The following is a 72,089-nucleotide window of genomic DNA, read 5'->3' as shown; positions in this document are numbered from 1 at the left end:
ATTGATTAGGGGAGAAAATTATCCTGCCTGGGCAAGATCAGTGAAGAAATCTCTAATTGCCAAAAAAAAGCTAGGATTTATTGATGGATCTTTAACCATATCTTCACCGTTGGTGAATTCTCCAAATGCTATTCAAGCATGGGTTTGTGCTGATAATATGGTAGGTACATGGATCATTAATTTTGTATCACCAAAGCTTCAAGGTAATATTATCTATAGAGATACTGCTTTAGAAATCTGGACTGATCTTCGAGACACTTTCAGTCAAGGAAATAGGACCAAGATCTTCAATATTCAGAAGCAAATTGATGAGATTCATCATGGAGAGCTGTCACTCACTGATTATTTCACTCAGCTCAAGATTTTGTGGGATCAATTGCAGAATTTGAATCCATTTCCTCAGTGTACTTGTGGTCAGTGCGTGTGTGGGATTAATAAAAAATTACAGAATCTTCAAGCCAAGGAGTCCACTATGAAATTTCTCATAGGAATGAATGATGTTTTCTCTCAAGTAAGAACTCAAATTTTATTAATGGATCCTTTGCCTTCTGTCAATAAGGTACATTCTTTGTTCATTCAAGAAGAAATGCAGAGATCTGTGCATAATGTTGTTGAGTTGAATCTACTGCTCTAGCAACCAAGAATTTGGGAACCAATTTTAAAGGCAAAGAAAGGCCTTTATGCACTCACTATGGAAAGTTAGGCCACACCATAGACAAATGCTATAAGCTGCATGGTTTTCCACTAGGTTTCAAGTTCAAGAACAATAAATATGCCACTGCTCATCAAGTTTCATCTAATATTGACCTCATTCAAAGGAATAATTATGCTGGATTTACTGGTTCTGCTTCATCAAATTCTGTTTCTCAAGCTACAGCTTTCACTCATGACCAATATCAACAACTTTTGACATTAATTGGTTCTTGTTCTACTTCACAATTGCCTAAAGATCAAGAACTCCATGTTGCTAATGTTGTGGCTTGTCCATCAATTGTTGTTGCAGGTAATTACAACCATTTTGTCTTTTCTGCTAAAGCTGTTAACAGAAAAGCATATGATCTTCATACATGGGTTATTGATACTGGTGCAAGTGATCATATAGTGTGTTCCATTCAGTTGTTAACTTCATATACTGAGGTCTCACATACTACGGTGAAAATGCCTAATGGAGAAGCAGCTATTGTTGCACACATTGGCACCATTCAACTTTCTTCCCACATAATTCTTCACAATGTTTTTTGTGTACCTTCTTTTGATTTTAATCTTTTATCAGTTAGTGCATTAACCAAATCTCAACCTATATATTTTGTTTTTCTATCACAATTATGTTTTCTACAAGACCTTACATGTTGGAACACGATTGGAATGGGCAAAATGCATGATGGTTTGTACTTATTACAAGATTCGAGCCTTTCTCAAGCCACTGCATTTTTTTTCTAAGCAGAATCTTAAGGCTTTCTCTGTTGCTTGCTCTTCTTCTCTTTCTTCGAATGTATTTTCACTTTGGCATTCAAGACTTGGACATCCTTCTAATGTAAAAATTCATTCTTTGGGCAATGTTTTACCTTTTCTTAAGAACTGCTGTAATAAAACTTGTACTGTTAGTCCTTTGGCAAAACAGAAGAGAATTCATTTTCCTTTCAATAACAATAACTGTGCTTATCCTTTTGATCTTGTTCATATGGATGTTTGGGGTCCTTTTTCTGTTTTCACCTCTAATGGTCACAGAAATTTTCTCACTATTGTTGATGATGCTTCTAGAGCAACTTGGGTTTTCTTACTCAAAAATAAATCTGAAGTCAGATCACTCATTGTATCTTTCTATAACATGATTCTCACTCAATTTGGTACCAAGATCAAATCCATCAGAACTGATAATGCCTTAGAATTTTGTTTTAATAATTTCTACAGCTCCAAAGGAATTATTCATCAATTGAGTTGTGCTTACACCCCACAAAAAAATTTAGTTGTAGAAAGAAAGCATCAACACTTACTTGCTACTACTAGAGCATTACAAATTCAGTCCAATGTTCCTCTCTCCTTTTGGGGTGATTGTGTCCTCACTGCAGTCTATTTAATAAATAGACTTCCATCCCCTTTTCTAAATCATAAAACACCTTTTGAACTTCTATTTCACAAACCTCCTTCTTATTCACATCTTAGGATTTTCGGTTGTTTGTGTTATGCTACCAATTTCAGTCCTTATAAAAATAAATTCACCCCTAGAGCCAGAAAGTGTGTTTTTCTAGGATATCCCTTCAACGTCAAGGGTTATAAACTCTTTGATCTTGATTCTCATACATTTTTTTAATCTAGGGATGTTGTGTTTCATGAGTCAAGTTTTCCTTTTTCTTCAAATAACTCTTTTAAATGTGACAATCTTATTCCTTTACCTATTTTTCCTTTCATTCCTTATTCTGAATCCCCAGCTGTCTCTTCTTCTCCTTTACCTCCTTTTAATGACACCATTGTTCACATTCATCAAGACTTTGATGACAATATTCATGATTTTCCTGATACACATGGTGTTTCTAATACATCTAATCAGCCTATTATTCTTAGAAGGTCTACTAGGCATACTAAACCACCATCTTATCTTGAGGCTTATCACTATAATCAAGTCAAATTAGCTACCATTCCAAAATCTTCCATACATGATTTGGGTACTTCTCATCCCATTCAATCTCATTGTCTTACAATAATTTGTCTCCTTCATATAAATTTTTTTGTTGTGCCATCTCTTCCATTTTTGAACCCATTTTTTGTCATCAAGCTACTGGTAATCCCAAGTGGCAGGCTGCCATGGATGCTTAGATTTCAGCTTTGGAAGCTAATAATACCTGGACTATAACTTCCTTGCCACTAGGTAAGAAGCCCATTGGTTGTAAATGGGTATATAAAGTGAAATACAATTCAGATGGTTCAGTTGAGAGGTATAAAGCCAAGCTGGTTGCCAAGGGTTTCACCCAAAAGGAGGGACTCGATTACATTGACACTTTCTCACCAGTTGCTAAGATGGTCTCTGTCAAAACTATACTTGCTATGGCTGCTGTGAAAGGCTAGTTTCTCAGCCAACTTGATGTCAATAATGCATTTCTTCATGGAGATTTGAAGGAAGAAGTTTACATGTCTTTTCCACCAGGTTTTCATAGCAAGGGTGAGCAATATCAGGTTGTTCACAGCCAAGGGGAGCAGACTCACTTGGTTTGTAAGCTCAATAAATCACTTTATGGGCTTAAACAAGCTTATAGAATGTGGTTTTCTAAGTTCTCAAATGCCTTAAATGATCTTGGTTTTGTTCAATCCAAGGTTGATTACTCTTTATTCACTAGGCAACAAGGAGATTCATTTATTGTGTTGCTGGTGTATGTTGATGATGTTCTAATAGCAAGCAATGATCGAAAGGGAGTTGAAGATTTTAAAATATTGTTAAATCAGAAGTTCAAGTTGAAAGATTTAGGGAGTTTGAGGTATTTCCTTGGTTTGGAGGTAGTAAGAACAGCTAAGGGCATTTTCTTGTGTCAAAGGAAATATGCTCTAGAAATTTTGGAAGATGTTGGCTTACTATGATGCAAACCTGCCAAAGTTCCTATGGATCCTACTTTAAAACTTAGAAAACATGAAGGTGATGTGTTAAATGATCCAAGTCAATACAGAAGATTGGTTGGCAAATTGTTATATTTAACTATTACTAGGCCTGACATTACATTTGTTGTTCACAAGCTCAGTCAGTTCATGGCACAACCTAAAAAGCCTTATTATGCAACTGCTCTTAAGGTACTTCATTACATCAAAAATGAACCAGGGAAAGGAGTATTTTTTTTCTGCAAAATCAAAACTACATGTTAAAGGATTCAGTGATGCAGATTGGGCATCATGCTCAGACACAAGACGATCTGTTACAGGATTTTGTATATTTCTTGGAGACTCATTGATCTCTTGGAAATCAAAGAAACAAGCTACTGTGTCAAGATCTTCAGCTGAGCCGAGTATAGAGCTATGGCTGTAGCAACTTGTGAAATTGTGTGGATTCTTTATTTGCTAAAGGTGTGACGACCCGCTCATTTTCCACATATATTATTATTTTATTTTTTTTATCAATGTCATCATAAAATCAATACCACACATCTCACATTCCAACTCAGCAGGTCACAATCCACCTAAACCCATGGGTACCAGGGATACATCAGAATATACAGCAGAAGCCCTATTAGCAGAAAACATACAATCTCATGCATCTCATCATTTCATATATCATAATATATCAGAGTTACTACAATCGCTGTACTTCCATATATACATCCCAAAAATGAAATTTAGGGACAATTCCCGCAAAATCATACTATCCCTACCAAAAACTTACCATTCAAAAAGGGCAGACAAACCACACTATGTCAGCGGGGCTTTTCCCACTCTCCTATCTAGGACTCTTGAAAAAATTGTAAAATTTAGGGGTGAGACACTTCTCAGTTAGGGAAATAAACTAATACCAGTGTGTGGCAACATGAGTATTCCGTGTTCTACATATATCATACATAACATATTCAATAACTGTTTATCAAATTTGGGAAAACATATGTATATCAAAACATGGCAGAACATACTACATTTCATAAGCATATCTCATCTCATATCATACTAATAACATAAAAACATCCCTAGTAGGTTAGCTGGCTGTTGTCATGTATTACCCCCACATGACTGGGTTGTGTAGCCCGAAGGCAGGACCTGACAATGGTTGGCCACCACTGTCAAGTCAATAGTCCAGTTTGTAAGTCCGATGGGTCTGCCAAACCTGGTCCGTACACCAGGGGCGATAATAGCACACTTCTTTAATAACCACATCGACCATTCAATCTCACACCACTCCGTACAGCGACGTTAATACAAATATCATGATCACAAAAACCATGGACTCATAGCAACGGTACCGTGCAAGTGCTAACCTAGACCAAGCCAATCAGGTTCTGATATCATATACATATACTAAAACGGTGATACATAGATATCTCATATCATTTATTCTCACATCAATCACATCATTTTGCATATACACGTGTATCGTAAAAATCATCGGCCCGTACGCCAGTATTACACATTTTATCATAGTCCGGCCCGTACGTCGGCAAATCACATAGCACAGCTTGTACACTGGCAAATCACATAGCTCAGCCCGTACGTCGGCAAATCACATAGCACAGCCCGTACGCTGGCAAATCACATAGCTCAACTTGTACGCCAAAAAATCACATAGCACAGCCCGTACGCTGGCAAATCTCATCCACATAGCATGGCCCGTACGCCGGCAAACCATAGCACAACCCATACGCTGGCAAATCACAGTCACATATAAAAATTTCGGCTTGTACGCCGATTTTCCATCATAAAAATCTACATCATCCACATTCCAAGAAAACAGTATTTCACCACAGTTTTATATTCATGCCGCACAAACGGATTTTCACATATTCAATCATACGATCATTTTCACAGTATTTTGCAAATATAAAACATATATAAATATATATACATTTTCCGCAAATCAGATGCTAAATATATATATACATATATTTTCTCAAAACCAAAACTAACTTAGTTTATCCCCTTACCTGATTCCTGAAAAGCTCCTAAGAAAATTTTCCCCGCATCCGTAGGGTTCCCGACTCAACACCCTAAAAATGAAAACCCTCAGTATTAAAGTTCAATATTTTCGTACGTACAACATTTCTTATAACTACCCTGAGGCCAAATTTGGCTTAAAAAGTTTTACCTCAACTCTGGGATGATTCCCAACTTCGTTTTCCCAACGATCCGCTCCGGTAAACTTGTAGAGAACTTTGCCAGAAACGTCGTGGTAGCTTCAAATCTTCGATCCGGCGAGAAACGAGCCCAAAATTGAAGAGAGAGAGAGAGAGAGAAGAGAGAGATCGAGAGAGAGAAAACCGAAGAGGAGAGAGAGAGAGAGAGAGAGAGAAAGTTAGCTTCTTAGAGAAGCTTAAATTCGGATTTCCATATTTATAGAACAAGGGATTTCATCAACGAGCCACATCGTTTGTCGACGAGTCCTTCACAATTTTTGTCGACGAGACCCTGTATTCATCGACGAAATTCAGACTGCCTCAGAACCTCTCTCGGTATTTTCTCGTCGACGAGCCCCCTGTATTCGTCAACGAATTCTCTTAAGCCTTCGTCGACGAAACCCTGTGTTCGTCGACGAATTTCTACTGATCCCCTTTTTCCGTTTTTCCTCCCAAAGTTCAATGTCGTCGACTCCTTCTATTTCCGGTCTCCATTTCCCTCTCTTTATTATTTAAATACCATTCTAAATTCGGGTCATTACAAAAGGACTTACAGATTAGGCATAATAGAGAAGCAGTATTGTTTTGTGATAGTCTATCAGCCTTACACATAGGATCCAATCTAGTTTTTCAGGAAATGACTAAACATATAGAGATTGATTGTCACATTGTAAGGGACAAGGTATTGGCTAAAGTAATTAAACTGAATCATGTAAGAACTCATTGTCAATTAGCAGATTTATTAACCAAGGCATTGGATTATAAACAATTTTCAGAATTTTTATCCAAGATGGAATTGATTAACATTTGTTCCTCATCAGTCCATCTTGAGGGGGAGTATGAAAAGTCAACCTCAATTTAACAACAGCAGCAGCAGCAGCAGTCCAACAGAAAAGTCACCAAATAGCTTCATAAGTTAAATTCATATAGCAGCAACAGAAAATCTGCTTGTATTTTTTGTTAGTTAGTTAATTAATTTTTCTTCTTTCACCTGATACATACATGAATCTGTTAAGCTCTATATATATATACATTTTGTATTGTTATTTTTTCAATTAATGAAATCAGTCCCTTTATCAAGATTGATTTCTTATACCATCCCTGTCATTGAAAAGATAGAGACCCGCAGCCTTCTTAAAATGGCATCTGAACCACTCTCTCTCTCTCGCTCTCTCTCTCATCACTTTCCTTGAAAAGCAGTTCACCTAATCTCAAAAATAATTAATTTAAAGTAGTCTTCCACGTCTTGTTTCATCTACCCATCATTACCTCTTATTATTATAAATTACATGCATAATTAAAATAAAGCTCACATGATTCACTCTCACTTGTCTTCTTCCTCTGGATTTTTATTTTATTATATTTATTTATTTTTTGTTCGGGGTGGAGTCAAAATCTAATAATGGCAATGACTGAGACCAAATCAGATCAGCAAATTAACCCTATGGATTTGAAGATGCTCTTTCTTTTTTTCCCCCAATCAAGTTGCATGCATAGCCACTGAATGTGCTATTATTGTGAGTGAGAAAAAGGAAAGCTAGGGAGTTTGAGACCACTGACAGCCCATGCTCATCTCACTCTCTCTCTCTCTCTCTCTCAAAGTTTCCATAGGAGCATTAGCTAGAAGCCTGCAGTGGTTAAGTGGTTTAGAAGTTTCATTGGCTAGCTAGAACTATGTTTTATGTCTTTATATTAGACGACTCAGTTTTCAACTTTTAAGAGAAGAGAGGAGAGCTCAGAAGTGATATGAAAAAGGAAAAGGAGCGATCTGAACATGAAAATAAAAAATGAGTTAAGACCACTTCGTTGTCCTTGAAGCAACTACTGGCTTATGATCACATGGGTCTTTTTTAGGACCACCAAATAATAATAAGTTGACTTGTGCTCATGCTGATTTATGAAAAATATATGTGCATGCTGAACGTGCATGCATGCTCCTGTAACAACTACACAGTGCTGTCATTTGATTTTAAATTGACATTAATTAGTTTATGAAATATCTGAAAGCATTAATGCCACGACATTCCAGCATCGGAATGTAAAAAAAAATTTTCTGTTTTTAATTTGTTAAGCATTAGAGTTTGTGGTTAGCGTGCATATCATCACTTATTCGCATTTTGTGAGAATAAAGTTAAAAAGGACAACTTAGCGTGCAAAGCTCCCATGTATGTGGGATTTGAAGAAGGAGTGGACCACAATGAGTCTATAATATGCAGTTTTACCTTATATTCTTATAAGAAATTGTTTTCACGCCTCAAATCCGTGACCTTACTGTCACACGGCATAGGCATTTTGTGAGAATATAATTAACATAAAATATGTTGCTAGACCACATTCTATCTTTTTGCTTTAATAATTGATGAAATTACTATAAATATCTAAAATGAGATCCCTTGGTGTATGTTGTTTGCAAATGATATCGCGTTGATTGATAAAAGTATGAGCGGAGTGAAGTCTAAACTAGAACTTTGGAGAGTCACATTAGAGCCTAAAGAGTTTAGGATAAGTAAGAATAAGACAAAATATATAAAATGTAATTTCAGTAATGTAAGAAGTAGTAAAAGAGAGAAGATTAAATTGAATAATCAAGAGGTAAATAGCACCGATAAATGTAGATGTTTTGGATCTATTATGCAAGGTGAAGGGGAAATTGATGAAAATGTAATACATAGAATTAAAACATGTGGTAAAATAGAAGAGTGCATCGGGTATATTGTGTGATTGCAAAATCCCCTTAAAATTAATATATATAAGATGACTAGAAGTTCATCTATGTTTTATGGTTCAGAATATTAGGTAACTAAGAAACAACATGTACAAAAAATAAAAGTTGTTAAGATGCATATGCTAAGGTAGATGAGTGGTTTAACATTAAAAGATAAAGTAAGAAATAAACATATACACAATAATTTAGGCATAGCACCAGCTAAAAATAAGATAAGGGAGGGGCAACTTAAATGGTTTAGGCATTTAAAACGCAAGCCTAGTAGAGCACCTGTGAGGAGGAGTGAGTTAATTATTGTAACGACTCAGAAAATATTCATATTTAAATATTAAAGAGAGAGGAAATGGAAATAGAAACAGAAAGAGGCAGTAGGTTTCGTCAACGAATACAGGGTTTCGTCGACGAGTTCATAAGGAAATTCATCGACAAATATAGGGCTTCGTCGACAAGAAAATTCCAAGAGGGGGTATGGAGCAGCCTGAATTTCGTCGACCAATACAGGGACTCATCGACGAATTTAATGAAGGACTCGTCGACGAGATGACGTGTTTGTCGACGAATCTAGTAGTATAAATGGAGGGAAACCGGGATTTTTACCCATTTTCAGCACTCCACTCTCTCTCCTCTCTACAAATCCTCTTCCTTCTCTCTTCGATTTCAGCCCCACCAGTCGCCAGATCGACGATCCGAAGCTACCACGACGCTCTTGGAGTTCTCTACAAGTTTGCCGGAGCGGATCGTCGAGAAAATAAAGTTGAATTTCATCCCAAATTCAGGGTAAGATCTTTTATCTAGATTTTGGCCTTATGACAGTTATAGGAAATGATGTAGGCGGAAAAATACTAATAGTTTATTCTGGGATATTGTGTTTTCAGGATGTTGAATTAGGAATCCTGCGGGTGTAGAGCCAGCATTATATAGGGGCTTTTCAAGGTTAAGGTAAGGGAAATATGCTATGGTAGGAGTTTAATAAAGTTAATAGCGATTTTATAGATGTATATTCATGCCAGTTTATTATATAATTTTTATCAAATATGAGTTTAAATGATTGTGTGGCCTAAGTGATTTTCATGAGATGAAGTAATTTATATAGCCTTTATAATATATATCATACTATACGGAATGCAAGGAAGTAGACAGTATGTACAGTTTATATGGTTCTTCTCAGTATATGAAATTATACAGAATATACAGGTGTAGATATAGAGATATATTCACAGAGACTATAAAAAGAGATTTACATGCATATACAGTATTCTTATGAACAATTTCATGAAATAGATAGATACATATATATATATATATATATGTATACACGCATACAGTTTTATTTAGATAAGTATTTATATTACAGCTTTATACAGAACAGTACACACAGAGTTTTAGCATATCATGTTCCTATTACCATAACATATAGAGTATACAGACAGAGTATATAGACAGAATATATAGACAGAGATACAAAGGTAGCATCAAGATGCTACGGATGCAGTATATAGTTTTACAGTATATATACATTATGGTAATTTTGGAACATAGCAAAAACAGTAAAAGAATATATATATATATATATATATATATATATATATGTATATATGTATATAGTATCAGATCCCTGTGGAAAGATTATAGACAGACACAGTATAGATACAGTTTATAGAGCACAGTACCGTTGCTATATTCAGATAGAGTGCAACCACACATCTCAGATAGTGTGTGGGTACTTTCTAACTGTGCTCGGAGAGGATGCAGCTCCCCAGTACGCTGGGTAGAGGGGGCCAGTTAGACAAGGTAGCAGCCAGTCCCGCTCCTAGGAGAGGATGCAGTTTGGCCGGACTGAGGTAGTGTAGAGTATATTGACTTATTTGGAGGGCCGACCAGATAAAGTCCCGCCTACGGGCCGCACAACCCTGTCATGAGGAGTCAAATCATGACGTACAGAGTCCCAGGGATAAAGTATATATATGTAAATGTATACAGTTTTACAGAATATGATGAGTATAGTATGATATTATTAGTATGAAAAGTAGAAAATATAGACGATACAGTATATTTTAAATTGAGAAAGAAAATATGTTTTACAGATGTTTTATTGCATTACAGTTCAGTACTAATTTTAAATATTCTTAACTTAGTTGCCACACACTAGTAATAGCATATTTCCTCTTACTAAGCGTCGACTCATCCCATTACCTTAACATTTTTCACGTGAACCAGTTAGGCAAGCAGATCAAGCTCACGGATAGAGTGTAGCTCAGATCACCCTGGTTATAGGGTGAGTTTTTGACAGAGTTGTGTATGTTTTGGGATAGATGATACTGGAGGGGCATTTTTGTATGGTTTATATATACTAGATTCTGGTATTGTATGGTAAATATGTAATTGGCTGCATGATATGTGTTTTCGCTATTTAGGTATAAATGTAAATGCACAGATATATTTATTTAGAAAAAAAAAATTGGTATGAATTTTGAGGTCGTTACAATTATGGTTTCTAGCATGAAAATGTGTAAAGGTAGGTTTGAAATAACTTTGAATGAGGTAGTGAGGAAGGATTTAATAGTTCTTAATCCAATAGATTAAAATGTTTTAAATTAACTGAATTGGCGAAAAAGGGATTCATGTAGCCGACAAAACCTAGTGGGACTTAAGGTTTGTTGTTGTTGTTGTTGAATATGTAAAATATTCGGGATAAATATATTTGATATAACCTTAAATAGATCACAATATTAAACTTGACATTAACTTATGTAAGAACAAAAGGCATTATGGGAACAATAAAAAGGAGGTAATGTTCATTAATCAAAGTAAGGGGGTTAACGCATCAATCTTTTGTTCCTACTAACATTCATAACCAAAACTTAACTCCTGCTATCCAAAGACCTATCCAATAGCAAGGAAATCGATAAGAAGATATCTCGAATGTTTATAAAAAAGGACCACCTAGGAAGGGTAAGACATCTCATCTCATCCTTACTCACTCCTTTAACGTTGCGATCATATAATCTTTCCAAATGTCTTGACTTGGGTATTGGAGTTGTTGCTGCCAAAATTTGTCCGAGAGAATTTGGATCAATCACGACTTTGATTACTCACCAAGAATAAGAGTAAAATGGCTTTGAGGACTTAGGGTATACTTTAGGGGATTCGATGTCGAAATTAGGGAATCTGGAAGGATTGTATACTTGCAATAGTAAAAGTATTGATGAAAATAAGATAAGATAAAATGTCTTACCTTCCTTAGGGGATCCTTTTTTTAGGCATTCATGATGTCTCCCTATTGATTCCTTATTAATGGATCACAGGGGTTATATTTTGGATAGATTACTAAGGAATAAAATTTGGTGCGACTAACCCTCTGCTTTAATTAAAAGATGTTACCTTCTTTCCATTAATTTCTCGATGTATTTTTTGTTGGCCTAACAAGGCTTACGAATCTTATTTTGATGTTAACAAAACAAGGGAATTTAACATGTTTTGGTTAAAGTGATGATGTTTCAGCATTAGAGTTCAAGATCAAGAGTGCATTGATAGCCTACATTCCAAACAAGTGATCAAAAGAAAGTTCAACAGATCAAAGTTTGACAAATCTTATGAAAGCTTAAAGAATATTAAAACTCAAAGTCAAGATGGACTCAAAGGAAGACATACATGAAGACTTCACACTTCGAATGTTTAAGTCTTAAGAAAGTCTTATGTAAGTACTTCAATTTAAATTCAATAAGGATGCTTTGAAACTCTTAGGAATGATTATTGACTTAGAGACCCATTTTTAAAATATTTGGAAAATATTTTTTAAGGTCAATAGTTATTTCAAAAAATGTTAAAATTATTTTTAAAATGAAAAGCACCTTATATCTGTATTGATGAGCAAATTTCTCTATAAAAAATTCCTTATCTTAAAAAGTGTCCAACATAAAAGTGGTGGGATTTTCTCTGAACTTGTTGTTGATACCAAGAACGTTCACATCGGAGTTGTATAGTGAAAGTTATACCCAAAATACTGAAAGGGGCTTGAAGCTGATTGCACATCTTTTTAAAAGGCTAGTGCCTTTCCAAATTTAAGATAAAGTAGCGTGGGAAACTTTCAAAATTGTTTGCTTGGACTCCAAACTTTGTATAAACTTGGGCAACAAAAATTACTTTTAAAACTCTATAAATACATGAAAAACCAAAGGATTTTTACACACAACTACTTACAATCTAGCAATCAAAGTCTCTAATTCTCAAACCTCTCTTGCTCACACATCCCTGTTGAAATTCTACTGAATTCCTGTTGATACAACCACTCAGTTCTTATACTCTTACTAAGTTTCATTCAATCTAAATAAGAACTCGGTGGTTAATTTCTTGAGCTTCAAATTCATTCTTTATTGATATTTAATTTGAAATATATTAGTATTCTAACTTGTACTAATTAGCTCTATTGTGAGAGTGTCTTTGTACACAAAAATTTGTCTTGTTTCTTGTTATTTTGACATATCAGGTTGTTAAATCGTTGGTTTACCAAGCGTGGAGTATCGCATGGAGAGGAGGGCTCTATCCTATTTGAAGAAGTGTATAAAAGGTTTGCTCCGCCTTGTTAAGGACATGGTATAGTGAATCCTTAGGTGGTGTACCTAAGGCGAGGACGTAGGCGAGTATAGCCGAACCTCGTAAAAATCTTGGTGTCACTCTCTTCCCTATTCTCTTTAAATTACAGCATTTATAAACTACGTGGATTCTTATTTGAATTTCTGGATATTAATTTGCTTTTGAGAATTACAGAAACCGTAAAGAAGTACATTGATTAATCAATATTATTACGAAAACCACAAGGGAGTACGTTGATTGATTAATACCAAAGTTCATTTATATATTGGTTTGTTATATACTTAAAATCAAGATACTTATTTGATATCGATATTTGAATTTTGGAAGCTTGGTTGAATTTTTTATTTTTTTGATATCAAGCTAACTTCATTGATTGGATTGAATATCAATTATACTTGTGAAGTTGTTGTTTTTGAAGAGTGTGATTGCAAATTAACTCAAATTGAAAAAGGAGTTAATTGTTAACTAAAGGAACTTGTAAAACAAATAAATTTCAAAGAAAATTTTAAAAACCCAATTCACCCCCTCTTGGGAGCACACCTAACTTTTCATTTTCAGTTTTTGGTCTTACATTAGTTAATGTCAAGGTCTCTTTTAGGTTATATCAGTTGCCCCCTAATCTCGAGTCTTAAAAGTTACCTTTTTGGCTTGAGAGTATATTGTATTTGTAGCAAGGTGCTTATTTAAATGGGTTTTTTTTAAAAAAAAAAAAACACTGTAACAATTAACATACTCTGATACCATAGCCTTAACCTAAGCAACGAGAAGCAAAATCATGTAAACATATCCATAACCATTATATACAATACAAAATCAATACTAGAGTACTACTATGTTTTCCAAAATATACATATATAACTGTTTTTCAAAAATTCCCTCAACTGTACTGGGATATACAAAAACACTCCCAAAAATGATACTCACTCTCTGACAAGGCACTATAGACGCCCCTCTATTTGCGAGCCTGATCTGCTCGTCTACCTGGATCACCTGAAAAATATTTCAACATTGGGATGAACCAACGCTCAGTAAAAAGAAATATGCTATTACTAGTGTGTGGCAAATGAGCTACTATATATCATGAAATCTGTTTCATATAAACATGAATAACTGAGTACAAAAGTACATCACAAATAATAAAGTACACCACCCATTTTCCCTATTGCTTGACATATCAGTATTATGCTTATAATTCAAAATACGTTTAGTGTATATAGTAGGATCCCTGTTTCTATAAATCAATACGTAAGTAATACTAACTGAAACTGTTTCCTGTGGCTATTTATGTCATGACATGCCCCTCATGACGAAGTTGTGCAGCCCGTAGGCTGGATTTACCCTGGCTGGCCAACCAAGAATAAATCACTGAACTCCGTAAGTTGACCTGCCCACCTCAACCCATATCTGAATGGGGAGCCTAACCTCTTCAAGGGTCTAGGTGGTCGACTTTACCACGTATATCTGAATAGGTGATTGCACTCGTAAAGTAACATAGTATCTGTAGCAACGGTACTGTGCTCTGTAGCTGCAAGTCCAATAGGGTCTGATATCATATAATATATTTCTATACATAACTAACTGATTTACCATGATTTTGAAGTACTGAAATAACCATGATACTGAATAACGTACTGAAATCTAAATAATCATAACATGCAACTGCATATTCGTAATACTGGAATTCGTATAATCATGGTACTGAGTATCATATAATCATGGTACTAAAATCCGTAAAATCATGGTACTATAGTTCACATAATCATAGTACATAAATCCGTAAAATCATGGTACTGAAATTTATAAAAAAATCATGAAACTACAATTCGTGAAACATATCCCCGTACTACATACATATTCACAAGCCACACCATAATTAATACATAGTTTTCGTAAATAAATACACTATATAATATTTAGAAATTTCCTAACATAACATATTTCTCTTACCTTTACTTTGAAAAGCCCCTAGGGAATACAAGGCTAACACCCGTAGGGCCTTCAACAAAACACCCTGAAACCAATATTTTCCAGAACTAAACATCAGTATTTTTTCCTCTATATCATTTCCTATAACTGCCAGAAAGCCAAAAACTAGCTAAAAAGCCTTACGCTGAATTTGGGATGATTTCCAACTATGTTTCCCTCGACGATCCGCTTCGGTAGATGCGTAGAGAACTCCGCCAGGAGCATCGTGGTAGCTTCGGATAGTCGATCCGGCGACTGGTGGGGCCGGAAACGAAGAGAGAAGGGAGAGAGAGTCGTAGGAGAGAGAGAGAGAGCGACGAGAGAATGACAAAAATCTCGGGTTTCCACTATTTATAGGACCGGGTTCGTCAACGAATCCTTCAGTAAATTCGTCGACAAAATTCAGAAAAACCCAAACCGTCTCTCGGTATTTTCTCATCGACGAAGCCTTGTGTTCGTCGACGAAATTCTAAATATCTTCGTCGACGAAACCCTGTATTCGTCGAAGAAATTTTGAAGATCTTTCTCGACGAAACCCTATGTTTGTCGACGAAGCTTGACAGTTTTCTGAAAATTTTGATTATTTAATATTATCTCCAAAATGTAATGTCGTCGATGAAGTCTACAGCCTCCTTCTGTTTTTGTATCTATTTTCTCTCCTTCTTAATTATTAAAATACTATTATTCTTCGGGTCACTATAGTATTTACTATAAGCCCTTTTATTATCACAAGATTCAGATTAAGTCATCAAATGGATATTTTTGGGTCTCATGAGTGATGCTCATTAGATGGACCAATACTTTACTGAGCAGTACCCATTTCTTGTTGCCTTATAAGCAATGCTTATCAGATGGGTTTGTACCTTAGTGAGTAATGTTAGTCTCTTGCTGCCTCATGAGTGGTACTTATTATATGGACATTTTTTGATCTCATGAGCAGTACCCATTAATTGTGTAACACCTCAACCCGCCATATGGGCCCAAGATGCTACTTTAGTGACGTCTGTGTACCTGATACCATCTCATAACAATAAACATGCAGCAGAAGAAATGAAACATTCTCCATATATATATATTACAAGAGTTCTAAGTTCTTTCATACATGAAGGTTTCCCAAACATCCGTATTATAATCCGACCCAAAAAGACAACTAGTTCGGTCCATATGACCATTATACAAGCTTTGAGTCTTACAACATAATTTACATACACCTGGGATCATACAAATCTTCTCAAAAAAGAACTATTCTAACTTTCACCCCCACTGACGTTGCTAAGCACAATACCTCTTATTTCCTAAAAAGATGATTTGTATATTGGGGTGAGACACTTCTCGGTAATGATAATCAAGTTAATATCAATGTGTGGGCAGCATACATTAGTGTTTACAGAAAACATTCATTCTTCATATAACTGAAAATAATCGTCTTTACATCATACATACTTATACAGTTGAAAATACTCATTTTATTTTCCTAACATAAACAATTCATTAATCATATAAAATCATTTAGAGAAATATACAGATATGCATAAAAGACACTCCATGGGACTAACGCCATGTATAAACCCCCTGTGGTCAGGGTTATGCTGCCCGAAGGTTGGACTAAGCCTGGGGTGATCAACCCAGACAAAGTCAACATTCATCCACATCATAACTCCGACTACGCAGGCATCCGCAACTTACTTGCATGACCCGATTGCCCTACCGTGTCCTGAAATTCCGGGCTTCTAGGTATGATACACCCTCTACCGAGGCCAATAGGCATAAACCACCACACCACTCTTGCAGTACAGTGTGGTGCACATGGTCACATATATAGATCCTAGCAACAATACCATGCTCCTGACATAATGGTCCATCAGAGTTCCTAAAGCATATCGTGCAATTTAAGTAATAAAACCATATTTCATATTCATTTCATATAAAACCAGATATATAAACTTTCGGCCCTCGGCCATCATATCATACTCGGCTCACAGCCGTTAAACATAAATCTGGCCCTCGTGGTCGTAAACATCATCCTATATTTCATAAGCACTTCCGGTATTTCACAAAACATTCATCATTTTGGTTATAAAAAATTATGTACATATCGTTCACCTGCCACACAGTTTCCAGTATTTCAAAACATAGCCCGTAGGCAACCATGAAAACATAGCATAAACAGTTTTAATCACAAAACTGAGCTTCCCACTGTTCGTTTGTACTGAAAATACCATAACATATATCTTAAATTTGAAAACGGATCTTTTGAACGGTAGGTTTTAGAAATTTTAACTGAAAACCTAAATATACTTGCTTCATAGACATTTCAAACGGTTCAATTTCATAAAAGACTAACTTAACTTAATCTCATTACCTATTTCCTAAAAATAAATCGAGATGCTCGAAAAATCAAATCCTGACTTTTCACTAGATCAAAAATCTGCTCCGCTAAGATTGTAGATATTTGCTCCCTGATTCTCGTAGTAAATTTGGATTGTCGAAACGGGAGACGAATAATGAAGGACCGAAGAGAGAGAGAGAGAGAGAGTATGCGCCAGTTCTAAAGAGAGAGAGATTTTGATTTCTTAATGAAGAAACAAACAAAAATCATATTTATAGCCCCCTTGACTCGGTCAAATTCGTCGACAAAGCGGCGCCTTCGTTGACGAACCATAAAAGTCCATTCATCAACGAACCCTAGCCTGATATTTTCCAACCGTTCTAGATCTTTTCATCGACTAGACTTTGAATTTTGTTGATGAACCACATAAGGGTCTTCGTTGATGAGAACCTACTGTTTATTTTTGAAAATTTTTCCCTTCTTGTTTAATTTTTCCTTATTTTCAGGATTCGGGTTTCTACAAAATGGGTAATTCTCTTGTTAAGCAATGTTCCTATCTTGTTGCCTCATGAGCAGTGCTCATCAAATAGACATTTTTTATCCTTATGGACGATGCTCATCAAATGGGTCAATTTTTGTATCGAGCAATGCCCGTCCTTTGTTGCCTCATGAGCAATGCTCATCAAATGGGTATTTTTTGGGCCTCATAAGTGGTGCTTATAATATAGGCCAATTTTTTTGTCGAGCAATGTCTATCTTTTGTTGCTTCATGAGTAGTGTTCATAAAATGAGCATTTTTTGGGCCTAATAAGTGATGCTCATGAAAAAAGGGCCAATTTTTTACTAAACAATGTCTGTCTCTTGTTTCCTTACGAGTGACGCTCCTCAGAAGAACATTTTTAGGTCTCATGAGCAGCGCCCATTAGATAGGCCAATTCTTTGTCAAGCAATACCCATTTTCTAGGTAGATTTTCCCAATATGATTCACATCTCATAGAGCCTCGCGATCTATGCCACATTTTTTCTCCTATAAATAGTCTATCTCCTCTTCTCTTATTCTTTATACTTGGAAGGGAAATCTTTACTGGAGGTATGTTTCCTTACTCCTCCCTCGACGATTTCATCATTGTCTTTAGTATATTTTCTCTTCAAATATGATCTTCTTCTTTTTTTTTTTTCATTTTTTTTTTCTTTGTGGTGACAAACTCCTCTATGTTGATATATTTCTAGGCTCACGCCATTAGCTCTCCCATATCTGCCAAGGGTATCTTCCCTATCAAATTCAGAAATTCACAAGGTTGTACTCTATGGTCAAAGTTTTTGCTCTCCATAGTTGTATTAATAAAATGGCATATGAACTTTTTCAGTGTCTCTTCCTCTCTTTGAATAAGACTCATAAGGTGGGTCGAAGTCTTCGCCATTTTTTGGCTGCTAACAAAATGTCCCACAAATTGCTACTCCATCTTAGAGAACACCCAACTAAGCTAAGTTTCAATGTCTAGTATCACTCTATCATTCCCCTTCAAGGTTGCTACAAATGCTCAGCACATAGTGGCATCGGGTGCACATTGCAATTGCATCAACATTTTGAAGGTTTCAAGGTGTTCCATAAGATCTAAAAACCCATCATATCTTCTATGTTGGACATCTTGAATTTATTGGGTAAAGGGATCTTCATTATTTCCTTGTTAAAGGGAGGATTAGAAGATTTAGTTGAGGTTTCCCCTATTAAGGAATGGTTGCGAACTTCTTCTATCAGCTTTTCTAATTAATCAATTTTCTAGAGTTTTTCTTTCAATTCTTGGGGTCGTTGTTTGTTATTGCCCAAATTATTGACCCCTTCTACTTTTTATTTCAGATATGAAATTTTCGAGAATGCTTCATGTGATACCACCACTTTACCCTTAGGTATCATTTCTATTCAATCAGCTCTTGAGCCATGTTCTAAATTTTTTTTTTTTTTTTATATATATATTGTAAGTTAATGCTAAACATGTTTTCCACCTCTTTTAGAAAGTTATGAATTGATTTAAAAATACAATTTTCGGCAAATTGTCTATTGGTGGTGAGTGAGGTGACTAGGGCAATTGATCCCAGCAACAAGTTTAGACTCAAAATTGCATGTTGCAACTATGATTGAGTTTTAAAAAGAAATCTTTCTATGTTTCTCAAAAACAACGTCCACTGTTGCTGTCAAAATTTGTCTAGGAGAATTTACATTAATTACGACTTTGATTACCTACCAAGAAAAAAAGTAAACCAATTTGAAGGACTCAGGGTGTACTCCAAGGGATCATTCCGATACCTAAGTCAGAAAACTTTTACAAAACTTTGAATTCAAAACTTTTGACAAAAGTATCTCAATAGTAATATAATAATATAAGAATATCAATATTTATGAGTATCTCTACAAGAAAGAAATGGCAGCAAATATGTTGGACCTTTTTCTTTGGTTTTCAAATGCTTATGGGGGGCTAATTTGCACCTCCTCAAACCTGTGAAAGTGAATGGATATTAGTTGTCTCCTGATTGCCTAGAAAGAAAAAAAGACGAGAAAAGAAAAACTACCGGGAATGACAAGTAACGCAGGGTCACATGTAATAGGGATATTAACGTAAATAAACAGAATAACCTGTCCTATACAGTTGATTCCCCAAACTGTTGTCCACTCCATTATTGCAGAGAGAGAGAGAGAGAGCAATGGCCATTCACTCTCTCCTATCGTTCTTTCTTTTGCTTCTATTCGTTGTGCCTGCAACATTTTCTCATTCTGACCAATCAAATACCTTCATCGTCCACGTGGCGCAATCGCACAGGCCCGCCGTCTACAACTCTCAGCGCCACTGGTACGCCTCCATCCTCCGCTCCCTGAGTCCCTCGCCGCGGCCGTCCCACCTTCTTTACTCCTACGACCGCGCTGTCCGCGGCTTCTCCGCCCGCCTCTCCGCCTCCCAGGCCGCTCAGCTCAGCCGCCTTCCCGGCGTCCTCTCCGTCGTCGAAGACCGCGTCCGTCACTTGCACACCACGCGCACGCCTCACTTTCTCGGCCTCGCCGACTCGTTCGGCCTCTGGCCCAACTCTGACTACGCCGAAGACGTGATTGTCGGTGTCCTCGATACCGGGATCTGGCCCGAACGTCCCAGCTTCGACGATGATGGACTCTCTCCGGTTCCCTCTAGTTGGAAAGGCATCTGTGAGACGTCACCCGATTTCCCTGCCTCCGCCTGTAACAGGAAGATCATCGGCGCGAGGGCGTTCTACAAAGGGTACGAGGCTGCTTCGGGCCAGCCTATCGATGAGTCCGAGGAATCGAAATCTCCAAGAGATACAGAAGGTCACGGAACACACACTGCATCGACGGCCGCCGGATCTGTGGTGAGAAACGCAAGCTTTCTCGAGTACGCGAGAGGAGAAGCCAGAGGCATGGCTACCAAGGCGAGAATAGCTGCGTACAAGATCTGTTGGAGCTCAGGGTGTTATGATTCGGACATTCTCGCGGCCATGGACCAAGCTATTGCCGACGGCGTCCATGTGATTTCTCTCTCTGTTGGAGCCACTGGATTCGCCCCGCAGTACGATCACGACTCCATCGCGATCGGAGCTTTTGGCGCGGCGGAGCACGGCGTCCTCGTGTCCTGTTCGGCAGGTAATTCTGGTCCCGATCCGTACACTGCGGTGAATATTGCGCCATGGATTTTAACAGTTGGAGCATCTACGATCGATAGAGAGTTTCCGGCGGACGTTGTCCTAGGAGACGGGAGAATCTTCGGCGGTGTTTCACTCTACTCCGGCAATTCGCTTGGTGATTCCAAGCTTCAGTTAGTATACGCTGGGGATTGCGGTAGTAAATTTTGCTACACAGGGAACCTGGATTCATCCAAGGTTGCGGGCAAAATCGTAATCTGCTATCGTGGAGGCAATGCGAGAGTAGCGAAAGGAAGCGCTGTGAAACTCGCCGGCGGCGCCGGAATGATCCTTGCAAACACGGCGGGGAGCGGCGAGGAGCTTATCGCGGATTCGCATCTCATCCCTGCCACGATGGTGGGCCAACTCGCCGGCGACAAGATCCGAGACTACGCCGCAAGGGATCCTTCGCCGACAGCTACGATCGTATTCCGCGGGACTGTGATCGGAGCATCTCCCTCGGCTCCGAGGATAGCTGCCTTCTCGAGCCGCGGCCCGAACCACCTCACAGCGGAGATACTCAAGCCGGACGTCATAGCTCCCGGAGTAAACATCTTGGCTGGTTGGACCGGGTTTACGGGTCCAACCGATTTGGATATCGACCCTAGACGGGTCGACTTCAACATCATCTCAGGCACCTCCATGTCGTGCCCGCACGTGAGTGGCTTAGCAGCTTTGCTTCGCAAGGCCTACCCGAAGTGGACACCAGCTGCCCTAAAATCTGCCCTCATGACAACTGCCTATAATCTGGACAACTCGGGGAACAATATTACGGACCTTGCCACTGGTGGGGAATCATCACCGTTCATTCACGGAGCCGGACACGTGGACCCCAACAGAGCCCTCGACCCCGGGTTGATCTACGACATCACCACCGAAGACTACGTGGCATTCCTCTGCGCCGTTGGATACGACTCAAGGAGAATAGCAGTTTTCGTGAGAGGGCCTGCTAGCGTGGATTGCGGTGCACGGAATCTGTCTACTCCCGGAGATCTGAACTATCCGTCTTTCTCCGTCGTTTTCGAGTCGAGCAATGGGGTGGTGAGATACAGGAGGACGGTGACGAACGTCGGGAGCTCCGGCTATGCGGTGTACGAGGTGAAGGTGAGGTCTCCACCGTCCGTTGGGATCACCGTGTCGCCGAGCAAGCTTGTGTTCAGCGCGGAGAAGCAAACGGCGTCGTATGAGGTGACGTTCTCCAGCAGGGGGTGGGAGGATTCGTACCAGTTCGGATCGGTGGAGTGGGGAGACGGGAAGCATCTGGTGAGGAGCCCAGTTGCGGCGAGGTGGCGTAAGGAGTGGGTTGCTTCCATGTGAGTGAAAATCCAAGGAAGTAGATAGTGGGGACCTTCAATTTCAGTGGGGGATCGAAAAGAGGGGTGGATCGGATAGTGATTGAGCTTCCTGATGAGGTTGGAAGGAAATGTGTGTAGGTGGGGTAAATGGGTATGTGTTAATTTTCGTTTCTGAATTGTCAATTTATTGTACAAAGCAGAGGAGATTGATGGGCTGCCTTTCCTTTTCATGAGAATCTTGTTTGGCACTTTGGCCTTTGGGGGAATGAGGGGAACTGGGAATGTTCAATTGCTTAATTTCAAGTTACTTGGTTGGTATTTGTAGCCATAAGAATGTAATAAAATTAATATTTTGGCCTAGTGAATGACAGAATGATGTAAAGTCACAATTGAAATTATTGATTTTGGGTAGTACATTATGACAAAGTAGATCTTTTTTGATATTTTATTTTTGACATTGACTAGATTGTTTTAATAATTTTTGAAACTATCAAAAAAAGAAAGTAGAGATGCAATAATATTTTTAATGCTCAAATAAATTTTGAAAAAGTTTATTGATACAAATTTTGGCCCTTATTATTTGGAGCTAAAATGTTCAATTAATAAATTTAATTTTTGACAACTTCATTTGTCAAAAAAAAAAGGTGTTAATAAAGTGAGTGTAAAATTTATCAATACTCTCTAAGTTTTCAAAGTATGGCATTATAATCCCTGAATTTTTAAAAATTACATAGGAAAAAAAAAACCCTAAAATTTTATTTATGCACAAAAACAACATTTTTTTGCTCATCAATTATAAAAAGATAATTAAGTACAATGTTTTAATAATCTAAGCGGTAAAAAAATTGTACACCAACCAATTTTGGAGTTGATTGAATCCAATTGATGTAACTGGTTTAACTTAACTAGTTGATATAACCATGATACATTATATTTATCTTAAAAAATTTTTAAATACATAAAAATAAATAAAGTACTAATAATTTAGAAAAATACTTAATTAATTATAGTGTTCCAAACTATTTGTTATGCACAATTTTCATGCAAATTAAATATATTGATATTATTTTTTCATCTTAATTGAATAAAGGGTAAAAAGATGTTATTTTAGCAAGAATAATATTATTTTTTTTCCCACTAACTTAACAATTGAATAATAAAATTATTTATTTTATCAACAAAATTAAAGCCCAATTTGATTATAATTTATTTAAATTTAAACCCACAACCACATACACGGCAAATGTGAATTGATATCACCAATATGGGAATATAAGCATCATTTTTAGGAGTATAAAATATTACCAAGATTTCCATTTTAATTAAATTATTTTTGGGAGTAAATTAAATATTACCAAGATTTCTATTTTAATTAAATTATTTTTGTAGGCTTTTGATGCAAGTTTAGAATTCTTTCCACGAAGATAGAATTTATTTATTTTCTAAATTGAGATATTCTGGTTATAAGAGCAAAAGGTGTCGCTTTGGCCGAGTGGTTAAGGCGTGTGCCTGCTAAGTACATGGGGTTTCCCCGCGAGAGTTCGAATCTCTCAGGCGACGCTCAATTTTCCTTTCCACTTAACATTTTTAAAAAAAAAAAAACCATGGCCGCGGCCCGCGACGCATTGATCACCATATGAGCTCCACTGTGATTCATTTTTTTCCCCTTTTGTCAAAGCATTTTGCTTACTTTTCAGAAATGGACAGCACGCTTAAGAAATTTCAACTTTTATATTTTGAGCTTATGATACTTTCGTACTAAATTATTTACAAAAGGAAGAAAAAGAACATTTATAAATTTGTTATGGTTAAAAAAATAAAGTGTAAATAAGTTGTTTAATCAAAATCAGAATATTTTAACAAGTTATATGATGAAAATCAGACTTCAAACTTAAGTTTGGATGTCACAAATGCGAAAAAGAAAAAGTAAAAAATTTATAAATAAAATTGAAGTCTATAGAGCTAAGATGACTTTTAAATAATGAAAAACGAAAAATTTATAGGACCAAATAACATACAACTTGAAGTTTAGAAATGTTCAAGAAATAAAGAAAGTATGTGGTTAACTAATTTATTCTAATACTATTATAAAAATCAAGAAAATGTCAAAGAAATTGAGGAATAACACTTCAATATCTTCATATATATATATATATATATAAAGGGATACTTAAGGTTCCAATAATTATCATGAAATTTAGATTATGAGTCATACCATGAAACTATGGAAAATGGTCAATTGAATAAAGAATAAACTATAAATGTTTTAGAGAATTAATTTTGTTTTACGCCTGAGAGATCGAAAATAAAAGTTATTTGTCGTTTAAGAAAACTAATGAAAAAGTTTAGAGAAAAGAAGATGAACTTGCATCTAATTTTTATTAACTTAGAGAAAAACCTATAATAGAATACATAAGAAAGTTTTTTTGTGGGTTTTGGAGAAAAAAAAAAAAAGTCTACAATAAATATACTGAACTTATTAAGGATATGTATGATAAAACAACGATTAACATTAGGAATATAGGAGGAAAATTTAAAAAATATTTAATCATAATAGGTATACATCAGGATTCTATATTAAATTTTTATCTTTTTACCTTAGTTATTAATGAACTCACTATAAATATCCAAAATAATACTCCTTGGAATATGTTATTTGCAAATGATACTGTCTTTATCGATGAAAGTAAGAACATTGTGGAATCAAAGTAGAACTTTGGAAAACTGTTTTAATCCTCGTTTGAAACAAAGTACTTAAATTGAGTACTTGTGTCAATAAGTAATATTTGGTTTACACTTAGATAAATACTTACGTCAAAAAGTATTTTTCAAAACTATTTTTTCAAGAAAATAAAGTATTCTTTGAAAAAGTATTTTTCTAAAAATGTATTCATTTGAGAAGTGTTTATAATAAATAATCTCAAACTATTTTTAGAAAAGTACTTTTTCAGATTAATACTTTTACAAAAAAAAAAGTACTCTTTTATAAATGGTTTTTAGAGTTTGAAAGTTTTACGATAAATAAGAACAAGATAAAATATATGAAATGTAATTTCAGTAACATAAGAAGGAGTATTGGTAACAAGTTGAAACTTATAATCAAGAAATCAATAACACTAATATATTTCAATATATTGGATCTATTATTGCAAGCAGACGCGAAAGTTGAGGAGGACAAAATATATACAATTAAAGCAAGTTAATAAAATGGAGGAGTGTGTCATATGTGTTTATGATCGTAAAATACCCTTAAATTTAAAGGTAATGTTCTATAAGACGATATGTGGTCAACTAAACAAGGGATAGAACCGGTTCAAGACAAGGCAAGGGAGGGTTGACTTAGATGGTTTGGACACTTAATATCATATCTAGTAGCGCAAATGTGAAGAGAAGTAAGTTAATTATTATTTCTGGTATTAAAAAGGACAAGGGTGGACCTAAAACAACTTGAAATTATTACTATTAAGTTACTAAGAAAAATGCTCTCAATCGGATAACAACCCGTAGATATTGTTCTTTTTTTCTATTTTTGTTTTATTTTATGCACAAGGGAGAAACATATTATAAAAATAAATTTGTTTATGTTGTCAATTTTCTATTTTTATCGTCGATTTTCAATTTGTAAAAAATCTAAAATTAGATTTTATGATGTTAGTTGTTTTGATAACCTGTTATTAGAAAATTTTAATATTCAAAAGGTAGGTTTTTTTTTTTATTAAATAAGTCATCATTTTGTACTCACTTTTTTTAATTTTAATTGAAATTATATGATCATATAAATTAAAATAAAATAAAATTTCCAAAAAAAAAATTATAAATACTATTTTTCAATTGTCATGTACAATATTATTATTGTAAAGTGAAAATTTGAAAAAATAACAATTAGATAAAACAATTATAGTAATCTTTATTCTTATTATAATATTTTTAATTTGCATATTTTACACTTAATATATATTTTTTTTAAAATTATTATTTGGTTTAAAGATGAAAATGAGCATTTCTAATAAAAAAATTATTTCATTTTTACTTTACAAATATTAATCAAACATGTTACTAAGTTTTTTTATTTTATTTTCTATTTCTAATTTTTAATTTTCACTTCTAATTTTTATTTTCATTATTTTTGACAATAATATTAAATGATCCCCACATTAGTGATAATAGATTCGCGTAACTAATGACAAAAAGCTTGTTTATATTTCAAGCTGCAGCAATTCAATCACTTTTATCCCACCACATCCTTCAGCCAAGTGGATTATGAGCTACCCTTAACTACGTTCGTGGACATGCATGTCGACCAACTAATCAAATTCCCTTCACCTCTCCCCACCGCTTTACAATGCTATATTTCCCTTTCACACCTTATCTATGTAAAATCTACTTTCACGTCACAGACCAACATTGCAGGCAATAGCATTGGCATGGTGTTGAAGTTGAACACTGCTCCTGTCCAAAAAGAACTTCGAAAAAGCTGAGGCTACAAGTTGAGCAACCAGCTCATGGTTTAAAATCCTATTCCTATGCAACCATGTAACAATATAAATAAATAATATATATTTTTATATATACCCATTGCACAAAGAAACGATCAAACCCAGCATTGGCATGGTGGTAGAATTTGAAGTAAAACATGCAGTTGAATTTTTAAGTCATAACAATTTGATTACAAAAAATAAAACAACTAAGATATCAATTTCTATTAGGTAACTAATTTCATAGAACCAAATTAAGGACACTGCACACATTGCTTGAACTTGACCTGAGATATCACTCACATTCAATATGCTGTCTAGAAACTTTGGAACATATTATGCTGAAACATAAACACCAGACTTTCACTTAAGAGTGACAGTTGCAAACAAGAGCACAGTGATACGAGGTCATTCGGCTCCCCCGCTAGTTGCCGACTAGTGCCCATACTTCTGAAACTCCCACTCACTATTATCTGCAAAGATAAGATTCAAAAGAATGCGTTCAAAAGATTTAATCCGTGAAATCTGATGGAAACTAATGCCAAACCATGAATAAATTAGATAGTAGTGCCACAATATATATACCCAGTGGACAAACTTGGCGTGTTTTGAGCCATCTGCTGATGCAGTGAAAGTGGAAAGCATGATTGCATACACCTGCAGAAACATGAACAGGATTCTTTTTAGTACACAGGAGATGGACAACTACACCATGAACTCACCATTGGGATTGCAGACAAATGAAAAATTTTTCAAAGCCCCCCTAATCCATCCATCAAATTAAAGCTCTATTCAACAAAAACTAGTTGCAATTATTTCGAAACAGTATGGCATCAAACCAACAAAAACTTCATGTTAGCTGGCTTCAAAATTGGATCAATCTTGGTATGTCACCTAAAATGGACGTCCGGTAAAGGAGAGCCTTCAAAATGTCTCTCAACTGGGCACGCCCTAGAATGGGTAATCCATCAATCCTCAAATGCATGCATGAAGTTTCCATACTAGAAATGGAAGAGATTGCCCTTGCCATCTACCACTTGCCAAGACATTCAATTAAGCAATCAATCTAATAATTTGGGCAGAACTGTTAATCTTCAATATTTAAAACTTGAGATCACCAAATGTTCCTGATGCTTACCAAAAATCCTTAATTAAGCTTACCAATAATTAGTATCAATATCAGGACTGCCCATCATTCACGTCAAAGAAAGAAATTTTGCCTTGATTAACAAATTGTGAATGTGTTACCTAGATATAAAACTAAAACTATATCTATACCAATGGCTGAAGGATTAGGTCTCTTATGGCTTTGTAATATCTTATATTTCCACCTACTCCCTTTGTACCAAAATGCTCCAAATCAATATTAGCAGTAAAGTCTAGATAATTCCGCAGTCCATAAACAGCAAAAGGGGCAGGTTCTGATGCTCAATAGAGAATCCTCACACCTGATTACTTTCATACCCAAATTATCATATCTGATGTTGTCAATAGGGGATCTGCTATACTAGAGGTGGATGGAAAGAGTTTGCTGGTTTAAAATTTAAAAAGAGACTGCCTATGGTGAGTGAGCGGGTAAATCCAGAGTATCCTTCAGGCACTGAGGGATGCACCAACCAGTTAAATGGAATTTTTTTTTGGTCAAGTTGTCAAGCCCAAAAAGAGATGAACTTAATGTAAATTGCAAACCACCAAAAATATCTAAAACCAAACACAAAGGAACCCCCAAACCTGATCAATTCAATTACGGAACACTTTTTTTCAGTAAATGTGAGAATTGTATTGTATTAAAAAGCTAAAAGAACTCCCAACCAGAGAAAAACTGCAGTGGAACCTCTCAATAAAACCAATAGAAGAGCCAAAGCTGTTACAAAAGAACAATTGTACTAAAAGTGTAGGATAAAAGGCATCATTCTACTCTCCATGGAATTTTAACCTCCTTCAAAAGCTCAGAGATTCCTCTCTCCCCAGCTAAGCCAAAACACTATAAGGAACAGTCTCTTTTTGTGCACCCCCCAGCACCCTCCCAGGCCTTTAATTCTCGTTACCTTTTTTTTTTTTCTTTCCTGCTGTCACCCACTGGCCAGCTTAAGAAGCATAAACCAGGCACCAAAACAACTTCACCCAACCCTTGATCCTAATAACATCTATTAGCTGTATATAAACCCCTTTCATCAAATTACAGTAAGATTTATTGTGCAAGCAGTTTCCAAAGAGGGAAAAAAAAAAAAAAAAGCCATCTTGGCTGGAGCTTTGGTTTTCCAAATGGCCTTGCAAAGAAACCTTTCTACCCGAACCTCCTCTGCCCCTTTTAATAACATAGAATAGTAGGATTTAACTAACAATCTCCCATTCTTTGAGGGGGCCCACACGATTTTATCTTCCTCCACCCTTTCAGCCCATTATCTTGAAGGAATTTCAAGACCTACGGATATTTCCATCTCCAATTCTCTAAAAAACCCTCTGAAGTTTAAATCTCAGCTGTTAATCAGCACATCTCTGTTTGTTGCCAGCCTACACATACATGAAAACTAATTTTTAAGGGGTGTCTTCGCATTCCACACATCACTCCAAAAGCCAAAAGTAGAATCAGTTTCCTTCACCAACATCAAATGTTAATCCGTTAAAAAATTCTTCCCAACCTCTTCTTATGTTCTTCCAAAGTCCACCCAGCAGATTACCAATTCTCATAAAATATCCAACCATTGTGACTGCCTCCTATTTTAGCCCTTACCTTAACCCTCCAGAAGTTTTTTTTTAACTGCAACAACCTCAAAGAGCCATGTCCTAAGAAGTTCCTTGTTCATGATGTGAAGGTCCAGAATACATAACTCTCCAATCCCCACCTAGTCAAAATAAAATTGGAATCTGAAGATTCCATCCTCACTGCCCCATGGGAATCCCTTTTGGTATGCAAGAAAAGAGGGGCAGCTTGGTACACAAAGCTCCTACATATGCGTGGCCTCAGGAAGAGGTAGACTACAATGGGTCTATAGTGTGGCCTTATCTTGCTTTTTGCAAGAGGCTGTTGCCGTGCCTTGAACCTGTGACCACCAAGTCACACAGTGACTACTCTAATTTTGTGCCAAGGTTCCCCTTTACAATACACAAGAACCACATAGAAAGTGCATTTGTTAACTTTTTTAGCCAATGAAATTATAAGGAAAGAAAAGCAAGAATTACATAATGATAAGCAGAAAAGAATTCCTCAATACAAAAATAAATAAACAAATAAATAACAAGCAAGAAACTATAACTAAATAAATAAGCCCTTTATCATCCTTAGTAGAGCACAGTAAGATTGGCTGGCTCAAGTTAATCTATTTCAATTTGCACTCGCCACACTTTAACTTAAGCACATGATCTAAGGGGCAGATAACATCTACCCCATCTTGTCTAAGAGCTATGACTTCTTTGTCCTCACTAACCACCTGCTTAAGAGAAACATGAGCAGGCAAGATACGATCCCCTATAAAAACAGTCATTTTCTGTTCAACCTGAATACTAACAGCTTTTCGCTTAAACCATGGGAGGCACTGCCCACAGAGTTGGAGACATCTGAATTACACCTGTATTGTTCATGAAATTCATCTAATGATATATGACCATCACAGGAAAACTCACTTTCGAAATCATTATATTCAATAATTCATCTGACATATCTTCCATTGACACATCCATTTGATTGGCCTTTACCCCTAAACAATTCCTTGAATCATTCAAGCTCTCCACAAGAGTAAAACTCCTGTCGATACTTCACTTTAAATCTTATGCAGCAGCACACATATTTGGATTAAGCTGCTGCTGCTCAAAACTTTGCATATTTTGAAGCCCAAATATCATGACCTACTATCACTATCAACTTTGCTTATTGGTCATTTTTTTTGCAAATTTCTTTTAAGGTTATTCATCCAAAAAGCACACCTATGTCTTGAGTTGTTTTATTAGGCATAGCACCGATCGAAGACAACATAAGGGAGGGGCAGTTCAGATGATTTGGGCATTTGAAATCAAGTCGAGCAAAGCACCTGTGAAGAGGAGTGAGGTAGTCATTGCTTCTGGTATTTAAGGGGGTAGGGATAAACCTAAAATAACCTGGAATGTAGTAGTGAGGAATCTCTTAAGTTAGTGGAAGAAAATGCCCTCAATCGGGTAAATTGACGGAAAATGATTCATATAGCCAATCCCACCTAGTGGGACTAAATGCTTCTTGTTAATGTTGTTGTTTATTTTTATTTTCTAAATGTTCTCTATAAATTTGGGTACAATCCAAAAGCCCCAACCCTTACTTCTCTGCTTTGTCATGTTCCACCTTTCACCTCTTCCCTCACTGCCACCGCCTGCTAAAATGCAGCAGTTCTGACTATTTTTGGGCACTGGGCTAGAGAAGAGAAAGAAGAAGAAGCAAATGTTGATAGCATTGGAGGGTGTCAACTGCAAACTTGGCTGGCAGTTTTCTAGGGAGTTTTAGCAGGTTTGAGCAGAAGAAGAAAAAGAAGATGGAAAGATGTCGATAGCCATGGAGGGTGTTAATTGTAAACTCAGAGGGCTGTTTTTTGGGGAGTTTTAACAGGTTTGTGCAGAAGAAGAGGAAGAAAATTTTCAATTATCACAGAAAAAATGCCATGGTAGTCAAATTAAGATATGAATTGTGAATCAGAATCCCAGCCCTGGGAAATTGGGAATTGAAAATCAAATCATATTGTTCAGTAAGAACTACAAAGTTTCGAAATATATTCCAAATGACATGTATACAATTAAAGCAACACAAAACACAAAACACAAAACTGAGATACTTTACGGACAGATCATGCTTTAAATCAGAATGGCTTGTGCCTTCAAGATAGATGTTTCTTCTTCATTCCAAAATTGAATTATATTTCATTAATAACTAATATTTCATAATACATAATAAAATAATATATGATTATTTTAAATATATTTTAAAATAAAAAATAATATATTTTCTAATTTAAAATTTAATTGGTAATTATGTTAATTATTTTTGATTTTTTAAAATTTGCTATTAAGTAATGTAATATAATATTATTATTTTTCAATTAACAATAATCTCATTCATGCATATTTATAACATATGATTATCACATTAACTTATGTTATAAATCATATTAATAATTAAACTAAAAATTTTAACTTATATAATGTTAATTTAAATTAATAAATGGTTCTTTATGTTCATTCTATAAATAAATCAATATGTTATGATACATAATAAAATAATACATCACTATTTTCTAATATATTTTTTAAACTAAAAACAGTAACGTTTTCTAATTAACTATTTAATTAATAATTATGTTAAACTTATTTTTAATTAACATTTAGATATTTTTATTCAGTAAAAATAAAATAATATTCAGTTACCAATAATATTTTTCTTAATATATATTTATAACATATGATTATCAAATTAATTTATTTTAAAATAATATTATTAATTAAATTCATATTTTAAATTTATTTAATATTAATTTAAATTAATATATGGTTCTTCTTCTTCATTCCAAAATTAAATTATGTTTTATCATTAATCAATATGTTAGAATACATAATAAAATAATATATGACTATGTTCTAATATAATTTCAAAAATTACAAAATTGCCACTAAAATTTATTATATTTACAAAACTAACCCGGCCTATGAACAGTGCCGCTTAAGTGGCTAAAAAAATATCTTTCATTACTTCTCAAAATTGACTTAAAAATTTCTCAAAAAAGTAGTTCTAGAAAAGCACCTTTTGCAATAAGTACTTGTTACAATACAAGTCATGAAATCAAATACCACTTTTTTTGTAAAAGTTCTTATTTTAAGTAATAAGTGCTAAAAGTACTTTTTTCCCAATGCTCCCAAACAGAGTCAAGCAAGCAAGAATGAAACAATAAACAAAAAAATATAGAGACTATAATATATACAAGAACAATACATCAATAAGATATAATATTAAAGGTTTAAAAGAACTAACACACAATAAAATAAAATAAAAGAAATCAAGAAAATTAAAAAAAAAAAATTGAACTTACAGCACTTAACAATTAAAATAATTGTATTTTATGCACATACCTCTCTGATTAGTAGAAAGTAAGAAAATGCATTATAATACAACTCTCTGAGAAGTAGAAAGTTAGAAAATACATTAGAATAGCAAAAATTGATTTTAAAATTATTTTTTTCAAAAAAAGGGTAAACATCAAAGCAGAAAGCTTCCAGAACTTCAAACCCACCTCCAGATGAGCAGAACTTACCATTGAGGAATCCCTACCAGTGACAGAACAAGAAAAGCCTAAGAGTTAGGGTGGCAAAGCACACAGAACAAGCCTTTCTCAAAACTCTTCAACTAAGGTCCAGGAGTGACGTTTGCAGATCTCTTGGAGTAATTAATTATCCAAGTGCATGTTTTAATCCAAAATATGCATCATACAAGTTGTTGTTTTCATGTCTGAAAACAAGAATCTAGATATAAGTTTTTGGACCCTTAACCAAATGGAGCCTGAGCTACTAAGGTCAGTAAGAGAAAAATGAATGTTAGCAACTTGCAAGGTCAGACAAAGTGATTTTATCAAAGTCAAGCTGCCTATTTTTGATAATAAATGCCTTTTCCACCCTGCTAGCCTCCTTTCAAAATTTTCAATCACAGGATCTCAGATAACTTTTCTCCTTGAATTTGGCTACCAAAGGCAATCCCAAGTAAAGCCAAGTCATCTGGAACAATGAACTCTTTCCATCATTCATTTTCAGACTAGAGACAGTTTAAAAAAAGTACTTCACAACTAGAATAGCTTTTGATACAAACACAACTAGAACAGCTTTCAGATTTTACACAAGAATTAAGTTTATGGCCACGACTTCCTAGATGTAGATGTAAAATTATCATGCAGAAACTAAAAATTCTACTTGGTTAGCCAAACATGACCATCTTTTGACTAACCATGTGAGATCCTCACCCCAGACACCCAGACGGGAGTAAAGAACCCACATCACTTAGGACCCGCATAAATCCATTACCATGTTAAAGCATATGATGCAGCCAAATGAGCACTCTTAACTTCTATGCATACCCTACAACACAGACCATCTCTAAAATATTTTACATGGAACTTATCTTGTTCAAGCCAGCTCTAGTCAATCCCAAACCCCTATCTTTTACCCATTCCATCCACAGTACAAGACAACGGAAAGGTCATAAACATTCCCATCTATGATAATACAAAGCAATTGGGTGAGTTGTTCACAAAGCCTTCCAACAACAACAACAACCCAAGCTTTCCTACTAAGTGGGGTCAGCTACATGAATCCCTTTCCACCAATTTATACGATCATGGACAATTTGCTTCGACAAATTCAAGGTTATTAAATCCCTAATCACTATCTCATTCCAAATTAAGGTCCACACCTTCCCCTTCTACTGCCTCTCATGGTAACTAACTCACTCTTCCTCATTGGTGCACTATTTGGCCTACATTGCAAATGCCCAAACCATCTCAGTTGTTCCTCACCTATCTTATCTTCAGCAAGAGCTACGCCTAACTTACCACAAATATGTTCTTTCCTTAGTTTATTTTGTAATACTATACCACTCATCCACCTTAACATTTTTATCTCGGCAACTTTTACTCTTTGGATATGTTGTTTCTTAGTCGCCCAACTTTTTGATCCATATAGCATAGCTGATCTCACGGCCGTCCTATATAACTTTCCTTTTAGTTGTAACGGTACTCTACGATCACATAGTGCAGTCGAAACACTTCTCCATTTTATCCAACTTGTTTTAACTCTATGCATTACATCTTCTTCAATTTCACCTTCGACTTGCTTAATAGAACCAATGTATTGAAATCTACTATTGTTATTGATTTTTTGACCATCAAGTTCAACCTTTTCTCCAATATTCCTCCTACTATGACTGAAATTACATTTCATACATTTGCCTTACTTCTACTTATTCTAAAACCTTTACATTCAAAAGCTTCTCTCTATAATTCTAACTTAGATTTTACTCTACCCCTAATTTCATCAATCAAGACAATATCATCTCCAAACAACATATAACATGGAACCTCATTTGGATACTCCTAGAAAGTTTATTCATAACTAGAGGAAAAGGATAAGAGCTCAAAGTGGATCCTTGATATACACCTATTATGATTTGAAATTCCCTAGCCTCTCCACTTGTAGTCCCAATGTTAGTCATTACTCCATTGTACATATCCTTATTGAAATTAGTATAGCTACTACATATGCCCTTTTTTTCTAAAACTCATCATAAAACTTCCCTAAGTACCCTATCATGTGCTTTCTCAAAGTCAATAAAAATCAAATCCCTTTTCTTTTCCCTAAACTTTTTCATTAATCTTCTCAGTGTTTTTTAAAAGGTGAAGGCGTAAGGCGAGGCGTTTTACCCGCCATGAGGTGAGGCGTAAGCCTTAAGGCGTTGAGGGGTAAGTATTTTGGGAATATATTTTTTTAAAATAATTAATAAATAAAATCAATTTATATATAATAAAAACATGCGAAAAATTTTAAAATACTAGAGAAAAATATAAAAATATAATTTTAAATATCATATAGGCCAATTTCAAGTTTTAACTTTTAACTAACAAACACAAACAATATATATTAAAAAAATAAGCATGAGACATAAGAAAATTTTAAATTAAAAAATGTCTCAAGATTCTAATTTCTAAAAGCCAGCTGCAATCAACACAAAGGTAGAGAGTACGAGAGGGTCGCGGAGAGAGGCGAGAGACTGCAGAGGGTCACTGCAGAGAGATGACAGCTCCGAAGAGTTCGTCGAAGGGAAAAAATACGTCAGAAGGATTCGTCAAAGGCAGATCAGAGTTTGGAAGGGAACGTTGACTCGTCGTAGAGAGACGAGAAGCTTGGAGGAATCGTTGGAAGCAGCCGTTGAGTCGTCAAAGAGAGAGGAGGTGCTGGAGGAATCGTCAGAGATAGAGTAGAGGCAATTGTTGAGGAAAAAACCCGTTGGAGACTTCGTCGAGTGAGCAGAACAAAGGAAGCTTCGTGGAAGAGAGGGAGGATAGGGCTTTCAAGGCATTCTGGGTTCTGCCTTATTTAATTTATGTTGTAAACCAAGAATTCCGAAAGGCGTACGCCTTGGCATTTGAGGTGTAAAAAGGCGAGACTTTACACCTAAGGCGTACGCCTTCTCCCCTGAGGTGTACGCCTTTTAGGAATTATGCATTCCCACTAACGCCTTAATCTTTGTTCAACTATCATTTCTTATGTTTTTCTTTTCTAGTGTACCAAAGTTTAGATCCTAATTTTTCAATTTCTCTAACTATCTCATCTACTCACTTAGTTTCTTGAAGGAAGATAAGATAAGTTTTTCTTCTAATCATTGTGTCACTATCTTCATGTTTTTATCCATAAGGGTCCCTCTATTCCAAGTTGTCAATCTAATCCTTGTCTCTCTATTCCAAGTTGCTAATCTAATCGTTGTCCCTCTATTTGGAGTTGCTAATCTAATCTTAGTCTCCTGAACTAACTTCTTTACCTGCCCACATCCATCCAAAATCAAGCAAGAACCCTCGCATATTTGACACCGTGTCTAGGCAACAACACAACATATTGCTTCAGGGCAACAACCCAGCCCACCCTTCCCATTTTTCGCTGCACCCCGGTGATATAAGTGCAACGCGTTGCTCGTAGGGGACAGCTAACAAATAATCAATAAGGATTCATATCATAGTGATCTAACAAGTTTTATGCTGGATATTAGCTACCTAATGCAACCCTCCCTCCTTTACTCGGGCTTTGGTGGTGTGTTAAAAGATTAGGACATTGATTACATCACAAAGTCTTCCATGCTCACAAAATAATCCTTCAAGATAAAGAAAATGAAACATGCCAAATACAAAATTTGCATCATTTATAGGACTTTTCCCCTGAGATGATGGTGTAAATTTTATGCAAATGCCGTGCAAAAGAAAAAATGGGGTAGTTGAAGGCGGGCTGATAAAGAAGATCGCCTAATCAAAATCAGCAGCCAGATGAACAATGGAAACTTTGCTTTGCTTTCTGCTTTGAAGCAAGGAGCCGTCCTTATTGGAAATAAAATTATAATGTTTATCTCCTCAAACAAGAAGTCAGAACAGTCCATCCTTGTTCATGACTCAATAAGGACTGTTGCAGCTATCTAATTCTAACCAGCCTCAGAGTTGGGGAATTAGACACGCAGTCAAATAAAAACACATGATTTTGTTGCCAATGATCAACTGAGTAGAAAAATCAGTCTATTATTTTTATATTACTAATTCAGTTGACTGTCTCGGGAAGTTTTATTGTCAAGTAAATTGTATTTAACACTTCACTGCCTTTGACTTCTTGAGTCTAATCCAATAAGTGGATAGTTCCATAAAGAGGCAGTGGGAGTTCAAGTTACAAAATTATCAGATATTCAGTATAGTCCCAGTACTATCCAAGTACATAAGATAGTCAAAATAGCTTGGATTCATATATATTTGTTTGATCTTAATAATACACATCCACTTCATAAATATTCAGTTCTGAGGTTTTGTGTAAGGACATCTAAAATGAGAATCACATATAAGAACAATATATTTTCTACACATATCTATGCTATAAGGCATTTTGGATTAGAAAACTACATTTATATGTGTGTGTGCACACACGCATGGCATGAGAGAGAAAGAGAGAGAGGGATTGGACCAACTTTCAAACATGCATCCTTATCATGTCAATTACTTGCAAACCTTAGTCTTGTTCCTCTCCAGAATAAAAATCTAATACATTTCGTGAGCCTGTAGTTATGATTAGAAAATAATTATATACTAAAAATAGTTTAAAAAATCAATATGCCATCTGCAACATAAGAAAACAGGGGGAAAATGCAAGACCAGAAATGATAAAAACCCATCCATCCATCTTAGACACTGAAGTATAAAACACAAATAAATTGCCACCACCACAACAGCAGTGTTTCAGGAGACAAAGCACACTAGTCAACTGAATTGAAATAAAGAAGTCTTGCCCTTGATCAATCAGCAACATAGATAAACAGAGGAAAATGTAAGAATTGACATAATAGAAATCCTTCGACCTAAGATGCCATAAAGTGTAAAACACAATTAAGTTCCACTACCACAACAGCAGTGTTTCAGAAACCACACCAGTCAACTGAATTGCAGAAAAAAAAAACAGAAGCCTTGCCCTTGTTGCTGCTAGTTTGGCTGCTTCTTCAGGACCAATTGAAATACAAACCTTGTTTTGCAGAGTGCCTTTTCAATACTTTGTGAAGTTCTACCATGCTTTCTATTGTATCTGATATTTGCATAACGTTTATATAATATCAACGTCACAATCTAAACAGTTAAACCGACTGCTTGAGGCCTTAGAGAGGGACCAGATCCTTCTATGATGAAAATATAGAATTACTTTAGGCTAAACTAGCAGAAAATTGTCTAAACTTGACTACCAGTTGGTATGATAAAACAAAACCATAAAGTAGGGAAAAAAAAAAGGGGGGGGGGGGGGTTAGTGTAAGTCAAACACAATTGTATAAGAAAACCATCATAATAAGAATTAATAATCCAGAAGCTCGAACATCGGATATAGTTTAATTTTTTTAAGAAAAAAAGCGTACCCCAAGCAACGGTGCACTCCTCGCTGGTGGCGCTAGCTTGATTTGCTTGGCACTCAATGCCTGCCAAACCAAACACGATTAAATGACCCAAGAGTTACAAGCAAAATTCAACCAATCAAATAAGAAAATAGAAAATTAATAAAAAAGAATACAAAGGAAAAAGCAATCATATACTCACAGAGATCCATGATATGGTTCCTGCAAATCGCACAATTGTCCACAACAATATCTACACCAACCAAATAAAGTAAAGAAATATTTTAAACAATGAAAACACAACAAATTGCAAAAGTTAAACAACTGATTCGTTCATATGAATAAGGGCGGAGAGAGAAAAATTAGGGTTAGGGTTTGACAGACCCCAGGCCCAGAGGGCGACGGCGTTCCACTTTTTGATTTCGAAGCGCTTGGGTTTCTTCGTAGAGGACGAGGATGCAACGACAGCCGAAGACGGTCCGGCGCTGCTGGAACCTTCGCCGGCCGCGACCATTGTCACGTCGGTGTCCATTGCAGACAACTTTGCTATCTGATTCAAACGCAGAAAGCACCCGAGTTCACGACGAGACACTGTGTTAGTGCTAGCGCGCTTACGGGAAAGATTTTTAATTATCTCAAAATAAAAATAAATAAATAATGAGGCAAAAATTTCCCTCCCTTTACATTTTACAGAAAGGTAAATTAATTATTTTAAAATAAAAATAAATAAATAAAGATACCCAACAGAGATTTTAATAAAAACAATAATACTTTCATGAGATTTCAAAAATTGTACTAGATTTTAATAAAAAAAATATCTTTCATGAGATTTCAAAAATTTTAGAAATTTTTCTAAATTTTATTTTAAAAATCAAAATCCTCCCCTTATATTTTATAAAACGATAATTTTTTTAATAAAAAATTTATATTTTTTTAACAAATTTTAAGAAAAGTATGACATTTTAAAAATATCTTTAAAGATTTTTTATATTTTAAAAATCTCAAGAAAGATTCATATATTTTTGTTGGAAAGTTCTACTTAAGGAGTTGTGGAAAATTATTTTTAAAATTATAAAATGTCATCTTATATTTTAAATATTTAATATTAAAAATACAATTTTTAAAATCATAAAAATAGGTTCTCTAATTTTACCACAAAAATCATGAAAAATTTTAAAAAATAATGTGATGTTTTTCAATTATTTAAAAGAAAATTTTTAAAAATACAAGACAAAACATTCGACAAGTATGTGAATAAGTGCTTACCATACTAGTAGGATTTAACATCGAGTTGGATTAAGAATTTTATTGGAGAAAAAATTTGAAAAAAAAAATCATTTTCTATTTATTTTCTTTCGAATACAGTTAAAAATAAAATTTATCTTGATTAAAAACCAAGAAAATTTAAAATGCTAATGATGTATAAAATTAAAATTAACTTATTATATTTTTTATTTTTCACTTTCGTTAATAAGTAAGACATGCAAAAATTAATTATTTCATTTTTTTTTCCTAATATTCTCTAAATCCATACGAAGTCGTAGAGTTCATAAATCATTTGCTTGTTACCTACTTGAAGTTAATAATAATACCTAAAGGCAGTATAATACGAAACAATCATTTGCCTATTGGCTACTAATTTTACACAACTATTCAATTCCTTTTGATTCTATGTGATAGTCCGAAATATTGATTTAAATCATTGTTCATATTATTAATAATTACACTAAATATACTTTAAATTTTTGTGGATCCAAATGCTAACATGATATTTTGTAATTAATAGATTTTATAATTACTCTTGAATAAAATCATCTAATTTTATGCACTACTAATGCTGCTATTATTATTACTAACAAAAAACAACAACAATAATAATAAATTTACATTATCATTGATTTTTATACTTCAATAATATTAGTTTTAATTATTGCAATTAAAAATAATAATCATTGTTGTTGTGATTGTCATTGATATTATATGTTTACTTTTATTGGTTTGGCTTAAAGATGCCAACCTTCCCTTTTAGGTTTTAAAATTTTTATGAACCTTCTTTGACATTTAAATTTTTAGAACACTTATCTTATGTTTGAAGAAACTTTAGATTTGAATGTGTTAGATTTGGATAAAAATATAATACAAAATTATATTAAAATTTGTTCAAATGTCTAAGTCTTTATACAAAACTAAAAAGAATTCAATGTCTTTGGCCCATTAAACAAAAATGAATTACTGTTTTGTAGTGACCTCAATATATATATATATGATAAAGACAATTGATACAAGGTTAATATGGGTCCCCTTAGTTTAGGGATGGGTGACACATGTCCTCTCATTAATGTATCTTATCTTTTCATTAATTTACCATATCTCCTCGCTAATGTGTCTTATCCCCTCACTAATGTATCTTATCCTCCCATTAATGTGTCTTATCCCCTCACAAATGTGTCTTATCCCCTCATTAATGTGCTTTAGCACATTAATATAAAGGGGGGAGGGGTGCTATACATATGAATTGCAAGAGGGAGTGAAGGATAAAGTGAAGGAGAGAAAGAGATGAAGAGAAGGAGAAAGAAAGAGAAAATAAGAGAGTCCCAAATTTTGAGAATTAAATTTTGGGTTGCAAGAAATTGTAGCGTGAAGGGTTAAATTAAGGTATGTTTATAAATCAAATTTTGGTGCTATGCTTTGATTTTTATTATCATATAAGCATTATTTTAGTTGTTCAATTTATGAATTTTGGAGGTATCCTAATATAGTCCTTAGAATTTTCAAAAATTATATTTTGAACCTTACTGAAATATTGAACGCCTAAAAGATGAGGAATTCTTTGGAGCCAAGGTTATACCAAAAAATTTTAAAATTTGGTGGGCTGCTAGTCAATATATCAATATTCTTGAAGATTAAATCTCGGAATTTTCTGAAGTCATTTGATATGATTTTTGATTTTTCGAAACTATAGTCGGTTTGCTGTCAGTATGCTGTTAGAGCTACAACTAGACTTGGGTTTAGAATTTATTTTATAACTTCTACTTCGAATATGATCACAAAATTTGGTAGGCTCAAATATAACATATATAGGAACATATGAATTTAATTTGGTGATTTTTGAAACTTGAGAAGATGGATTTTGTATTTTTCAAAGTAAGTGCTGAATTATGGAAAGTCAGTCCAACTAATAGAATTGAAAGTCAATTTCAAAAATCAAGTTTAGTGACCAAATGATGTTGTATGGATACAAAATTTGTGACGACCTGAAAATTTCACTACTTTGATACGACATGTAATAAATATTTTCATATAGTGGAAGACCTCAAATACAAATTACTAGAGTACTAAACTATTTCTTTGTGACAACAATATTTCCAGACGGCACAATTAACATTCCTAAAATTCTAAACTCATTACAACACAATTAAATTAATAACAATTCTAAATAAAACCTTTTATCCCACTCATGCTTTCACTGCGCTACTCTGATTACTGTTATACTCCTTATGATATCTGAAAAATATTAAATAATAATGGGTTGAGACACTTTTTAATAAGACAAAATAAATTATTATCAGTATGTGGCAAATGAGTTTTAGTACAAGACAACTTACTAATTTATCTATTAAACTCACACTTGTAAAATAGAGAACCCAATATAAGTAATAATAATATGTAATTTCCTTCAAATCATATTTTTTTAGCCTACCATATGATTATAACCACATAATTTCACAATATGCATAGAAAAGGCATTTGAAATCCGTAACTCACACCTATATAATTGAATAATACATATTTTCTACTCAAACATACTTTAACTTAATAGCTAATCATGTTTTCATAAATCTACATATATATATATATATATATATATATATGAGAGAATTTTCCTGTTGGAACTATCATATATCATCATGTATAATCCCCCACAATTGGGTTGTGCGACCCGAAGGCTAGACCTAGTCATGGCTGGCCTATCAGGCTAAGTCAAAACTGTTATGTCTGTAGTACGATTTCTCACCCAACCTGGTTCACCTTTGGCATTTTTGAATTCATAATCTCCTTTCATGATGACCCGCTGTTAGAAACCTGTGAGCATTCAGATCAAAGTGACACCACGAAATTAACGTGGTTCAGTCAATAATAACCTACGTCCACGGAGCACACACCAAAATTCACTAACTCGCCGAAAAATGTTACAATTCTCTCTCTCTCTTCCTTCCTTCTTCCTCTCAGCTCTCTTGAGCTTCTCTGTGCTCTCTCTGCACTGTTCTGAGCTATCTCTACACTATTCTGTGCTATATTCTTCACTTTCCACAGCCCTCTTTATATAGGCTTGGAATTTACATCATGATTAAATACAAAACAATCAAATTAATCACAATTGGAAGTTTATAATATAGAGTTTAATTGAGAGATAATTCCACCGCGTTTTCTGACTCAGCAACGCGTCATCTCCAGCTGTCTCTTGACTCCATCTCTAACAATCTCCCACTTGGAGACAGAGACACCTCCTCAACCAGAATATCATGAATAAATGATGTGCTCATAATATGTATCTTCAGACATGAAGACCAACTGAAGTTGAACACAACTTCAACCCCTCTGTAGTCACCATCTTCCTTTCTGCTTGATTCCTGCGGACTAATCTGATGGCTGTCATCTTCACAACTAGTGTAAAAATGTCAGTGTAGTCAATCCCTTTCTTCTGCTCGAAGTCTTTGACTACCAACTGAGGCTTGCACCTTCTGGAGCCGTCATGCTCCTCTTCAATTCTGTACACCCACTTGTTGTGAAAGCCTTTGGGCAACTTTCACGTTCTGTTGGAGGTGAGGGACTTCATCTCATCCTTCATCGCAAGCTCCCACTTGCTTATATCTGCCACCTGACATGCTTTATCATTGCATTCAGGCTCTCCTCCATCTATAAGAAGTAAGTAATCAATATACCTTATGTCTGGTATATGTGACCAAGTAGCTCTCCCAAGCTCCAGAGCTAGAGTAGGAGATGGGGTGCGACAATCTGCTCCACTGGTTCCTCCACCTAAGGATTCTTGGTATTCTGCTGATGTGTCCCAACACATTCATGGGTGTTTATCTGGAAACTAACCCTCTTCTGTTTCCTGACTATACAATCCTCACACATGTCAACCTGCACTGACTGTAGACCACTCAATTTTTCCTTTGAGTGTATCACCCCGAGTCCCTTCTCGCTCATGTGACCAAGTCGTTGGTGCCAGATGTTGCTGTCACCATTTCCTGCAGCAACTAAAATAGACATGGAGGCATTAGAGGTTAGAAAAGGTGTTCCGCTTTTCTTACCTCACACAATCGTTAGTACCCTTTGAAACTTTCCATTCATCGCCAATGAATTTCGTCGTGTATCCCTTATCTGCCAGCTGACCCACTGAGATCAAATTTTTTCTCAGGTCTGGAATATACCTAACATCCTTTAGCTTCCATACTGACCCGTTTATATTGATCTTCACAACTCCCTTACCGATTACGTCGCAAGGTCGATCGTTGCCAAGGTACACCTTACCAAAATTACCTGGTGTATACTCCTCTAGGCAATCTTTGCAACATGTGGCATGAAATGAGGCTCCAAAGTCTAAGGCCCAAGACTTCTGCTTACTCTCCAAAAAGCATATCAACATCTCATTATTCTCAGAAGCAATATTTGCTTCTGTTTTTGCCCTCGTCTCGAATTCTTTCTTTTGACTCCTGCACTGGTTCCTGAAATGACCAGTCTTTCCACAGTTCCAGCACTCAATAACTTTTGTCTTCTGGGAACCTATGTCCTGAGTACCTCTAGGATTTTTGGATTGACACCGCCTGGGCCTAGGTCTGCTGTGGTTGTTTGATCGTCCATGCCTATTTCCTCTGCCTTGACTCTCCATGTTCAAGGTTGAACTCGAATTGGAGCTATGGTTCAGCTGCATTCTTATTTCCTCCGTCAAAATCATGCTGACAACCTCATCGTATACAAGCTTTGATTTTCCTACGGAGCTATTGATGGTAGTGACGACACCATTCCAAATTTCAGGCAACTGACTGAGAATCAATAAAGCCTGAATCTCATTATCAAACGTTATCCCGACTGAGGCGAGTTGATCAGACGACTCATTGAAGTTATTCAAATGTCTGCTAAAATTCTCACCTGCATACATGTTCATTGTAAATAATCTTTTCATGAGATGTACCTTATTTATGGCTGAAGGCTGCTCGTACATATTAGAGAGAGCATCCATAAGAGACTTGGTGGATGTTATCTACTTGATGTTGAACGCCACAGATTTCGACAACGTCATTCTGATGGCTCCGAGGGCTTTTCGATCAAGCAACTCCCACTCATCCTCGTTCATGGATGTTGGTTTATCCTTCAACGGTAAGTGCAATTCCTTCCCAAACAAATAATCCTCTATCTGCATCTTCCAAAAATCGATATTGTTTCCGTTGAACATTTCGATTTTTGAGCTCTTTTCATTTGAAATCTTGATTTATTAATCTAGAGATGGAATTAGCTCAAATGGATAGTATGGATGGATCCGGAATGATCGAAAACCCTGGAAATGGTTCAATTCGCTCGAAAAACTGACCCAAAACTACTCCGAAAAGCTCAGTTAAAGTTTGGTCAAACATGGTCAAGCTTGCTGATGTGGCACTGCTGACGTGGCGGTGCTGATGTGTCCACCTACTGACGTGGCAGAGGTGGGCCCTATTGATAATGTGGCACAGGGCCCCTGATGATGTGGAGCTGACATGGTAGGGTGGAGCCCACTGATCACGTGGCCTTCGCTGACGTGGCGAAGCTGGCATGGCCGGTTCTGAAAAGGCGGGTCGGATGTGGGTCGTGGATCGGATCTCAGGTCAACCCGAGTCTGAGTCACCTTACAGGTCGGGTCTGGGATGAATCGGGTCGGGTAGAGATGGAACGGGCGAAGAAGACACGTGCACTGTGTGCAGCGCATGAGGGACTATTTGCCGGCGCGTGGAGAGGCATCTTGCTCCGGCAAGGCGCGTGGGGGCGCATGCGGCTTTGTCTGAACTCCTTTAGAGCTTTGGATGGTACGTTTCTCCTCGTCTCGGCGAGCTGAATGCGATGGTGGCCTCAAAACGTAGTTTTGATCTACTGGACAGAGCTCTAAATTTTGGGATCACTTCTAATCTGGCTTTTCTGCTCCAACCGTACTCTAATATCACTTGTTAGGAACCTGTGAGCATTCAGATCAAAGTGACACCAAGAAATTAATGTGGTTCGGTCAATAATAACCTACATCCACGGAGCACACACCAAAATTCACTAACTCGCCGAAAAATGTTACAATTCTCTCTCTTTCTCTCTCTCTCTTTCTTCCTCCCTTCTTCCTCTCAGCTCTCCTGAGCTTCTGTAGTAACCGGGAAAAAAATAAAATTTTTAAAAAAATAATAATAAAATAAAATTAATTAATTAAATTAACAAGTAAAATGAATAGTATGATAAGGAACAAATATATATATATATATAAATATTAAAGCATGTATATATATATATAGATATGTGTGTGTGTGTGTGTGTATATATATATATATAAAGTATGAAAGCTTCTTAAAGAAGCTTTACTTTACTTTACTTTACTTTACTTAAGGTTTATTATTATATATATTTATAAACTAGCACAAGCTTCTTTAAGAAGCTTTGGAAATCAAATTTTGGATTTTGGTGGGCGTGCTTTCTCTCTTCTCTCACTCTCTCTCTCTCTCTCTCTCTCTCTCTCTCTCTCTCTCTCTCTCTCTCTCTCTCTCTCTCTCTCTCTCTCTCTCTCTCTCCTACGACTCTCTCTCTTCGATTCCGGGCTAGTTTTACGCCGGATCGACAAACCGAAGCCACTTACGCTCCTGGCGAAGTTCTCTACAAGTTTACCGGAGTGGATCATCAGGGAAACGAAGTTGGATTTCATCCCAAATCCAAGGTAAGGCTTTATATTCAATATTTGGATTTTTGGCAGTTGAAGAAAGTGATATACGCGTAAAAATACTGAACTTTAATACTGGAAATTTTCAGTTCCAAGGTGTTGATTGGGAACGTTGGGAATCATCCCTAAGTTGAGGTAAAATTTTTTAAGTCGAATTTGACTTAGTGGTAGTTATAGAAAATGTTGTACGTACGAAAATACTAAACTTTAATTCTGCGAGTTTTCATTTTCAGGGTGTTGAGTTGAGAACATTGTGGGTACGGGGAAGATTTTAGTAACTATGAGGAGCATGAGACGCACTTGAGGCAAATTTTGCAGACACTTCGGGAAAAGAAGTTGTACGCCAAGTTCAGTAAATGTGAATTTTGGCTGGAGAAGGTTGTGTTCTTGGGGCATGTTGTATCTGGAGACGGTATTTCTGTGGATCCTAGCAAGATTGAGGCTGTAGCGAATTGGGTTAGACCGAGAAATGTCCACGAGATCAGGAGTTTCTTGGGGCTAGCAGGCTATTACCGTCGTTTTGTTAAGGGATTCTCAGCTTTGTCAGGACCCTTGACACGACTGACGAGGAAGAATGTTAGATTTGAGTGGGACGATAGTTGTGAGTAGAGTTTTCAGGAGCTGAAGCAGAGACTAGTCACAGCACCAGTGTTGATCATCCCATGTGGGGGTGAAGGGTATACCATTTATAGTGATGCGTCCTTGAAGGGACTTGGCTGTGTATTAATACAGCATGGCAGGGTAGTGGCTTATGCATCCAGGAAATTGAAAGAATATGAGAAGAACTACCCTACCCATGATCTTGAGTTGGCTGCAGTAGTACACGCACTAAAGATTTGGAGGCATTACCTGTACGGTGAGCAGTGTGAAATCTTCTCTGACCATAAAAGTTTGAAGTATTTCTTTACGCAGAAAGAACTAAATATGAGGCAGAGAAGGTGGTTGGAGCTGATTAAGGATTTTGATTGTACCATCAATTATCACCCAGGGAAAGCAAACGTGGTAGCTGATGCGTTGAGCAGGAAATCCAGGGAGCCAGTGTTGGCGGCTATGGGGATCCAGCATCTGATCATAATGGATCTGGAGAGACTCGGCATAGAGTTGGTGGAGAGTGATCTCCCAGTATGTATTGCCAGCCTAGTGGTACAGCCTACCATGCAGAAGAGAATTAAAGCTGCCCAGAAGGAAGATCTAGAGCTAGTGGAGGTGATTGACGGAGTACAGAGTGGGCAGGGGGAGGAGTTCAGTATCGCATATGACGGAGCTTTGCAGTTCCGTTCTAGATTATGTGTTCTTGCCGATACTGAGATCAGGAAGACTATTCTAGAGGAGGCTCACAGATCTTTGTATACAGTTCATCCCGGTAGTACGAAGATGTACAGAGATCTGAGAGAGTCATACTGGTGGAGTGGTATGAAGAGAGAGATTGCTGAGTATGTAGCGTAGTGTTTGACGTGCCAGCAGGTAAAGGCTGAGCACCAGAGACCGGCAGGGCAGTTGCAGCCGTTATTCATCCCGGAGTGGAAGTGGGATCACATATCGATGGACTTCGTGTCAGGACTGCCGACGGCGTTACATGGTCATAATGCCATCTGGGTGATTGTTGATCGATTGACGAAGACCACCCACTTTATTCCCATCAAGATCAGCTACTTCCTCAGCCGTTTAGCGGAGATTTACATTCAGGAGATAGTACGTTCTCATGGGGTGCCTGTATCTATTGTGTCGGATCGAGACCCACGATTCACATCACGATTTTGGAGGAGTCTGCAGGAGGCTCTGGGGTCTCAGTTATCGTTTAGTACGGCATTCCATCCTCAGTCAGACGGGCAGACTGAGAGGACGATATAGATATTAGAGGACATGCTCAGAGCGTGTGTACTAGACTTTGGGGGTAGTTGGACTCAGTTCATGCCATTAGTAGAATTTGCGTATAATAACAGTTATCAGTCTAGCATTGGCATGGCACCATTTAAGGCTCTGTACGGTAGGAGATGTCGTTCTCCTTCATTTTGGGATGAAGTGGGTGAGCGGCGAGTAGTGGGACCAGAGCTGGTTCAGCAGGCGTGTGATAAAGTTCGTCTTATCAGGGATAGGATCAGTGCAGCTCAGAGCCGACAGAAGAGTTATGCCGACCATTGCCGTAGGAATTTAGAGTTTGATGTAGGTGATCACGTATTTTTGAAGATAGCTCCGATGAAAGGGGTTATGCGATTTGGGAGGAAGGGTAAACTTAGTCCTAGGTTTATCGGTCCATTTGAGATTCTAGATAAAGTGGGACCGGTCGCCTACAGGCTAGCTTTGCCACCTATATTGTCCAGGATTCACAACATATTTCATGTTGCTATGTTGAGAAAATACGTCCCAGACCCTTCTCATGTCATCAATTATGATGAGTTGGAGCTTAGTGATTCACTGGGATATGAGGAGGTACCAGTACAGATTCTGGATAGGAAAGTGCAAGAGCTACGTAACAGGACGATTCCTCAAGTTAAAGTCTTGTGGAGGAATCATGCAGTAAAAGAGGCTTCTTGGGAGTCTGAGGAGCAGATGAAGCAGAGGTATCCGCATTTATTTCAAGAAGTCTGAGTGAATAAATGTAAATAGTTAAGTAGTTTTCTGTTGCAAGTACATGTAATGGTTGAATAGTGTAGTACTTTAGTTTTGGGAGAATGGTTTTCTTTTGTGTATGTAATCTTTCAAGACTCGAAATGTAACCACGGTATTCCTCCGCCATAAGTGAGGGTAGGTAATAAAATGAGTAGACCCTTTTTCCTAACTAAAGGATGGCGGGTTACGGAAACAGTAAATTTCGAGGACGAAATTCTTTTAAGGGGGGAGGAATGTAGTAACCGGGAAAAAAAATAAAATTTTTTTAAAAAAATAATAAAATAAAATTAATTAATTAAATTAACAAGTAAAATGAATAGTATGATAAGGAACAAATATATATATATATATATAAATATTAAAGCATGTATATATATATATATATGTGTGTGTGTGTGTGTGTGTGTGTGTGTGTATATATATGTATGAAAGCTTCTTAAAGAAGCTTTACTTTACTTTACTTTACTTAAGGTTTATTATTATATATATTTATAAACTAGCACAAGCTTCTTTAAGAAGCTTTGGAAATCAAATTTTGGATTTTGGTGGGCGTGCTTTCTCTCTTCTCTCACTCTCTCTCTTCTCTCTCTCTCTCTCTCTCTCTCTCTCTCTCCTACGACTCTCTCTCTTCGATTCCGAGCTAGTTTTACGCCGGATCAACAAACCGAAGCCACCACGACGCTCCTGGCGAAGTTCTCTACGAGTCTGCCAGAGTGGATCGTCAGGGAAACGAAATTGGATTTCATCCCAAATCCAAGGTAAGGCTTTATATTCAATATTTGGATTTTTGGCAGTTGAAGAAAGTGATATACGCATAAAAATACTGAACTTTAATACTGAAAATTTTCAGTTCCAAGGTGTTGATTGGGAACGTTGGGAATCATCCCTAAGTTGAGGTAAGACTTTTTAAGTCGAATTTGACTTAGTGGTAGTTATAGAAAATGTTGTACGTACGAAAATACTAAACTTTAATTCTGCGAGTTTTCATTTTCAGGGTGTTAAGTTGAGAACCTTGTGGGTACGGGGAAGATTTTCTTAGGGGCTTTTCAGGAATCAGGTAAGGGGATAAACTAAGCTAGTTTTGTTTTGAGAAAATGTATGTATATATATATAGCATCTGGTTTCAGGAAAAATAAATATATTTATATATATGATTTATATTTGGAAAATACTGTTTAAATGATGATATGTTGAATACGTAGAAAATTTGTTTAGTGTGGCATGAGTATAAAAATGTTGTGAAATACTGTTTTTTTTTTGAATGGGGACGATATGGATTTCTATGATGGAAAATCGGCGTACAGGCCGAGATATTTTTATATGTATATGTGATTTGACGGCGTATGGGTCGTGCTATGTGGATGAGATTTGCCGGCGTATGGGCCGTGCTATGTGATTTGCCAGCATACGGGCTGTATTATGTGATTTGCCGGCGTACGGGCCGTGCTATGTGGTTTACCAGCGTACGGGCTGTGCTATGTGATTTGCCGGCGTACGGGCCGTGCTATGTTAAAATGTGTAATACCGGCGTACGGGCCGATGATTTTCATGATACACGTATATATGTGAAATGATATGATTGATGTGAAAATAAATGATATGAGATATTTATGTATCACGGTTTTAGTATATGTATATGATATCAGAACCTGGTTGGCTTGGTCTAGGCTAGCACTTGCACGGTACCGTTGCTATGTGTCCATGGTCCTCGTGATCATGATATCTGTGTTAACGCCGCTGTACGAAGTGGTGTGAGATTGGATGGTCGATGTGGTTATTTTCAAGAAGTGTGCTGTTATCGCCCCTGGTGTACGGACCAGTCTGGGTAGACCCATAGGACCTACAGACTACTGTTTGACTTGGCAGTGGTCGGCCAACCATTGTCAGGTTCCGCCTTCAGGCCACACAACCCAGTCATGTGGGGGTAATACATGACAACAGCCAGCTAACCTACCAGGGTTGTTTTTATGTTATTATTATTATGATATGAGATGAGAAATGTTTATGAAAAGGCAGTATGTTCTGCCATGTTTTGATATGCATATGTTTTCCCAGATTTGATAAACAGTATTAAATATGTTATGTATGGTATATGTAGAACACAGAATACTCATGTTGCTACACACTGGTATTAGTTTATTTCCCTTACTGAGAGGTGTCTCACCCCTAAATCTTATACATTTTTCAGGAGCCCCTGATAGGAGAGAGGGAAAAGCCCGCTGATCTAGATCAGTTGTTTGCCCTCTTTGGAAGGGTAAGTTTTTGGTAGGGACAGTTAGGTTTTGTGGGGATTGTCCCTAGATTTCATTTTTGAGATGTATATACTGTGAGATAGAAATTGTAGTGACTCTGGTATGTGTTATGCACATTATGATGAGATGTATATGATTTTATACTTTCTGCTGCGTAGGCTTCTGCTGTATGTTTTGTTATATCCCTGGTGCCCACGGGCCCAGATGGATTGTGACCTGCTGAGTTGGAATGTATGATGTGATGATAATTTATTTATATAAAATATATATATATATATATATGTGAAAAAGGAGCAGGTCGTTATAGCTTCTCTGTGCTCTCTCTGCACTGTTCTGAGCTATCTCTGCACTGTTCTGTGCTATAATCTTCACTTTCCACAACCCTCTTTATATAGGCTTGGAATTTACATCATGATTAAATACAAAACAATCAAATTAATCACAATTGGAAGTTTATAATGGAGAGTTTAATTGAGAAATAATTCCACCGCGTTTTCTGACTCAACAATGCGTCGTCTCCAGCTGTCTCTTGGCTCCATCTCTAACACCCGCCGCATTTTAAAATTGTGTGCTTGGATGAAGATAGTCATTTGATTTTTCCAAACGGGTAGTTTGAGTCGTTGAACATTGGCGGTTGTCACGGATTGTCCTTGGGAAAAGGTGCTCACCAAATACACCATTTAATTTTTACGCTCTGAATTTTACTCCGAAAAATGCAAGCGTATCGCTCTAATACCACTTGTTAAACGTCTCAACCTGGGAGTATAGAGTCAGAGGGGGTGACTCTTTTCACATATTTAAAATTTTCTCTACAAAATAAAACTCTTGGCAAGATTGCAAGCAATTATATCTCAATAAATATAAATCATGCACAAGATATAAAATAAAGAGTGTAAGGGAGAGAAAGATCAACGCCGGTATTTTTACGTGATTCGGCACCAAGCCTACGTCCACATCTCGGGACCAACCCAAGGATTCCACTATAAATTCCTTCATCGGCGGAGAAGCCTTACACTTGGGAACAAATCCTTACCCTCGGGAACAAATCCCTACCGTACTTACAAAGAGCCTTCACCAATCGGTTTACAAAGAACCTTACAAGAACGATTCACAAAGAACCTAACAAGATGATGGAAATACAAAAGAATGCTCCTCAAATGAGCTAATATCAAATACAATCAATCTCACACTATTCGCTCAAGGATTGAATCACACAAGATTAGTAAGAGAGAGAGAATTGAGCACTTGTGAATGAATGATTAAAATGCAAAGTCTTAGGTTTTGGTAAAATGATATTTTTCACAAATATGATCAATAATGTTCAAAACCATGTCTAAACAAGCCTAATAGCTTGTATTTATAGCTAAAGAGCCAATATGAACGTTAACTAGCCGTTGGGAGTGAATCCTATGTGATTTGCTTGAGAACTAACCGTTTTACAGTTGTTAGCATCATTCTGCCTGTTAGACTCGTCGACTAGTGCTCAAGATCGTCCATTTTGGACTTTTCTAGCAAAAGTTATGTCCCAAATACCAAAAATACCAAAACGTGTTTAGGACTCAAGGTTGCACTATGTTAGACGATGATTGCTCTGTTTTTCCTTGTCAGAAAGCCTTTTAAAGACTTAAAACATTTTTGGACAAAAGTATATGAAATATATTAAGTCTAATGAAGATTAAAACTTGTTTAAGTGAGTTTCCATTTGAATATAAGATATCTTGATTAAGAAAATATATTTAAAAACTTATTTGGATATCTTATATACTTCCATGTCCTTTATGAAAATATGATATAACTTTCTTGAAGCTCTTGGACATAAAACTCATTTTATTAAAACCAGGACAAAGTATGAAGAAGTTTATAAAACCAAGATGTTGAAAACTTGTCCCTTATGAAAATATATTTGAGTTTAGGATTCATTTGACAAACTCTTTGTTTTTATATTTGAAAACTATAAATGTTAGTTTGTGACTTAAGTGAAAGTCTATAAACTTTAGTGTCCTAATATGCATATGCAATTTTGCTAAACTCTTACTTAAAAATCATGCAAGAATCAAAACCGCAGAAGTTGCAAAATACACTGCCTCAAACACACACTCATTACATATAATTAAACAAAAAGCTTCTTTTATTTGTGCTTGAGTCTTTTCCAAGTGAGTATCCATTTGATCTTCCTATTCGAATGCTAACTCGGTTCGATCTTTGCCTTTGATCTAGTACTTCATGTACATGTACCTGTACTAATATGATCTGCAAAGATGGAAGAACATTAGGAACGATGTATAGGTTAATATCATCAAAACATATAAACTATGATAGTGTAGCCACCAAGGCTAACATCGCATAACCACTTTTAGGTTATCCATAACCCCTGATGCAGTTACAAGAGCTACTATTGATATCCTACATAACTGCCTCGAGTCACCCATAAGCCCCTAAGCATAATGACAAGTCACCCATAACCCCCCTAAGCATAATGACACGCTTATAAATGCCAAACTGAAGGGGAGTCTGCTTTACCACTATAAAAAAGAGATCTCAGGAGGAGGTAATCATCTCATTCTCACTCACTTTTCACTTACTATTACAATATAAACCTCTCATTTCCTAATTTAAGTATCAGAGTGATCCCCTAAAGTACATCTTGGGCCATCAAGCCATTTTTATTTGATTTTTCTCAGGTGGTCGCAATTGAAGGACGAAGTAACAAAAACAGTTCGATTCTTGATAGGAACATTTTTCTTGTGTTATAATGTCTAATAATATATCTAAACAAACACAGATCAAGAAAAGCTTGGATTATACTACAATCAATAAATATAATATTGTGCTAGCTTGTTTGGATCGAAATTCAAAATAGGAAGGCAGGAACACTTTTCTAACTGCTGGACAAATTTAAATAATGGTTTTATTATCAGCCACTTGACTAACACATGTGGGTACTATTCATCTCATTTTCATTTATACTATATATAGTATATTCAAAAAGTACTTAGATTGCCATGGTTCTAATATTACCCATGTGATCACGTGACAAATGATTTTAAAATTAAAATTAAGATCATATTCCTCAATTTTTTTTTTCACATTTCTCAATTAAAACAAATCCAAAAAAAAAAGAAGAAATATCGTGAGTCACTCTTAAATTTTATATTAAGACACAAGATTTAGGACTTATCCAATCGCAAAAAATATTTCATATTTATTTCTTTTGAAATAAATAAAAAATATTATTTTATTTTAAAATTTTTATTAAAAAAAAATAGTTAAAAATATATTTCGACATTTCAGTTTTCTAATATGAATGTCGATAAATAGAAAAATAAAGCGATATTTTATTAACTTTTTGAATTCCATCCTTGGTTTTGATAATAACAAACCACGAGTTACTTATGTGTGGTTTTAGTACTTGAGCAGGCTTAATATTTTTGCACACACATAAGGAAGTAATGGAAGCCGAGAGGAACATAAAGATCATATCATTCGGCATACTCCATGACAAATCAGAGGATCAAAAGAAGAAGGAGAAGACATTTGTGCTATATTGTAAATGCATTTTGTTTTATATTTTGGGTTTGTAATATTATGGACACTAATAGTTGTATTGCATGCATGATATTATGTATAATCGGTCGGCCAACGCCACGTTTTTTAGGCTAAATTAAAAAGCCTTTGCCGTTGTTTGACCCTAGGTCCCTGCATTTAAATTTTGACTAAAATAGGACCAAAATCGTAAGTTTGAAAGGGTTTCGGGCGACCAAATTGCGAGCATTAAAAATGTCTCGAAAGACCGAACAGTTGAAAAGTCTATATGTTGACTATGGCTCGGGCGACAGAACTAATTTGAACTAAACGTCCACGGTCGACTGAACCCTAGCCCTAACTTTTCCACCTTCCTCGAGCGCCCGAACTTCACGTTCAAATTAACCTCGGGCGATCGAATCCTTAAGTTTGGTAGACTGAACTTAGGACCGGGCGACCGAACCTTGAGCAGTTTGGAAATCGCCTTAGTTCAATCACCCAAAGTTCTCACCGGGCACCTGAACTTCAAAATTCGACCAAACCTATGGTCCTGGCGACCAAAACTCTCGGGTTGACCTAATTTTTAATACTGTTAATTGGGGTAAAACAGGGTTAATTTTATTAAACACATTTAAAATAATTTTAATAATTACCCTTGTGTCCCAACGGTAATCTTTTTGAGTGTGGCCTATATATATATATATGTATATATATATATGCTCATTTGCACAAATTAAGCCAGGATTAGGGATTTTGATCAACAAAATTTTCTCTGAATTTTTGAGAGTTATTTCTTCACATTCAAACCCTAATACTCATCCTTTGCTCATTCATTTGAAAAATCTTATTGTGTGAGAGTATTCTTGAGTGATTCTACAATATTCCTATTTTCTAAAAACTCTCTTTGAGTGATTGCTTGATTATTTTTATATTGAGAGTTTAGCTAAGGTTTTCCCCTGATTTAATTTAATAAATCTATTGTGTGGGAAACATAGTAGCTTATGGGTCTTGACATTTGAATTGTAAGACACCTAAAGCTTGTGTTTTTGATTGTGCAAGTATTATTTTCACAAGCTTATTTTTTCGAATATCTCTTATGCTAGAATCTTGAGAAAGTATTTTTAAAAATATTTTAATTACACTTGGTGAAAATCTGGAGGTATCCACATGATTATACCCTCCAGTTATGATATCCTTTCCCCTGGAATCCATCCTGAAGATAAGATAAAAACCGTCTTAGAAATTCCACATTTATAATAGTTGATGTAAGTATAGAATGACTAATAATAAAAAATTTGAGCTTGCAGTTAAAGGGATCATTTACACAATTCTGCTACGAAGCCGTCAAGGTACCGACCTCTATTCATAACACTGACACTACACACGTACTCGACCGACCTAACGTTCCCACCTACATTTCCAAGTTCCAGTCTCTCAACCTAGAAACGAAACCATTGATGGATTTACCTGGTTTTCCTGATATCGTCATTCCAAAAAAAACACAAAAGACCGTCGAAAGATCACCGTCTCTAGGCTTCCAGACCAAGACTCGCTCAACCTACCCACTTTTATCCTATCTCAACCTATACTCTGGTAATCTTTAATCATCCAAGTCTACAGAACCTAGCAAACCTAGGCTCTGATACCACCTGTAACACCCCGACCTGCCACGTGGGTGCAATGTGCTACTTTAGTGACGTCCGTGTACCTAATACCATATTTATTATATAAATGCAGCGGAAGTAAATAAAATATTCTCCATAATCCATTACCAGAGTTCTAAACTACCTATATACATAATAGTCTCCAATTATTCATATTACTTTCCAACTAAAATAAAGAAACTAACTCCGTTTGTACGACCATATTACATAACTAGAAAACTTTCCACATCTTAAATACAGTAGAGTTCTTACTGACACTCACAAAAACTAACTGGCTTTCACCCCACCTATAACGACCTCAAAATTCTTATCATTTTTTTTAAATATATACAATAAACATTCTCACGCAGCGGAAACACAAATCATAAAACCATTATACATAAACTGTACAATACCAGAATCTAGAATATACAAACCATACAAAAATGTCCCTCCAGTGTCATCTATCCAAAAACATACACCACTCTGACAAAAACTCACCCTATAACCAGGGTGATCTGAGCTACACTTTATCCGCGAGCCTGACCTGCTCGCCTCATTGGCTCACCTGAAAAAGAAATATTAAGATAATGGGGTGAGTCGACGCTCAGTACGTGGAAATATGCTATTACTAGTGTGTGGCAACTAAGTTAAGAATACTTTTAAAATAATTACTGAACCGTAATGCAATAAATCATCTATAAATCATATCTTTCAAGCATATCTTTCTTTCTGTATTTAGAATATACTGTATCATCTGTTTTCTACTTTTCATACCGATATTATATCATACTATACTCATCATATACTGTAAAACTGTATACATACATATATTTGTACTTTTTTCCTAAGATTCTGTACGTCATGATTTGACCCCTCATGACAGGGTTGTGCGGCCCGTAGGCGAGACTCTATCTGGTCGGCCCTCCAGATAAGTCAATATACTCTACACTACCTCAGCCCGGCCAAACTGCATCCTTTCCTAGGCGCGGGACTGGCTGCTACCTCGTCTAACCTGCCCCCTCTACCCAGCGTACTAGGGAGCTGCATCCTCTCCGAGCACGGTTAGACGGTACCCACACACTATCTAAGATGTGTAGTTGCACTCTATATGAATATAGCAACGGTACCGTGCTCTATAATCTGTATCTATACTGTGTCTAACTATAATCTTTCCACAGGGATCTGATACTATATACATATATACATATATATTCTTTTACTATTTTCTTCATCATGTTTCCAAAATTACCATAACTCTATCTTTCTGTGTTGTAATACTGTAATCTCTATATACTGTATCCGTACCTCTGTATATCTATCTGTATACTCTGTCTATATACTCTCTATGTTATGGTAATAGGAAACATGGAATACTATAACCCTGTATTACTGTTCTGTATAAAGTTATAATATAAAATACTGATCTGAACAAACTGTACACATGTATACGTATATATATGTATATCTGTTTCATGAAACTATTCATATAAGAGCTGTATATATTGTCTACTTTCATGCATTCAGTATAGTATGATATATATATACATTATAAAAGCCATATAAATTGCATTGTCACATAAAAGTCTACTTAGGCCACACAAATATTTAACCTCGTAATCAGTAAATACTATATAATAAACTGGTATAAACATGCGTCGATGAAATCTCTAATAGTACTATGAAAATTCCTAGCATAGCATATTTCCTTTACCTCAACTTTGAAAAACCCCTATAAAAATCTGGCTCTATACCCGCAGGATTCCTAATCCAATATCCTGAAAACGTAATCTCCTAGAACAAAACATTAGTATTTCTTAGTTTACACCATTTCCTATAACTGCCAGAAAGTAAAAAATTCAATAAAAGACCTTACCCTGATTTTGGGATGAAATCCAACTTCGTTTCCTAGACGATTCGCTCCGGCAAACTTGTAGAGAACTCTGCCAGGAGCGTCGTGGTAGCTTCGGATCTTTGATCCAGTGACCGGTGGGGCCGGAATCAAAGAGAGAAGGGCGAGAGAGTCGTAGGAGAGAGAGAGGAGATAGAGAGAAAGGCACTGGAAATGAGATAAAATCCTGATTTTTCAAATATTTATACTGCCAGATTCATCGATGAGACACGTCACCTCATCGACGAGTCTTTCATAAAATTCGTCGATGAAACCCTGTATTCGTCGACGAAATTCAGAGCAGCCGGAAACCTCTCTCGGTATTTTCTCATCGACGAAACCCTGTATTCGTCGACGAAATTCAGAGCAGCCGGAAACCTCTCTCGGTATTTTCTCATCGACGAAGCCCTGTTTTTGTCAACGAAATTTCTTAACCACTCGTCTAGGAAGCCTTGTATTCGTCAACGAGTCCTTGTAATTTCTTGAATTTATTTTATTCTCCAAAAGGCAATGTCGTTGACGAACCGTACGGTCTCCTTCTGTTTCTGTATCTATTTTCTCTCCCTCTTATTATTAAAATTCTATTATTCTTCGGGTCACTACACTGCCCCCAGAGTTCGCTAAACTCGACCTCGAGATGGTCCTGAAAAGATAATTTGTATATTAGGGTGGGACAATTCTCAGTAAGAAAGATTAAGTTAATATCAGTGTGTGGTCAACATGCATTTAATATTTACAAAAACATTCATCCTTCATTTAATCGAAAACAACTATTTTACATTGTACTCACTTTATACAGTTGAAAATATTCATCTCATTTCGTTTCCATAGTATAAATAGTTTGGTAAATAAGTAATATCACTCACATAAATCTACAAACATGCATAAAAGGCATTCCTTGGGACTAAACGCCATTTACTTCCCCTATGGTATGGGTTGTGCGACCTGAAGGCTGGTCTAAGTCTGGGGCGATCAACCCAAATTAAGTCAAATCATATGTCTGCTAATACACCTGCAGGCATTCGCAACTCGCTTGTGGCTCCGATTGCCTTACCACTTCCTGGTCCGGACTTCCAAGGAAGGTACACCCTCTACCGAGGCTAATCGGCTGAAACCACAATACACTTCTATCTAGAATAGAGTGGGCGCACATGGTCAACTACTGAATCTTTAGCAACGGTACCGTACTCATAATACAACTGGTCCTCAAGGTTCCTAAAGCATATCATGCAATTTAAGTAATAAATACTGTATCTCAAACTCATTTCGTATAAAACCTGTCATATTATAAAATCCCGACCCTCGACCGTCATATAAAACTCGGCTCACAACCGCTAATCAAATCTCGGTCCTTGACCGTCATATAAAGCTCGACTCACAGCAGCTAATCAAAATCTTGGCCCATGACCGTCATACAAAAGTCGGCTCACAGTCGCTATATCAAATCCCTGCATTTTCACAAACAGTTCCAGTATTTCAAAAACATTCATAAACTCGGTTATACAATAACCCTCAAAATAATATTCATTTGCCACACAATTTCCATATTTTGAACATAGCCCTAGGCAACTAAGAAACACTATATATTTAGTTTATATCGTCAAACCAAACTTTCCATCACTTATTTTTACTCAAAATACCGTATCATATATCCTAAGTTTGAAAAGTCCATTTTGAACGGTTGGTTTTTGAAACAACAACTGAAAACATAAATATACATATATAGCATTTTAATCGGTTCAACTTCAGAAAAATCCTGACTTAACTTAATCATCTTACCTGTTTACTAAGAGAGGTCCTATAGTGCTCCAAAGGCCCACCCTATGGCGATACGAAGCCCAAATATCTGAAAACACATTTTTCCAGAATAATAACCATTAAGCAACTCCAAGCCTATACACCTTATTTAATCAATTAAATGCTAGGCAAATAGCCTATTTCTACCCTTACCTCAAATTTGGAGTGAAACCTGAAAAATCCCATTCAAAAATCTGCTTCGTTAGACTTGTAGAGAAACTCCCCTAGATCCTTATGGTAACTTCCGATCGTTGATTCGGGCGACGAACGACGAGATATCGTAGAGAGAGAGTGAGGGGCACGATTTTTAGAGAGAGAGAGAGAGAGAAATTTTAGTTTCTTAATGAAAAAATAAAGTTAAAACCTATTTATAGACAGTTGACCCGGTCGTTTCGTCGACGAAATGAAGCCTTTGTCGACGAATTGCAAAAGGACGTTCGTCGACGAAAGAAGGAGTTCGTCGACGAACCTTATGCTTGAAATTTCTCTTGTTATTTCTTCGTCTACGACGCCTAAACTTCATCGACGAACCACAGAAGGGCATTCGTTGACGAATTGCTGCTTGCCTTTGAATATTTTCTCTTTTTCCTTTTCTTTATTTATTTTCTTATTTTCTAGGTTCGGGTTTCTACATATATATATATATATATATATATATATATATATATGCTAATCGATTGAGTCAAGTTCAAACCAAAAACTTTAAGCTTGAATTGAACTTGAGCCGAACTCGAGCCAAACTCAAACTTGCTCATAAACATTCGAATCGAGCTCGAGCTCGTCACAAGTCAATTCAATCTAACTCATTTGCAGCCCCACAACTAGATTACATAAATAGCTTTCAAATTGCTGTTAAATTTTATCTTCTTTAAAACTACTACTAAGTTTTGTCCAAATCCATATAAGATTCAAATCTAAGATTCGAAGTGCCGTAATCCATACTCCAACAACCGAAAAAATAATTATATATATTTTTATTTTCATCACTTATATTTTTTTTTTTTTTGGATATTTTTTCCCGTTAATTAAAAAAAAAAAAACAAAGGTGGGGTTAACTTTAACCATGTGGATGGATGATGAAATGCCTGCGCTGTCACGCACTCCGCAATGCCATCTCCACTCTCCAGCACCACTGCCAAGTGCCAACAATATTCATGAATCCCGTTAGCTATACATGTCTACCTTCTTCTTCCTTCCTTCCTTCTGTAACTGAAAACTTTACCTCTTTTTAACCTAATAAATCTCGGTGGGGTCCACCCCCACCTCACGCAAAGAACCACCCTTGCCCCCCTCGCCGTATATACCCACACACATAACACGTCGCCAACTCCATCTTCGCTCTCACTCTCCCTCCCTCCCTCCCTCCCTCCCTCACTCATGGCCCTGGACCGTCGCCCCATGCCCCGCTCCCTCCGCCTCCTCTCCGCCGTCTTCCGCCGGAAGCCCCTTCCTCGCCGCCGCAAGATCCGGTCTGTGCGCCTTGGGGGCGAGAAAGCGCGGCGGGGGTTCCTGGTGAGAGCCTTCAGCCGGGTCCGGCTGAGGTGGCTCAAGCTCAAGTACTCCTGGATGCTGAAGAAGCTCAAGCAGTACTACCTTTCCGTATTGGATGACCTGCTTCACGGCGGCGCCGCCCTCGACTCCTTCCAGCGCAGCGTTCTGATGGAGACTTCTTTCGCAGTGCCGGTTATGGGCATTTCCCTTTCTACCTATCCTTCCTCCGCCGCCGCCGCTTCGAGTCATCGTCGATCCATCGTCGCCTGACCACGGTGATTCCCTCTCTCTCTCTCTCTCCGGCGGCTTCATGCTTTTGCTTGATTCAATATGGAATCTGTAAGATAGATAAAGATCGATTGAAAATTAAGATATCGAGATTGATCAGTACCTCATATTTCCTTATTAACTTACCGAAATCACCTAGCTGTTTTTCGCAAGTTGCTTAATTACATGATCAGGCGATTTTAATTTCTTCATTCAATCTGTGGAAAACTGTTTCTGCTTTTGTTTTTATCCGATTTGAAAAATGATAATAGCTGAAAAGTGAAAACCAAATTAAAACTTAAGGATTTAATTTTTCAGAGATGACATTACATCCAGCTTCACTCTATTCTGTCTAGTCAGCATTCCAGCAGAAACTGGGGATGCATATCCTGGAATATGCAGTTAATTATTTTTTAGTCATCATTATAAAGGAAAGAATATATGCAGTATATTTAAAAATATTTTGAAAGTTAGAATTATTAATTTTTGCAAATTACTTGGGTATTTATGGTTTTTAAATTTTATAATTAAATAATTACTTATGAGATGAGGCCATTTTTTGGGAATAATGAAGGAAAATGTTAAGTAAAAGCTTATTTTCTTAATTAATATTAGTAATTTGGTAACATTAATTACACGCGTCCTTCAATTTAATGACTTTAAATTTAATAAATGATATTTAATAATAATAAATTAGATGAGTTGTTTCTTATTTTGTAATGTGCAATTTTAAAAATAGAAATGACAATGACACGGCATCTAACTAACATAACTTGATATCTCTAATATATATATATATATATATATATATAATTATAAAAATAATATACTAAATTATAGTGGATATAATTAATTAATAATTTGTAAATATAAATGCTTCTCAATGATCAAGTGATTGGTCTTTGAAATGTCAACATATAAGGGCTTTATTAGGATAGGGACCATCTTATAATCATTGTATCTTCTAAGTTTAATTTAGGTTTAATTATAAAATGGTTGCTTATCATAAGTTTGGTAAGTTTTAGAAGACTCCCTAATCCCTATTATATTTTAATATTTTCATATGGACCAATCCTAGCTTTGCGAATTTTAAATTAAAATTAATACATGGATCTAATAAATGAAAACAAATAGTACCATGTATTCAGTCAATTACAATGTGATATTGTCCCTTTTGTCCTACTAGTCTCACAATGCTATAAAAAGTATTTATAGTTTTTATAATTGCAAATTCTATAATGTACATTTGATGTAGGACCGCAACAAGTTTTGCCGTCCGATCTCTGATGTTCTCGTTAGAGTAACGTATACTGATCCATCTACATGATAGTATCTTAAGATTACTCTAATATCAAATGTAATGGTTTTGGGATAAAGCAGACAATACCTTATTGAGATTACGTCCAAGACTGTCACACTTAAGTTATATTTTTATGTAAAGAAGATATGCTCATTTTTAGATATAAAATTTTAATAAGAATAAATCTTGGTATGTGAATGCCTAAATGGTGCGGGTGTCAAAATTATGATTTTAGAAAATTTTCTTTTACAAAAAAACTGTTTAAAATAAAATAAAATTGGGTGTTGAAATTCTTGGTCTCTGTGTCTAGGAAAGGTTAGGAATTGGAATCCTAACATTAAAATAAGACATGGGGGAAGGGGATGACCTCGATGGGTGTAAAATTTAATATGTAAATAGCATTTTTAAATAATAATAATAATAATAATTAACAAATTACCTTCTTATGATATCATTGTATGCGTCATTAGATTAGTGTGAGGCCATGGATAGATGTAAGTTCGGAAAGATCCAACTCAGCCTATGTCAGGCTGGTCCATCGCATAAGACGACGTCATTTTGAATAAAAAAAAATTAGAAATTTTCATCATATTGCATTAATGAAATTGGTTATCAGGAAGGAAACATATAAATATTCTTGTCATTTATTAGTTTCTCTTATTATTTAAAATAAGATTATCATAATAATTACAACAAAAGGTATTGACTTTTTCGAAATTTGGCCAAACCCAAAAAATATAAGATTTAATAAAAATATATCAACCTTTCTTGAAATTTTAAAAATCTTACCTATCTCTTTTTCTATTTGATTTTTGGGATCTTTATATCCTTCTTCATATTATCTTTTCATCAAATATGAAGATAGGTTTGTGTCATTTTCGAATATTTTAGAAGGTGTCCTGCTATCTGTCATGAACTCATGACATCACGGGCTGGTGATATTCAGCATTTTTACTTTGGAGGTCGTAAAAATTTTTAAAATTTTGAGAGATATTAGTTTTTTTTTTCCTAAATTTTAGGAAAGGTGTCTGACAATTTTAAAGTTTTAAAGGAGGTTCACGCCTTTTTGTTGAACCTCTTGAGAGATTAGTGTTTTTAACATTAACCATTTATCTAATAAATTTTAAATTTAGATTTATTCGAAAATTCATAAAATTACATACAATTTTGTGTTACATTAAGTTTTTACTCATGCAATTTCAAATCCAATACTAAAATTAAAGTCCTTTACTTTCAAAAAGAACTACTAGCAATGACACATGACATTAGCATGATGGGTTACTTAAGATCATATGATAATTTAAAAAAAAAAGAAAAAAAAAGAAACAAGAATAGGACACGATGGTACATCCAAAAATTAATTTCAAATAAGAAACCTATCCAGAAATGATTGGTATTTATTTTTTTGGATATAAGATATTGCAGTAAAGTAAATTTATGATGAATTATTGATATATATTCTATAAATAAATTTTATTTATAGTCGTTTTCAGCATTCATATTTCACATGACATGTTACATAATTATTGAAGTATCATATATCTTCTTCATGACATAATCACAAACATGGATGATTGACTCATGAGATGTTCAAGTTGAGATCACGTCAAAAATTAAATTAAATTAAATTAATTTATTAATAAATATCAAACAACTGTCAAGCCATGTTAGACAAATATTATTTGGACTAACAACATTCAAAGGTTATTTGAGTGCACTCACTTTAAGATTTTATAGTTATTTTTTTGAAAAAATATTTTTTCAACTTGAAATTTTCATATTTAGTCTCTGAACTTTTTTTTTTTTTTTTTTTTTCTATCTTGGTGTTTTTTAATTGTTTAAAAAAATTTGAAAAAGACTTTACATGGTATGTAATCCTCCATTGATTCATGAGAATTTTCAAATACAAAATTTTCAAAGAAAAAATAGATAAAAGGATAAAATTTCTAACAAAACTAGGAGTTTGAAACTATTATACTCATCCTTTTTCACGTATAGGATTTAACCCTTTTATGTACCATGAAAAAGTTAAAATTACAATGTAGGTTATGAGATATTACTAAATTCTGTTACTTAATTTCGATTCTTCTACTATGCCGTAGTAAATTATGTCGATGGCTCAAATGCATAAATTATAATTGCCACATAATAAAAGGACGTTAAAATGGATAAAATTATCAGAAATTATTTAAAATGAAATCTATTTGTTTACATGGAAAAATATAATATACTATATGTAACGTCTCGGACCCGCCACATGGGGCCCGGAGTGTTATGAGACCAACACACATCTTTGATACCATTCAAGCAGCGAAAATAATAAAATAACCTCAACAGAATATATTAGAGTTCTATATTTGCACATGCAGTTCCAAAATAATTACAAGCACATCCTTCATATTACAGAAACCTGAATAAAATATATAAAACAAAAAAACTAAAACATAATCGTTCGGGTACCACTCACAAAACTACCCCGCCCTGAAGCTATCTAAGTTTGATCACCTGAATAACCTAAAAAGTTTAAATCATCAACGGGGTGAGACACCTCTCAGTAAGGAAGAAATAATTTATAATAGTGTGTGGCTAAAGTGTTTTTAATATATAATTAAAATATTCATGCAAATACGTTTACAATCCACCGATAACAAAATATCACGCCCATAATCATACTATGGTCAATGTCTTTGTCGTCCAATCACGTACCCACAAATATAAATATTTTACTAATAATTTCCGAGAATAGGGAAGTCAATCCACCCATACAAGTAGATTCCCTCTCCTCTAGTGTTAGCACCAGGGTACTCACCTTTCTCAGTAAGCTCTCGAGTTATTTATCTAGGTAAAATCATCGACAATATGGAAGGTTACCCACCCATACAGGTGGCTTCCTTCTACTTTGGTATCCACAAATAATTACCAGAGTACTTGCTTTTCTCAACAAGCTCTCGGGTGGAGTAATCTACTTTATCATAAATACTTAATTAATTGAAGTCACATGCAGCCAACAACATTCGTTTATAGAACTCCACACATATATGGATATCCAAATCAATCCACACAAGATAATCATATAGTCGTCAATCATATGCACATAGGGTTTGCAACCACACAATAAGTATTTGTCCACACAGGACTCTAACACACACATCATACATGTCTACACAGGACTGGCAATTACAACATACCTGTGCACACAGGACTGGTCTACACAGGACTAACCAATCACACAACAAATATGTCCACACAGGACTAATCAAACCACACACAACACAAACACCTTGTTCGTGGTAAATAGGTAAACAACCTTCTTATACCACTGCCAATGTTTACCTCCCAATATATACGCCCATATAACGACCTCCTCATACCACTGCCAACGTTATATGACGAATATACCAAGTATGATATAACGACCTCCTCATACCACTGTCAATGTTATATCGTAATTTACATGAACCACAACACAAATCAATAACAAACCTGACCAATCAATCACATTCACACAATTACCACAGTATACACAATCATCCAGTATTTTCAACCAAACAATGTCACAACTCAACAATATTCGCAACCATCATGATTTATCATTCCATAATACCCATAACCATTTAATTAGAAAAAATGGTTTCAAGTTACACGATTTTTTCCAATATAATATATAATCAAATCAACATTTTCATTTTTTGTATCATTCATATAATTATACCAAAAAATATATATAATTTTGTACCCAAATCTAACCATTTTAAAATTATTAAAATTCTATTATAAAGTATTTCCCCTTACCTGCTCCTCGGAATTCAGCCTAAAATCAACAAAACGAGACTCAGTATTCCAAAAATTCCAAATTCCTCATATCTTAGTAAAACACCCTTATAATACTTCCTAGGCTTCAACTACCTCAAAATAATAATAATACCTTAAGTTATTTCACTTACCCTGTTTTTGGGATGTTTCCTAAACTTCTCAAATCGAAAATTCACTCTGCCTATATTGTAGAAAATCTTCCCAGAAGCCTCGTAGTAGTTTCTAATTATCCAATTGAGATAAATCTAGCCCGGAATTGAAGAGAGAAAGTAGTAGGGCCAAAATTCTAGTGAGAGAGAGGATACATGCAAATGATTTCGCGCTGAAATGAAAAATTCGCTATTTATAGGCAATGATTTGTCGACGAGATCGTTGACGAATCTGAGTACACCGCTCGACGACAAAACCGAAAACTCATCGACGAATTTCAGTAATATGAAAACCTTTTTCGGTACCTCGTCGATGAGACATGTGCCCTCGTTGACGAGCCAAAACAGAATGCTCGTCGACAAGACTAGTTGGTTCGTTGACGATTCTTTGTTGACATTCTTTAAAACATTTTTCTTTCTTCTCTTTTTCTTCTTTTATTATTTTTATTAATTAAAATTTTCGGGTCGTTATACTATACACCCAACCCTAATAAAGGAATTAAGGTTAAAACTATCTAAACATCATATTTTAGATAATAAAATTAAATCCTTAAACTTATCCTATGTTTGGATAGTATTTGAATTTGAATTTGTATTGAATTTAAATTAGATGTAATACAAATTTGTACTGAAACTTATTCAAATTTATCCAAATCCAAACCCAAAACCTGAAATTGTTGCCCCCAATGCAATATAAGTGATTTTGAATTAATAATTATCAATTTAAGTTGAATTTTCATATAAAATTACTTAAATTCAAGCCTTGTAACCATGAAAAGAAACAAGGGAGAGAAAAAAAGAGAAACTCTCGGCAAGCCTTTTTAACTTATTTGTTCGACTACCAAGTGGGCTACCCCAACTGCACCACACCCAGTCCAATATAATAACTTTTGGGCCTGAGGCCTGGGCCCAATTTCGTGCTCATAAATCTAACCACAAGTTTGTTTGCAGCCAAAATCATGGAGATGGGATTGGTAGGGCATTTGGTTTGCCTAATAAAAAGAATTTATATAAAATAATATTTTCAAAAAAATATTTTCTTTGATTTATGTTATAAGGTTTCTATTTTATGTACCAAAACATATTAAGAATATTTACCGCATTAAAAAATCCACGTGTTCAACAATTTTAACCATCATAAATATATAAAAAAAATTCCACACATACAATTAACCAAAATAATGGAGAAAAATATGATTTCAGCAGCTATGTCTTATTATTATAACACAATAATATTATTTTTTAGTTTTGTTGATTTATATTTTTATTATTATATTAATTATTGTAAATATAATTATAACTCATAATAATACTATATTATGAGCCATTAACAGGCCTATATCATGACGGCAATAATTCTTTCATTTTTAATGGTTAATTTGGTACTTGAAAAATATTGAGGAAAGGAAAATATAATAGAAAGAATTTCATTTTTTCTTGTTTGGTTATTAAGAAAAGAAAGAAAGAAAATGAAAAATATACCAAATCAATGAAGAAAATTTTAATTTTACACATCCTTAATATTTATTTTTTTTAAATTATTAATCATATTATAAAAACTTTTCATTTTTAGCAGTATTTGATATAGAGAGAAAATATTGTAGAAAATAAATTTTCTTCTTATTTTTCTTTCTTTCCCTTTCTTAATAAAAAAACTTAATCAAACTGACCCTAAACATATATTTGAGATCCACAATGTGTCACATTTTGAAGAGACAAGAATTTTGAAAGTTGACAAGAACAAACATCCCTGCAATGTTTTATACAAGATAAATCTTTAACATTTTAATAAAATTACTACTTAAATAGGATTATTTGATTTTATTTCTAATTTGTATTTTTGTTTTTATTGCAATGCCATGAAGAAATAAGTGATGACATGGAATTTTTTTTTTTTAATTAGAGGGAGAAAATATAATAAAATTTAAAGATAAAATGATCAAAGATGGGGATTGAACTATAGAGGATGGTATAGATAGAAATACTCTTTGGAGTAGGATAACTAACTCTATTAAAAATACAGTAAAAGAGATTTTAGGTGAGTGAGGAGTACGATTATTGAATAGCAAAAAAAAGTTGGTGGTAAGATCAAACATAGATCATTTAATAATTCATATGATAGATTATATACAAAAAAAATAACAGGATGACTTTAAAAATATGGAAAATGAGTTTCCTTCTTATTTTTCTTTTCTTTTCTTTTCCCAATATAAATCCTTAATCCAAACGGACCCTGAGGCTCCGTTTGGAACTTAGAAAAGATTAGGGAAATGATAGTTATGTTCTTTTGGTAACTTTCAGAGATGTTTATGTAATTTTTAAAATTTTAGGAAGAAGTTCGCGTCTTCTTTTCTATTGAACCTCAAGGGATGTTTTTGAAATTTTTAAAATTTTGAAAAAATAATACTTTTTTTCCCAAAATTTATAGGTGAATAGTGCCTTTTATTTAAAACCGTAATAAACTGTCACTATTATTACATAAAGCGTCACTAATACTGAACTTTTAGTGACAAAATTTCATCATTCACTAATATCTCTGTCACTAAAAATCAGTTTCCCCCAGTCAAACAAGCGTAGGAAACCACTTTTCGGGCAAAAACTATCCTGAGAAAATATTAACAACAATTCTTAAGGTATTAGTGACGATTTAAATGCGTCACTAAAAGGAACTTATTAGTGACGATTAATAAACCGTCATTATTATTATTGTATTGATAAATAAAAAAATTTCACAGCATTAGTGACGATTTTGCATATTTGATACTATTAGTGCCTTATTAGTGATAATTTAGAGAACTGTAACTAATAGTTCTTTTATTTAAAAAAAAAAAAAATTTATTTCACTGTAGTAGTGACGATTTTGGAATTTCGTCACTATTAGTCCCTTATTAGTGATGGTTTAGAGAACCGTCATTAATAATTCTTTTATTTAAAAAAAATAAAAAAATTATTTCACAGCATTAGTGACAATTTTGCACATTCATCACTATTAGTGTCTTATTAGTGACGGTTTAGAGAACCGTCACTAATAGTTCTTTTATTTAAAAAAATAAAAAAAAAAATTATTCCATAGTAGTAGTGACAGTTTTGGATTTTCGTTACTATTAGTCCCTTATTAGTGACGGTTTAGAAAACCGTCATTACTAGTTCTTTTATTTAAAAAAAATTTTTAAAATTATTTCACAGCATTAGTAACGGTTTTACACATTCGTCACTATTAGTGTCTGAATCAACACTAATAATTCTTTTATTTAAAAATAAATAAATAAATAATTTATTTCACAGTAGTAGTGACGGTTTTTGAATTTTCGTCACTATTAGTACCTTATTAGTGACAGTTTAGAGAACAGTCACTAATAGTTCATTTATATATAAAAAAAATTTATGTCATAGTAGTAGTGACGGCTTTGGATTTTCGCCACTACTAGTTCTTTTATTTAAAAAAAAAAAAAATTATTTCACAGCATTAGTGACGATTTCGCATATCCGTCACTATTAGTGCCTTATTAGTGACGGTTTAAAGAACCGCTACTAATAGTTCTTTTATTTAAATAAAAAAAAATTATTTCATAGTAGTCATGACGGGTTTTGGATTTTCGTCATTATTAATCCCTTATTAGTGACGATTTAGAGATCCGTTACTATTAGTTCTTTTATTTAAAAATAAAATAAAAAAAAAATTTATTTCATAGCATTAGTGACATTTTTGCACATTCGTCACTATTAATGCCTTATTAGTGACAGTTTAAAGAACCGTCACTAACAGTTCTTTTATTTAAAAAAATTAAAAAAAATTATTTCACAGTAGTAGTGACGGTTTTGGATTTTCCTCATTATTAGTCTCTTATTAGTGACGGTTTAAAGAACTGTCACTACTAGTTTTTTATTTAAAATTAAATTAAAAAAATTATTTCACAGTAGTAGTGACGGTTTTGGATTTTTGCCACTATTAGTTCCTTATTAGTATGAGTACGATTGACCTACCTAGCTGGTCCAAACTCCAAGGGGTAACTCTACACTTCTATGACACAATTGATTGTATACCACCAACACTCTATCTGAAAAGTGTGGCTGCACTGGTATCTATGAAGTTACGGTACCATGCTTAGCTATAATCCATCAGGGTTCTTAAACCATATAATGCGATTTCTAAAATAATATAATAATATGATTTCATTTCACAAATAAGTATAATTTATCATACTATAAATCTATACAAAATAATGGAAATATTGTAATTCTGTATAAAATATTGTACTATAGTCCTTAATAGGACGCTGTCATATTGTATAATTTCTGTACTGTAGTCCTTAATAGGGCACTGTCATACTGTATAATTTCTGTACCGTAGACCTTAATAGGACGCTGTCATACTGTATAATTTCTGTATTGTAGTCCTTAATAGGACGCCGTCATACTATATAATTTCTGTATAAAATGTCACCATACTATAAGTTTGTATAAATCCACATCTCTGTCTCTATATACATATTACCATAAAAACTAACAAAATCATTATGCATAATATTTAACTCATGCCACACATTTTAAGTAATAAAATATACTATATGTAGAGACCCGAAACCAGGAATTAAATAAGAAAGAAAGAAAGGAAAATTTCAACATGCAACAGTAGGCTTCGTCGACGAAGGCCCTTTTGTGCTTCGTCACCGAAATTCAGTGCCTCATCGACAAAGAGATCTAGAATGTTCGGAAAATATTAGGCTTAGGGTTCGTCAACGAGGTCCTTCCTTCATCGATGAACGACCTTGTGTGGCTCATCGACGAAGGCGTCATTTCGTCGACGAATTTGAATGGGTCAAGGGGCTATAAATAGGATTTTTGTTTGCTTCTTCATAAAGAAATCTAAAAATCTTTTTCTTTCTCTCTCTCTCTAGAACCCACGCCTACTCTCTCTCTCT

The 72,089-nt window shown here is 35.2% G+C and overlaps 3 protein-coding genes and 1 non-coding gene across 6 annotated transcripts; 3 read left to right on the top strand and 1 right to left on the bottom strand.

The window, feature by feature from the left end:
- Positions 1 to 19,771: 19,771 nt before the first annotated feature.
- Positions 19,772 to 22,749, top strand: LOC131165094 (subtilisin-like protease SBT1.4). Its single transcript, XM_058122783.1, has one exon. It carries the CDS (start codon positions 20,111 to 20,113, stop codon positions 22,409 to 22,411), a length of 2,301 nt encoding a protein of 766 aa, XP_057978766.1. The 5' UTR covers positions 19,772 to 20,110; the 3' UTR covers positions 22,412 to 22,749.
- A 1,118-nt stretch (positions 22,750 to 23,867) lies between these two features.
- TRNAS-GCU (transfer RNA serine (anticodon GCU)) lies at positions 23,868 to 23,949 on the top strand. Its single transcript has one exon. It is a non-coding gene; the product is annotated as a tRNA-Ser (tRNA).
- Positions 23,950 to 27,009: 3,060 nt separating this feature from the next.
- LOC131165092 (RING-box protein 1a-like) lies at positions 27,010 to 39,137 on the bottom strand. Of its 3 annotated transcripts, XM_058122782.1 has the most exons (5): positions 38,869 to 39,137; positions 38,687 to 38,737; positions 38,509 to 38,568; positions 27,450 to 27,521; positions 27,010 to 27,337 (listed from the first exon to the last, which is right to left on the bottom strand). In XM_058122782.1, the coding sequence occupies exons 1-5, from the start codon at positions 39,014 to 39,016 to the stop codon at positions 27,300 to 27,302; spliced, it is 369 nt and encodes a 122-aa protein (XP_057978765.1). In that variant the 5' UTR covers positions 39,017 to 39,137; the 3' UTR covers positions 27,010 to 27,299. The 3 variants fall into 3 exon arrangements, with proteins under 3 accessions (XP_057978765.1, XP_057978764.1, XP_057978763.1); XM_058122781.1 differs by having other exon boundaries at positions 27,010 to 27,521; positions 38,869 to 39,109; XM_058122780.1 differs by lacking the exons at positions 27,010 to 27,337; positions 27,450 to 27,521 and having other exon boundaries at positions 37,182 to 38,568; positions 38,869 to 39,109.
- Positions 39,138 to 61,258: 22,121 nt separating this feature from the next.
- Positions 61,259 to 62,117, top strand: LOC131164317 (uncharacterized). The gene has a single exon (XM_058121424.1). It carries the CDS (start codon positions 61,525 to 61,527, stop codon positions 61,906 to 61,908), a length of 384 nt encoding a protein of 127 aa, XP_057977407.1. The 5' UTR covers positions 61,259 to 61,524; the 3' UTR covers positions 61,909 to 62,117.
- Positions 62,118 to 72,089: the final 9,972 nt, after the last annotated feature.

This window comes from Malania oleifera, chromosome 9 (assembly GCF_029873635.1).
Source record: "Malania oleifera isolate guangnan ecotype guangnan chromosome 9, ASM2987363v1, whole genome shotgun sequence".
Classification (NCBI taxonomy): domain Eukaryota; kingdom Viridiplantae; phylum Streptophyta; class Magnoliopsida; order Santalales; family Ximeniaceae; genus Malania; species Malania oleifera.
Note: the sequence above shows the minus strand (reverse complement) of the source record. Positions and strands in the feature narration are given on the sequence as shown.

Bases quoted from the DNA above. Each gene is read 5' to 3' on its own strand.
- LOC131165094 (XM_058122783.1), top strand. From the start codon at position 20,111: ATGGCCATTCACTCTCTCCTATCGTTCTTTCTTTTGCTTCTATTCGTT.
- LOC131165092 (XM_058122780.1), bottom strand. From the start codon at position 39,016: ATGGACACCGACGTGACAATGGTCGCGGCCGGCGAAGGTTCCAGCAGC. The intron at 38,738-38,868 runs GTCTGTCAAACC...TGGTTGGTGTAG, and splicing joins CGTCGCCCTCTGGGCCTGGG to ATATTGTTGTGGACAATTGT. The intron at 38,569-38,686 runs GTGAGTATATGA...TTGGTTTGGCAG, and splicing joins GAACCATATCATGGATCTCT to GCATTGAGTGCCAAGCAAAT.
- LOC131164317 (XM_058121424.1), top strand. From the start codon at position 61,525: ATGGCCCTGGACCGTCGCCCCATGCCCCGCTCCCTCCGCCTCCTCTCC.